Genomic DNA, 72089 nt, shown 5'->3' with positions numbered 1-72089 from the left:
TTGCAACACCTTGTTGTAACTTTTTAGATTTTTTTTTTAAAATGGTATCTGGCTGATTTGACAAAGAGGAGATTTTTCAGTTGCAGCTGTTATAAGATGACTTCTCCCACTGTACAATACATATTTTTGAGTAAATGTTGCTGGATGTGTCCTGTTCTGTTTCTCACCACCTCACAGCTGTACAACAATCAACTTTGATTTTTTTTTTTTTTTTTTTTTTTTTTTTTTTTTAATGTGAAGACTGTTTTCTTTTCATGCATGTTGAGATGACCTGGCTGGTTTTTATCCCTGTTTTATCAGTTTGTAATTATTTGTGGTTGAAGAAAAAAAAGAAAAACAAAGAAAAAAAAAAAAAAGCTTTTGTTCAACCTACAGAGTCAAATTTTGGTATATTATTTGATGTGTACAATAACTTGTGACATTATCAACAAAACTATTATAATACTTTACTAACATGTCAATCAAATATGTAATGGTCATGTAACTTTTTTTTGCTTTTTGTTTTTTTTTTGTTTTTTTCTGCAGTTACCTAGCAGGGCTAAAGCTGAGGTTGCTCCCTGGTGTGCAACGTATTGACGAAGCTTTGGACGTATTTTGTTTTGGGGGAATCATTTTTCCACAAAGCAGTCTAACGGCTAATCTCTGAAGTTGTGCAATACTAGTATTTCACCGCTTCTTCACATCGTTTTATTTATTTCTGAAGCAGAAGAGATTGAGCCAAAGACATCTTGAAGTGATTTTATTCACAAATTTATATTACCAATTTGTCTTTGAGGCTTAATTTTGTCCCATTTCTTTCTCCAGAATCAGTTTAACAAGATCTTTGCTTATAAATTATACATTTTCTTGACCCAGTATTTCACCATAAATCATCCCGAGAATCCTCTTCTTGAGAACATTCTGTGTTGCCTTTCTAAAGAAAACGAAGCGAAACCATCTTGTGTGTGCGTGTGGCACATGGAAAGGGAGCAACCTTTTGCCCAGCCAGTAGAGAGCACTGTGTTCAGCCTTCTATAAACGCCACATCTCTTCCTGTTCTCTGTTTGCTCTCCTCTGTTCTTTCCTCGCTGCAGTGAATCAATGGCACACCTGTTCTCCCAGCCTCCCAGTCCCATTGGTTCCTCCCCCGTGGGTACAAAATAATGAATAGATCTGTTTTACTCTTCTTCATTTCAATTGGTGGTGGTTATAATAAAGGATTTAGACTGTGTTTCAAAGGTTTATTTTCTTTTTTTTTATTTGTTTCTCTATTAAAGTGTTTTTATTGAAACTGCTGGTGTTCTGTGTTTTTTTTTTTTTTTTTTCTTCTCCTTGCCAGAAGTACTCAGGAGAAGCCATTCTGTCAAGCTGAGTCACCATCTACAGAAATTATTAAGGGCAGGGTTTGGCTTTATTTTCAAGTGGCAACTGTGAGATCAAACATCTGAGCAGGGAGAGAGACTATGTTCAAGGAGACATATTATGCTCAATGTTACCCCATTAACTGAGTTCTCTGTCTGAGTCTTTGGCATCTGGCTTAGCTGCGCCGTAGTCTCACATTGATCCAAACAGATTTGTTCACCTCTCATAATTACCCTGAGGACCTTGAGAACATTTCATGCTGTAGCATCTTTCACTTCCACGCGCTCTTTCTCACACACATGCCCCACACTTGGGTAGCCAAGGTGGACGATGTTTGCCATTTGGCGACCTACTCTATTTTAGCGTTTTTTAAAATCATTTCAATTTAAATCTTATTCCGTGTGAGAGAACGCTATCTGTGAACATGGAGAGAGATGTTTGTTATTAGCCCCTTTACGTCCGCCCGGTTCAATACCATGTTTGTTTGGTTGGTTGGTTCACGTGCGCTACTCAATAAAAACAAAACCTCCTCGACAAGTGGCTTAACTGCTGTTGTAAAAACGGAATCTTGGGAAACATTTCAACAGTGCTTGCAGGTCCACAGAGTCGACGCATACAGCTGTAATCAAAAGTTCAAATACACATGTACATACCATGGCAGTCTTCAGTTCCAATGATTTTTACACTACTCATTTTTCTCTGATGGAATGAGTGGAACAAAAAACATTCATGAAGTTTGCTTCAAATCTGATTTTATTATTGGTCTACTGAAAAGGTGACAATAAAAAAATACATACAACTTATTGAATAACCGATTTTGGTGATGTAGAAAGCTTTCTTTGTAGCATGGCCCCTGAACTTCTGAGTGGTTCTTACTGATAACAGCTGGTGACTTTTCTGGGCTGATTTGCTTGATGCACTTACTAGACTCGGCCACAAACACTACAATGGGAAAGTGTAAAGAGCTCAGCATTCATTTGAACAAGTCAGATCAGTCACATCAGTCACATGGAGTCATTTCAAAGCAGTCACAGGTCCCAAGATCAACTGTGCAAACAACTCATTGTAAGTATAAAGTGCATGGCACAGTTGGGTCACTGCCATGATCAGGAAGGAAACACAAACTATGACCTGCTGCTGAGAGAAACCTGGTCAGGATGGTCAAGAGTCAACCAAAAACTACCGGTAAGCAAGTCTGCGATGAATAAGAAGCTGCTGGAAGACTAAATACTCTGGGAATTGAAGGCGACTTTCGCAGTGAAAATTGTGACGCTCTCCAAGAAATTAAAGAAGATATTAAGACAACAACTAGCATGTAGATGGGGTTGAAACAATCTAAGAGGAAAAAGAGTGGTAAAAGAAGCTGTGTTAGAAAAAAAAAATTCTACCAAAAGACCCGTAAAGGAGACATAGCGAGACTCCTTAACTTACTTAAAGGTTACGTATTAGGAAAAACACGTTTTCTCTGGTCTCTACATATATCAACTGGTCCTCCCTGAGCCTGCCAACTCCCAGAATGAGGAAAGCAAACGAGTCCTGCATGGACTCTACAGCCCACCCACTGGTAAAACGGCGCTCCTACAGGCTGTTCAGCTCCTGTCATTACGTAACGACGGGAGAGATGTTCATAGGCTGGCCTCCTCTGCGCAATGATAGGAGATATCCGAGAGGGAGGCGCCCATCCCAGGTGAAATTCGGTGTGTCCAGCGGTAAGATAGCAGTGTTTGGCAATGTCGTCTCTCAGAGCTAGACATGCAAATGGCTCTGTTGTTGGTTGTATAAATTAACATAAGTGCCTATATTCCGTCCCAGCTACAGAACAACAGAAAACACAGTGGTTGCATTTCATTTTTAATGACAACGTGCCGGTTACACTTCCTGTTAGCTTGTATGTGTGTGCTTACCACTTCACATTGGACTGATTCAGAAACGAGCCTAAACGACTCTCGTAAAAGGATCAGTCCCACCTATACCGGACCCAGCAACTGCACCTGAGCCACAGGTAAGTGTCGCCACGTTTTGATAGTATTTACAGTTGCCAAAGAACTATAAGTTACCTTTACCATTAGCAGGAGCTAGCATTGGCTACATAATAGCAACTGTAAGAACACATACGAACAAACTAAGTAACATATTCAGACACACTAACTGTTCTAAAACAGATGTACACCTCGTTACCTGGCATACGAGAAGGGAGTTACAGTTTAATAAAACTTTCAGATCTCTGAAAACCCCTCAGCTCCTGTGACTGAAAAGTCATAATTTTTGCAAGTATTATAATAATTACAGAAAAGTGGATATGGATGAAATAACTTCATGTATTTACAGGACATACAGGTACAATTGTTTACACAAAGCTATATCTTAATGTTTATGGGGCATAGAAACAAAAAGAAAAAAAACATAGAACGCAGGACTGTTGCTATGTAAAAGAAATAAGTTTAAAAAAATACACAAGTCCAGGGTAAGACTTCTGGGAAGCTTACATGATGTGTTGCAAGTGATCATTTGAAAGTAGTGGTGGATGCATTGTGTGCAGCAATTATGGTCAGTTTTTCCCTCATTCTACTGTGGTCAAATGAAAACCATCTAAGGAAATCAGCTTGCAAATACAATGCAAACTATACTCACAGACATTTGCAATCTTCCTATAACCTCCGAACAGTGGACCTGGGGTCCGTTTCACAAAGCAGGTTTAGTGAAAACTCTGAGTCTGTTAACCCTGAAATGAGGGAAACTGAGTTTTCCGTTTCACAAAGGGAGGTAACTCAAACCAGAGAAAGAGGGGTAACTCTAGCCTGTTTCACAGAGAGAGGTAACTTAAGCTCTTGGTCAGTTACCATGGTAACATACTCTATGAACCTAACCTGGTCGGGACCAGGTTTTTTTCAACAAACCTTGAGTTTCTCTCTGTCTCCGCCCTCTTTCAGCCACACACGGTATTTGATTTCCTCATTCATTCAGTCAGCAGGCGAGTTTTGGCGTAGTATAGTTCTGCCGTCTGTTTATTGAGAAAATCATTGCAAAAAAAAGTCAGTAGGCCTACATTAGAAATTATTTTAGGTGGCGACTATTTTCACTACCATGGCATGTGCTTTTGATAATGATCCCGTGGATGAAGGTGCAGCATTATTGCGCAGAGAATTAAATATTCGTCGGGAGATGATTATCAGACCGCGCATAGATTTTCTTGCATTTCCAGACAATTATCTTTGTGAGCGGTACCGTTTCACATCACAGTCCATCATTTACATACACAATCTAATCCGTCCTTAGATTTCCACCATTACCAACCGAAGTCATGCTCTCACATCCCAGCAGATATTGTGTGTTGCGCTGCGTTTTTTTGCAAATGGGAGTTTTTTATACAACGTCGGAGATGCAGAGCACTTGAGCAAGGCAAGTGTATGCAGAGCGGTCAGAAAAGTATGCCTCGCCCTGAAACGGCTACCAACCATCTTTATCATTTTCAGCTCCTCTGCCTCTGTTAGAGGTGGCGGTGCTGGGCCACCACCCGTTTACGGGCATCTGCTTTCTTTCTGTTGGCTGAGTAGAAGTCTGTGTTAGTTTAAATATGCTTAATTATTTAACAGAACATGATATAGATGAGAAGACATTTATGTGTGTGAAAACAGTTATGTTGGGGATAAAACAACTGTACAGTCAAACAGCCACTTAATATTTACTTTACAATGTAAAACATGATCAAAATGAGGTACCCCCATGAGATTATGCCGAGGTCTAATGTTTTTATGTTTCATCTTAAGCTGCTGCAAAGTGCGCTTCTCCCCCGTGGGATTGCACCTAAATTAGATAAATTAATAGGCTACCACTCAAGTTTCCCCCTGTAATATTATTGTGATTGCAAAGGACTACATTTAAACTTATGCCTTGACCCGAGCACCAATGTTCTCCCACGCCGTCTCCCTCTCTTTTGCTGCTGCAGCGGCGTTACACTTCCTTCTAAAAACGTGCTCAAACTCACCATATGAGCGCATAAATATTTCTAATTCCAGTGGGTTGAAAAACATAGCCCTCCTCTTCCCCGTTGCCATGGTGACTCGTCGAATCGGGGCTCCATTGATGCTGTCTTTTTATACTTGTGGTGCACGTGCTTAACTCCAGGTGAAACTACTCTGAGTTGATCAAACTAACTCAAATCAGCTGTTCTGGAACCGAAAACTCAGAGTTTCCTATCTCAGAGTAGATCAACTCAGAGTTCAGGGTTAGACTCAGAGTTTGTTGAACCTGCTTTGTGAAACGGACCCTTGGCCTTTTACATGTGTAACACACAAGAATTAGTCCGCCCCTCCCATACAGCTCGTCTGGCTAATGACCAAACAGCCCAGGGTATCAGTGCATGTGGAAACACTGCTTCAGGGATTAGATCCACAGTATGTAGATGTTGTTCTGCGTGTAACTGTGACATTACATGTAAATATGTTTCATACGGAGGTAGTCTATCATAGCTAGCTACAAGCATGCAATGCTAATGGTGTTAGTGTTGTGCTAATACATACAACAGCAACATAAAGAGCTAACTTAAGCTATGTTGACTAAACAATTCAGAGTAATAATACATTTCCTCTACCAAAACAAGCCAGCACATTACCAGTCCATCGTTGTACAGCCACTCCGATGTTGACTGTCGTTTCACCTCTTAAGCCACCAACGTTTTTTTGTGTGTAGCCTTCTAGAGTTCAGCCTTTTAAGATGCAGTATGTACAGCTGGTAATGAACAGTGTGGATGTACTTTCTTTGCCATCCTTGTCTGTGAACAATGAGCTCACGCCACTCTTTTCCTTTACTTTTTCACAACATTTGATATTTTGATTGCTGTCTGGATGTCATAGTAAAAATGCTTCTGAACAGAATTACCAACCCCAGCTTTAAAACCACTGTTACTAAGAACATTTGACTGGGTACCTGAGAATGGAGAAATTTGTGGCCAGTGGCAGTTATTGCTGTGAATCCAAGGAAGGGGGAGATAGACTAAACTGCTGCAATTGCAGGCCACTTAGCTTGCTAAATCAGGATTTCAAACTTTGCGCCCCAATTTTAGCAAAGAGACCAGAAAATGTTCTCCCAGACATTATCAATTTACACCAGACAGGTTTTATCAGACAGAGGCAAACCCAAGACAATATCAGTTGTACCTTACATGTAATCATCACATAAAATATGGACAATATGGAAGCTCTCATTCTTGGATTAGATGCTGAAAAGGTGTTTGACTCTGTCGGCTGTTGTTCAGGTTCAACTTTCATGAAAACTTTGTTAAGACAGTAGAAGTGTTATATAACCAACCAACAGCAAAGATGAGGATTATTTGAACATTATCAAGCTCCTTTGAATGAGAGCAGGGATGCCGGCAAGGATGTCCCATGTCCCTGCTACTATTTGTGTTTTTTATAGAGCCAGTTAGCCAGTGGGCAACACAAAATAAGAAGATACACGGAATTATGATGGCTCAAGGGGAACAAAAAATTGACTTATTTACGGATGACATTATACTATACCTTGGGCACCTCCTTCCCAGATTTAATCACAACCTCGACAGAATCAAATCAAATCTATTCAATTTTATTTATATAGCCCAAAATCACAATGACCTTGCCTCAGTGGGCTTTACAATCTGTACAGTGAACAACATCCTCTGTCCTTAGACCCTCGATTCGAGTGAGGAAAAACTTCACATGTTGATGGGAAAAAAAACCTTTTAACAGGGTAAAAAAAAACAATGGAAGAAACCTCAGGAAGAGCCACAGAGGAGGGATCCCTCTTTCAGGAAGGACAGACATGCAATAGATGTTGCGTGTACAGAAAAGAGCAAAAATTCACAGTTTACAAGTTACATCAACAGAAAATCTGATACAAGTTATGTAAAGTTAGTGGAACCAGGAGACGACTGTGGATCATTATCTGGTAACAGACTAAATACCCACAAATCTCAAATACTGTCGTTAAATTACATCCCCAGTCAATCTGTCAGTGATATGTTTTTTAATAAAATGGGATTCTGAAGTGATGAGGTATCTAGGAGTGAATATACCCCAGAAATTTGTCAAAATTATATTGGTGAATTATGTCTTCTCAATTTCCAGTTGAATCAGATCCATTTCGGAGGAGAATATTACTATTTCTTAGTATAGCAAAGAGGTTTGAAGAAATACAAATTAAAATACTACTAAGTCTTTTATATACAGTATGTTCACAGTCTGAACTCCCAAATGGAAAATGATGGATAAAATGATCTGAAGATTTTGCAGGGAAAGAAACCTTGGATGGCATAGAAGTCTGACAGTCTTAGGAACATCTCAGAGTTGTATAATGGGCTAAACGAGTTGAGCAGAGAGGACACAATTTATATTAAGGAAAAATGGGAAAAGACTGGAAAAGCACACCTGCCCTGTCTTGGAGAGAATTTGGGCGGAGGTATTTGATAAGATTCTTGAAAGTGCCTGCACAATGGATTTTCTGTTGGAGGTCCTGTGGGGGAAAAAAGAAGTAAGTAAGAAACCTATAATGAGAAAATGGTTGACGAAAGAAGCACCCAAGCTTGAAGACTGATTGATGTCATTTGTGATATTTATGCAATGGATTTGTAAGATTTAATTAACAGTGAATGTATTTTCTTTTCTTTTTCTTTTTTACCTTTTTATTTATTTTTCATTTTTTCTTTTACATAAACAAAATCAACTGCACAACAATGCAAGATTCCAAAATGGCAACTTGGGGAGGTGAAAAATAAAGTCATATTATAAAAATGACAAATGGAAGTGGGGCACACCACTCTCATTGCAGCTTTTATCATTGTCCATTGACCCACCTTTTTTTCATATACACAGTCCATTTATGCGATGTTGGTCCAGGGTCCCTGCTTTCATTCTGAGATAGTAAGTCAGTCTTTCCATTGAGTAAATCTCCTCAACAATATCCAGCCACTGTCCTGGACTTGGGGGGTCACTTTTCAGCCAGTTTCTTGTTATGGCCTTTTACATGTCAAGATCAGTATTTTGAAAAGATAAAGGTCTTTCTTTTTTTTGGTACCTTCTGGAGTCAAACCCAGGTACAGTGTCCTGGGGTCCCTGGGTATCCTGTGGGAAAAAAATCTCTTCCAGAATCTGACCTACTCTGTCCCAGAACCCCTGCAATTTTACATATGACCAGAAAACGTGTGTGATTGGCACTCGTCTGCCCACATTGTCTCCAGCATTGCAGCTGTTCACCTGTTTATTTTCAATGTGTGGTGTGATGAAGAAGCAAATTCAATTCTTCCATCCAAACTCCCTCCATCTTTTAGAGCTGGTGGAGGTTTGTTGAGTTCTACACATAGAATGCCAATCACTCTCTGACAGTTTAATGTTTAGTTCTGTCTCCCATTTCCATTTTACAATGAGTTCCTCCCATTTTGTTTTTGTAGACCTCTAAACAACTTAAGAGACAATCTTTACAGGTGTACGTTTATATGCATTAGTAAATACTTCAATCACTTTGTTTCTTTATGCTGAAACTCTTTTGATTTCTTTCTCATAGAAATGTCTTAGCTGTGAGTATCTAAACAGATCACCATAGTCTAAATCAAATTCTCTTTTGAGTTTACAAAAGTTTTGAAAGTTTTCCCCTCTAAGAGTGTACACATCGCTGTGATCCCCTTTACTCTCCACCTTGCAAATGTGATGTCAGTTTCTCCAGGACTACACTGAGATGGAAGAAAGAAGGCCAAATTAGAAGTTTACTGTCTCCTTCTAGTTTATATATTTTTTTAACTATCTCTTACCAAATTTTAAATGTATACTCCAAGATGAGATTTTCTCCCCTATGGTCCGTGTGTTCTAACCCTCCCACCTAACCTGTTTTGAGGTTGAGAATTAACCATATTTAATTCAATGTGCTTTCACCTAGCTTGGTACTCTGGAGAACACTAGTAGATAAAGTATCTCATCTGGGCAACATAATAGTATTCCCTTAGATTTGATACTGCAAGGCCTCCATGGTCTTTGTCAATTTGAAGTGTTTTAAATCTTACCCTTGGTCTTGCTCCAGCCCAGATAAACCTTGATAACTGTTTGTCCCACAGTGAAAACTGTGAGTCTGGGATTCTGACAGTTAAAGATAAAAAAAGGTACAGCAGCCTTGGCAGCACGTTCATTTTCACTGCCTTGATCTGACCCTAGTGTGGACCATTTTTTAATATCTTCCTGTATCTTATCATTTATTATTTTGTAGTTTATTTTGTATATTTTATCAAGTTTCTGACAAATTAACACTCCCAAGTATTTTATTGATTTTGCTTCCCACTTCACTTTATATTACAGCCTAATATATTTACTTGGTGTGTAATTAAAAGGGAGTATTTGTGTCTTAGTTATGTTGAATTTATAACCTGACTTTTGGGCATACTTGTCTAAAGTCGACATGAGTTTAGGGAGTGTTGAATTAGTATTTTGGAGATAGATAATGATGTCGTCCGCAAAGAGTCCTATTAGATGGTCCTCATTTGCTATGCTGATTCCTCTCAACTCTTTATCTTGTCTTATACTCTGTGCTAGGGGCTAAGACAGCATCCCTGGCGTGTGCCTCTGAATAGCTTAAAACTGCCTGTCAGATGGCCATTGATTTTTATTCTAGCAGTTGGGTCTCTGTAAAGAGCCTGTGTGCACCTGACAAATGAATGACCACTGAAGCCTAGCCTCTCTAGCACTCAGTACAGAAAGGGCCAACAGACCCTGTCAAAGGCCTTTTCCGCATCTAAACTGGCCAGAACCGCACTTAGATGTTTTTTATTAATCTGTTCTGTAATACGCAAAGTTCGTCATATGTTGTCTTGAGTTTGGCGTCCCTTATAAAGCCTGTCTGATCCTCCTCAATTAAGTCGGGCAGGAGATGCTCAATTCTTTTAGTGATGATAGATGTAAACAACTTGTAATCTACATTCAATATAGAGGTTGGACAATGTCATGTCACATCATTGTCCGTAACCGTTTTATCCCTTTTATGGGGTCGCAGGTGTGTTGCTGGAGCCAATCCCAGCTGTCTCCGGGTGAGGGAAGGGTACTCCCTGGATGAGTCGCCAGCTCATCGCAGGGCCCTCACTGATGACAGAGGGCCCCATGCAAGGTGCCAACTGCACATCAGGAGCAATTTGGAGTTCAGTATGTTTCTCAAGGACACTTCGACAATAGCTCAGCCAAGCCCGGATCCGGGATTTGAACCAGCGACCTTCCGATCACTAGCCGACCGGCTCTACCCACTGAGCCCCTAGATAGGATTCACAATTTTCTTTATTCAAGGTGCCAACTGCACATCAGGAGCAATTGATGGTTCAGTATCTTTCTCAAGGACACTTCAACATGTAGCTCAGCCCAGCCCGGAGCCGGCATTTGAACCAGTGACCTTCAGATCACTAGCCGACCTGCTCTACCCACTGAGCCCCTAGATGGGATTCACAATTTTCTTTATTCTTTCCTTTTTTTTGGAATGACTGATATCACTGCCTCTTTCCATGATGGTGGTGCCACAGCTTTTATTAGAGTCCAATTAAATGACTTCTTTAAAAAGCTTATACCATTCATTCAGGAAGCCATCACTTACAGGACATTTATTTGCTCTCAGTTTACTGATAGCCGTGTCCAGTTCTTTTTTTGTGATGGGCGTAATTCATTTATCATTTTGAAATTTTCTTATGGAAGGGAGGTCTAATGATGACAAATATTGTATAGTATTTTCATCATCTACAGTCTTGGGCTGCGAGTATAGAGTTTCATAGTAATTTTGGAAGATTTTATAGATTTCTTCTGGCTCATAAGTTATTCTGTTGGTTATAGGGTCTATAATTTTATGTACTGTATTTTTCATTTGTTGAGCCCTAAGGCGTTTTGCCAGAATTTTTGTTGCTTTTGGGCCTGACTTGTAAAAGCTCTGTTTAGTGAATCTCAGTTTCTTTTCCAATTCATTGTTCAGAATATTATTTATTTGATCTTTTAATTCTTTAATCTGGTTTTTCAACCCTTTCCTCATCTTTTGGTTACTGCTCCTCTAATTTTCTCAGCGTTTTCTTTAGTTCATCATATTTTGATCTCTTTAACTTTTTAAGTTAAGCTGCTCTTGAAATGAGTTTCCCTCTCATTATTGCTTTAACTGTGTCCCATGTAATGGTTGGGTTCACTTGACCAGCCATATTGTCCTTTATACATTCGTCAACTTCTTTCTTAATCTCCTTAACAACAGTTTCCTTGTTTAAAACACTGATATTTAGTTTCCACAGTGTACTCTTGTCCGTCATTTAGATGGATAGTTAAATGAATTACATTGTGGTCTGATATATCTGCTGTTCCTATGGAACATTCTCCCACCCTGTGTCTATTTGTAACGTTCATCAAAAAGAAGTCTATTCTGGAATGAAACCGGTGAGTAGCTGAGTAGTGGGTATAGTCATTTTCGGATGCATGAAGGTTTCTCCAGATATCAAACAAAGCTGTCTCTTGAATAAGTAAGTTGGGATCTCTTGACTTAAGCCAATTGTGTCTTTTTATACTTGTGTCTACAGCATACACTGAATGTATTTTCAGTGTAATAAGTGGGTTTACAAAACACATATTAACTGAACACACACACACACACACACACGTGCACACATACACACACACTTACACTTACACAAGCACACACACACACACACACACATAGAACACGGAATGTTACATTTAACATTCTATATAATGTAACATTTTTGCTATGATCAGTCTTTGATGTGTGTGTCTTTGATCTTTTACCTCGATCAAAGACACACTGAACATTCCATGTTAACATTCTATCAGATATTTTATAGGTGGTTCACAAACAGACACTATATTATACGACAATACATTGTGTTACAGTACACCTATTACGTCTAAGAAGCACCATTTGCTAGCGCTGTTTACTTCACTGAACTTTTTACTTACACTTTCAGAGAGATAGGTAGATAGTAGATTGTTGATAGATAATTTTTACAACCAAAATCTCACGACTCACCTTTCAAAAATGAATTCAGATACAGAAAAGAACTTGCGCTGGAGGCTTAGTCGAGCAGAAGAACAACATAAGAACGACCGAGAGGAGTGGTTAGAATCATGTGTTCGTAGCAACCTGCAAATACAGAGTCTGAAAGAGCAGGTCTCCACACTGCAGCTTCAGTTGAAATCTCCAACAAAGAGAGAGATAGAACTAGAGGAAGAATTAAGGTCCAATAAGAATGACGACAAAATGTTGAAAGACACCTATAAAAGGCATAACTCAGTACTCTTAGAGGAGCTGGAGAAATGTCAAGAAAGTCACAAGGAAATGTTGATGGAAATGAAAAAGCAGTATGAAAACCTTAAAGAAGAAAAAATCTGCACAGAGGCAGACCTTCGTGGCAGGCTGGAGCAGCAATGCAAAGCATTCGAAGAGCAGGCACACCAACATCAGTGCCAGGTCAAATTAAAGGATAGACAGTATCATGAGTTGGAGCAGGAGAAAAAGAAGGCCTTAAAGGAAGTCGTTGCAGAAAGAGATGAAGCAAGACAAATGATAAAAACGCTGCAGTCACAAGAAATAGAAACAAAAGAGGCCACTGCCTTTGACAAACGCATTGCCCACCAGAATTTTATACATAGGACAGAGAAATTGCGTAAGGAGATTGCAGAGCTTAAGAATAATGCCAAAAAAGCTCAGAAAAAGATTTCTTCTTTAGAGGAAACCATCAAAGACAAAAACAAGGCAATAGCAAACAAACATAAGGAGTACGCAATTATAGGGAAGGAAAAGACTGATATAAGGAAGCTTTTGTCTAGAGAAGAGGAACGCAATGCCCTACTGAAGATTCAATTAGGTGATGCGACCAACAGCAACAAGCTTCTAAATGGTAAGTTCCTAAAGGCAAATTCTGAACGCATTGAAGCACTGGAAGCACTGCGAGAGGCTGATTTGAAAGAACAGAGACAACAGAAAATAATAACTATCCTTAAAAATAAAATTGAGGGTATTGGCCCAGGATTCAAGGAATTGAAGGACAGAGTCCATCAATTGGAAACCTTTCAGAAAAGATTTCTTGAGGACCTTCAGACATGCATGCCTCTGGTCTTCGACCACAAGAAATTAAAAAGCAGAGTCATTGCCCTCAAAGAACTTTACGTAGACAAGAAGCAACAGGACCTGATGGATTACCACACTGAGGTGGGGTATACTGACAAAATTGCCAACCTCGAGAGAAGGCTCAGTCATTGTGCAAAGATACATGGCACAGTGAAGAATATGCAATTGGAACATGAGAGAGCTAATGCCGAATTTTGTCAGGACAAAAGCTTCTACATCGACACTTTGAATGCTAAGAGAAAAGAGATGACACAGATAAAAGAAGAGCTGAGAGAAACCAAGGAACAGCTCACAGAGGCAACAAAACCACTACGGCAGAGGGCCAGCTCTTGGTTAAGGAAAAAAATCCTCCGAAGTCCCAGAGCTTCCCCAGATGTCGCAGAGGAAGCATCAGATGACAGTCAGGCACCCAGCCTTCCAGAAGACGCAATCCTATCATCACCATCACCATCATCCAGCGAGCCACATCGTTGTACAGATGATGACACAGTCATACTTGTGAGACCTTATGTTGATGATGGTATCCCACAGATTGACGTCTAAAGCTTCACTTCCTTTATAAACCACCTTCACCTTGACAGCTGTCACTCCTCCACCTCAGGACAACCTCTTCATGCCATGTCTCAGTGTGGTAATGTTTGAGCCAAGTCGGAGCAGTACTATGCCAAGACCTCTGTAGACTGACCGTCCTACTTCACCTCTGATTGGTTGGCTTCATTGATTGCGGAGAAGGTCAAGGGAAGGTCAGTGTGTGTGCCTGTGTGGGTTTTCTCCGAGTGCTTCGGTTCCCCCCCCCAACGATTAGTTAGAAGAAAAAATGTTTTAATTTGACTCAAGCATAGAAAATGCAATCATCGAAGCCAACCAATCAGAGGTGAAGTAGGACGGGTCTCTCTCTCTCTCCTGTGCCTGTGTGGGTTTTCTCCGAGAGCTTCGGTTCCCCCACAAAATAGTACATTTAAAAAAAATAATAATAATAATTAATAATAATAACGATATAGTTATACTAATTAATAATATGTAATATCTGAAAATAAAAATCAATGGATAAAAATAAAACAAAAAATACTGAGCTTCAACTTTCATTTCTTAAGTCTGTATATTTTCTGTATCTGCTGTACCTTGTTTGCTTACAATGATTGAGACTAGGAGTGTAACGATTCATCTACTGCATCGATTAATTGATTTATATTCCTATGATCCAACTACATCGATCTCTACTCGGCAAGTTGGCTTTCCAGGCAACACACACTTACACTCTTGAAATGGTAAAGAATCGATTCTATCGTACTAGGAAATTGCACATTGGATTTAAGCATGGCAAACTTTAAGGATGTGTGTTTTTTAGCACTTTTAATGATAAAGACATGTTAAATGTTACTCGATTCAGCATGCCTGTCTGTGATATCATTGGCACGTGCTGGCAGCAGCGCGAATCTTAGCACTGCAACAAAACGTAGCATGGCGGATGGCGGAGGAGACGGCGAGTGTGTGGGGAAACACTTTGGCTTTTGCAAAGACAGCGATGTTCTAATTATGTTGCTCGCTGTTTGTAGAATATGTAAAAGCCAAGTAAAAAAACACGGCAACACGATTAATCTCTCCAACCACCTACTAAGGCGCCATGGGATTTCACACACTGCCGACCGTCCAGGCACCTCTTGCAGTGTTACTGCTGCAGCAGCAGTGCAAGGTAACGTCAGCTCTGCAGAATGTTGATTGCACTCCGTTTTTGGGATTGCTATTGTACTCATTTTGTGTTGTAAACAACAGCAGAAGTAGCAGGTACACCTACTGTTAATTCAACCTGAAGAAATGTTGGTTGCACTTACTGTACTCTTTTTATATTGAAAATGAGAGCAGAAAAGGTTAACCTCCTGGTTGCACTTGATTCAAATAAAAGGTTAATACATTTGCCATTAATTGTTGTTTACTTGTTTATATCCATAATCAATTCAAACCTGATTCCCTTACAAGAAACAACAGGGATCAAGGAAACTTCACCTGTATTGTCCAGTATCCAGGTATTTATTTTACAGTTAGACTGGTTGAATTTTTGGCATTAAAGTTACTGAATCGATTTCAAGTCACTGAATTGTATCGGATCGTATCGTTTTAAATGAACCAAGAACGTCCTTGAATCGTATCGGCAACCAGGAATCGTGATACAAATCGAATCGTTGTTAAAATGAATCGTTACAACCCTAATTGAGACTGACTTCACTGGTGCAGCAATGGGGCGCTGATTGTAAAGTTGTGCATGCTTAGATAAACGCAACTATCCACATTTAAAAAAACATCATCGATACTTTTGACTAGATTTACAGCAATATGTTATATTGTGAACTTTGTGACATTTACGTCTCCTGTAAAAATATGATGTCAATGTTAAATCTAAATGTTAAATGTTAAATCTAAATCTAAGTGTTGAATCTAAATCTAAATGTTAAAGAGTTACATCTAAAAATTAAGATTAAAAAAATGCTATTTATGTTTAACATTTATATTTAGATTTAACATTTAGATTTAGATTTTACATTTTACATTCAGATGTAATATTGAACATTTAGATTTAGATTTTTTATTTATATTTAACATTGACATTATATTTTCACAACAAAGTAAACATCTCAAAGTTCACAAGTATTGCTGTAAATCTGGTCAAAAGTTAGATCAAAGAATTCACATGTTTTTTAATCGTGGTTTGTTACTGAATGTGGCTAAAAGTTGCTGTTTATTTTAGCATCCGCAACTTTATGATTGGCACACTAAACACACACCTGCTAAATACCCAGCACCAAACTTTATGTTGACAGAGGTAGAGAGAAGACTCATTTTAAAGGGCCATGGGTGTAATGAGGCTTAATGAATAACACTCCCGATATTGAAAAAATATAAAATATTGCTCATTCTCAGCTTCATAGTTTAATTTTGGGTTATTACTAGAATAGGTTTTACATGCTTTAGTGCTAAAAAAATACACCACTGTTCAGTGCCTCAGCACTCTTCTTTCTCTTCTATCCGAAATGCTCTGTTTTATCTCCTATCTCTTCATGGCCTCTGTCTCGAATGCCCAGTCTCCTCTGATTGGTCAGCTCACACATGCCTGACTCAGCAATGCAGAGCAGCTCTGCTAAATTTATTCTTACATTTCAAACTGGCCGCTAGGCGTCAATAAGGCAAATGTGTGACATGGTGACTTAGTGTGATGTCAAGAAGCCCCAGAACTAAAGCCAGATCTACTGATGAGGCTTTCAGGGGCAATGTTTTCTGTGGGAGAGGAGACCTTCTGTTGGTGCAGATTATGACCTTTTGAACTTTCGAAAACGTTCTCACGTGAAAGCAAAGAAAACAGGCAAAAAACACAAAGTGATCACAGACAAGTTTGTTCCAAAGATTACCAGGGTTTAATTTTCATTACAAAGTTATAGAACATAACACACACACACAGACACAGACACACACACACGCACACACACACACACACACACACACACACACACACACACACAGAGACAGAATTTAACGCATTCAAAACATTGTTTAATTGCATTCCATATTCAATGAAAAAAGACAAAAACATAAGACTAAGAATATATAAATTCATGTCAGCAGTTAACAATACTAGTAGTTTCCCTTTTTGATTGTATTTTATTTAACTTGGTTCTTAGTCAAACATATCAAAAACAAGTCAAGTCAGAAGAAAAATGAACTCAATGGACTTTTGCCTCTTACATAAGAAGGGTTGCAGATCCAACATGGGGGTTGTATGATCTCCGTTCCACTCAGAGAAAATGCCAAACACGAGCTGCTGTTTCAGATGGATCGTGGCGATGAATGAAAATGAACAGAGAATTTTTTGTATCGGTTTGCTTTGGGAGCTGTCAACAAAAAGTAAAAGGCCTTGTATGTGCACCTGCTAGAACTGAACCTTTTCCAACATGATCAGTGCTGCAGACTGTGTGGGTGTTTAGCATTCAGCCTGCCACACACGTGCGCACACGCAGACACACAAACCTGCTCTGTACTGCTGCTTGAAGTCGGTCATTTATTCAGAAAAGTTCTTACTTTAATGGGACATACTTCACATGTCAAGGTTCTTTATAAATCTTGGAAATGTACAACTTAATGTGAGAATACATATGTTTACACTTCTCCTACTTGACTAATATTTCTTGTATGTAGGTGATTCCTTGAGTGATGCCATAGAAAAATCAACAAACGCACATTAGATATGTACAATATATCATACATAATGCATTACGTAAAATCTCTTATAGTAGATGTCAGACCATTACTGTATACAGTATATTCTCAAAATGTAAATTCATCTAAATAAGTTGTATCTGTTTAGCTGAGGTTAAGCTAAAGTTAAGCTAAAGATGTAATTTGGGAAATACATAATGTTAATATATTTTTTGTGTATGTGCTGATCACACTAGTGTACAAGTGCTAACTGATAGTGGCTAATTGTGTTTTGCCGGGGTTGGCTCTTACTGAGAAGTGTGGTGGTTTTTAGGCCTCAGGTCAGATTTGAGCTGATGTTTCCAACATGAAGCATGTCTGAGGAGGTGTTGGACAGGACTGCTATATTCTTCCCAACATGATATGGAAACATTCCAAACTCTGACAAAAAGGCCCATTTTCAAGTTGTAGTTAGGTTAATTTCCCATCATGGATATGGTCCAACCACACCCAAATGTGCTTCTTTCGTCATGACCTTAACCTTTTCTGGCCAGCTCTTGTTCTTGAAATGAATCTAACATCTGTACTCAAAACAAAAGACGCAGTCAACTCTCATCCTGTATTCATCTATCTGTCTAGCTTCTCACTCCACTTGATCCGGTTCGGCGTCCATGCAAGTCTCCCAAGGATTCCTTGGCATCTGGGGCATGGATAGGACCAAGAGGGCAATACCGGTGAGGAAGAGGAGGACAAAGGCGGTGCAGGCGCAAGCGAAGGACCAAGCATAATAGTATTCAATCCAGATTGTTTCCTCGCTCTCGATCATGCGTTTCACTGACTGTCGCATCACTTCCAGTGAGATGAAGGCACAGAGACCTGGGAGGGAGAGGCGGGTAAACAGGATGTGACAGTAAAGTAAAAGCTGCTTGAATGTTGTAAGAGCGGATTCAGTTTTCTCAGACTGTCCCTTACTATAGCACCCATAGATACTGTACCCCCTGTTTTTTGTGCGGCTGAATAGTTGTGACATCACAACCTTACAGAAGTCCTGACAGCTCATTTGAAGGTAGTCTCTGAACATGGCTGAGTGTGTTTCACTGTGGATTTTGAAGCTTACACTATATATATAGCAATAAGTTTTGCTTTGTAATGAATATATATTTTTTAATAAAGACAGAAAATCTCCCTCTCAATATGCAAACATTCTTTAGTTAACTGAACCCACCTGCAAATGCGAAAAACATGCCAGCAGGTTTGAGAAGGTAGTCTCTTCCTTTGCCTTTACCGGTACATGACCCCACCAAACACAGAGAGCCCAGGATCATGAAGGCCAGACTGAAGATGGAGATGGCAGCAGCAGAAATGTTGTACTCTGGAAAGAAAGAGACATAAATGTGCTTCGGAAATGTCCTTTACAAAAGAAAATGGCAACACATATGTAAGGTCCACAGCTAATTTCAAATCATCACATTACATTCGTATCATATTATTTCAGTGAAGCCACAGACCCTCTCTGTGTTTTTTTTTGTGTTTTTTGGCCTTTTATGGCTTTATTGATAGAGCAGCTGAAGATATGACAGGAAACAGGGAGAGAGAGAGGGGGAGTGACACGCAGCAAAGGGACCCAGGCTGGGAGTCGAACCCGGGTCCGCTGCAGAGCCTCAGCACATGGGATGCGCGCTCTACCCACTGAGCTAAACGGCGCCCCTGACCTCATCTGTGTTTTGATAAGACAGAACACACGATCTGAATCCACCATTTTATGTACATTCTTTTTGATTTAAGAATACAAATATGTCAACTAGGGGTCAGGAGAGCACACAATGAACCTGACATTTTCTTTCAATTAGTAGGAAAACACTACTTTCACAATTTTGGGCATTAGGCTGTTCAAATAAGGGCTTTAGTTGTTGTTTAATTTAGACAATGTGTTGGCAGCTTTTTTCTTTTTTTAGATGAGAACACTTTGAAACACTGAAGACATTGTTTTATCACACCCTAATTTGTTTTGCATTTTTAGGCAGTATGTTATCCTGAAAGAATTAGGATTAAGATTGTTTTGGATGGAATCATTTCCTTTGACTGTATATCTTTGGAGATCTTCTTTACCAGTCATTAGTGTCTGTGTCGTTTAGGCTTAAAGAATAATGCTCGCTTTATTCTATATTTTCATTTGTCAACAATTCCAAGAAGGGATTATTTCATCTCTACCCTGCCTGTTGTACCCACAAATGTTATTTTTTAGTCTTTAGTTATTAGAAAGCTCTACTCAATCAGGAGTATAGTGCATTTGTTCAGGACCGTTTTCAGCAGTGGAAAACACATTTGGTCCTTTTGGTGAGTTTTTACAGCAGCAGGCCGAGCATTTGGGATCAACAAGGGCTAAATTGGAGTCCCTGTGTTCATGGTAATGAAGGAACATGTAACTCAGTGTAACAGTTTGTATGACAGAAGTTCCTCAAAAAGGACTTTAAAAACCCAAAGAAGTTAGCATTTCTGCGCTTCCAGTTCACTTGTCTTGAAGTCAGTAGGGTTTCTGAATTAGTCTCTGGTTGTTGATGGAACCAGGGCAATGCTAACTTCTGGGTTACCCTACAGAAATATGTCACCCATTCCATTGCTACCTTGATTCTGTTCCTTTCATCATTTTGTCGACTATAAGAAAAATACAGAATATCGCCAGAATTACCCTTTCACCCTTTGTGCTCTAAAGGCTATGATCTTTACATTCAACATGCAAATATACTATATGTCAATAGTATAGTATAGTAAATAATTTTTTCCTAGTGTTCACAGATACACTGTGTCTTTGTAACAGGACCAGCAGCTGGCTTGTTTTTTAGAGCAGAGAGGTGGATGGGATGAGGGGCCTTTGATCTGCCGCCTGTTCGCCTGTGAACTGTGCCCAGAGGAGAGGCACTCCTTTGGGGAAAGGGAGCCTTCATCTCCTGCTGGCAGGGGAGGATGGACCGCATCCTGAAAACTCTGTGTTCTCTGAGATACTGCATGTGTGTGGAGCTCACTAGCTGAAGTTTCTCAATAGCAAGAGTTAAAGGTAGACATCAAAGATACTAATGTTACAGGGCTTACTTAACTGGACTGATGAAGGATCGGTTCAGTCCGGAGAAACATGAGATTGACATATAAAAAGTGAGTATGCAGTGCAGAATATTTGTTGTTTTTTGTCTGATACATCAATGTATCTGTTATGAAGTATATTATTACATAATGTATTGTAGCTTTGCTCTTTATTTGTATGTATGTAGCATTCATGTGTAAGTCTGCAGTGTATTTTCTGTGTATAAAGTCTGTTTACTTCCCTCTTAGCTGGCTCGGAGCCGTGTGAGTGTTTGTTGTCATTGTCTGTTTGTGGTGTGGTTTGCTCATATTGTAAAGATTTAAGTATTTACACAGGGGGCCCATAAAAAGAAGTGTGCCTCCTCTCACTGAGCCACCCTAGGTTGAACGAATGGTGAATGACTGATTGTGCTGTAAAATTAAAAAGTTGAATTTACTTTGAAAAGCTCCAGAAACCGATTACAACAGGATTACCATGTGAAGGAGACTGGCACCCTATCAGATTTTACAGTGTGGACAGTTCTCCAAAGTCAGAGGACTCCTTCCAGCCCAGTTGCCAACAGCATGTCAGCAGTTAACGTTTCTGCAAACCGCAGGTCAAATTTGTACGTGTCATAGGCTATGTACGTATTGAAATTTGGTGTTGGTGAAGTAACAGGCGAGAGGGTTGCCAAGCCAATGACGTTCTCCAACACTTATAAGTGTGAAGCAGTGGATATATTAAAAGAGACCTTTGTGACATCTCCAGTAATGTGTGTACTGACTAAAGCAGCCATTTTAAGCCATAGTATGACCCTTTCCTAACCTTTACTGAGGGGTTTTCGTGCCTAAACCGAACCAGATCATAAGCACAGTGATCGAAGTGATAGAATTGAACATTAGACCTGAAGGAAGGTAAAGTTGCAGCATTCAGAAATGTTTCATCATTTCTTTTTGCATAAGCGTACAATGCCAACATGTATTCTGTGGAATGTGTGACTCCATAAGACATTTTGCATAGTTTACTTATGTTTGTAAAAGCATTGAAGACAGTCCAAAGGTCCATGCTTCTTTAACTTTTACCATCAAACTCCCAATGGCATATAAGAGTCTTCCTGTATGTATGGTGGTGCCTGTCGTCACGTACATTCACTCTGTTCATTTCAACTGTATGCACCATTATGGTATTACCAAATGGCTCAGTCTAGAGTGAATAATGCTATATGGAACTATATGGTCAGCATTGTGATCATTCCAGCAAACTTGCCCTCAAGGCCTAGCCATCAGCAGTGGGATGCTATGTGTGTGTGTGTGTGTGTGTGTGTGTGGTAGAGGGTGGGGGAGGGGTACCCATGAATGCTTGCATCAGTCTCGTTTAGGGTGTGGGGGTGTACGACTTCATGCATGAGACTCACATTTACACCCCAATAATTGATTCTGACAGTGCTCCACATGTGCTCGGGCCCCCTAATGCACATTACATGGGAGGGCTGTCATACAACATGTGCTGGCTGGGCTCAGCTGTAACAGGGTCACTGAAGAAAAGGATGTAAGGAATGGAAGATAGAGGGAAAGGGGGCTGGGACAAACGCACATGAAATGTGTGTACAGTGCATGTGTTGCACTGTTCCTACTGTAATTCCCCGTATATTATACACTATCAGCCCTGTATCAGTACGCACTGTGAGTTCTGTGACTTGCTGAGTGAACTATGACCCCCAGCTGGCAACCATCATAGAGGAAGCAAACTCAAATGAACTGTTGCATTTTAAAAGAGCATTTAGTATGTACATTAAAATGTATTTGAACATTGCTGTAATTACCTGTGGACCTGGATGTCATCTGTGGTCTTAATTCTGCCTTGACCGTAATTTTTAAAGAAGAAATTGTGCTGCAAATTACTGAACGTACTTAGCCTAACACATCCCATATCACAGTGATTTGGGGTCAGGGTTTCATTATCGCTCATGAAATGCTGGACAGCTGTCACCAGCTCAGATCAGCTATATTGATGTATAAAAGTGATAACAGGGAAGGTTAGCAGGATCAAAGGGTCGTGATATTAAAGTACAACGACATCTAAGCATCTGTTACTTGATCAAAATGAGCTGAAAATGGGTATTTATGCTTTCAACACATGCAGAAAGTTTTTCAAAGACATGATGTGAGACATGGCAATTATAACCTATATAGGCATATATAATTTAGCCAGTTGGACAAAGTGTGAGGAAAATATAAGGGAAAATCAATTTGCCTTTCACCCATAACTTCTCATGCAGGTGAAACTGTCATTAACAGTTTTGCCTGATATGACACTGATGGTTGCAGTAGGAAAAATGAATGAAAGTCTAAACCCGCAGAGCAGCAGGAGAGGTCAACTGTTCAATTACCAATAATAGAAACCTACCTTTTTGTGTTTTATATTCAAAGATTTCAGCATCCTGTCCTGGAGTGAAGTGTCTGAAGTAAGTGCAGTTTTCCTCTGTGAAAAGAAAGATGATGGGAATTAGTTCAGAAATAAATTTGCATTTGTTTTTCGCCACTCGACATATTATACTTCAACTAAAAAGGGTGTTATATGTGTGCAAACAGCTGCCTATTTACTTTCACAATTCTATTAAAGCCCCACATACTTTACACCACTGGCCGCACCCCACCTGCTTTGATATATCGTGTGAATATGATACTTCTATTGAGCACTTAACTCTGTCTCAGATCTATCTGACAAAAGCATCTCACAGACTGACACCATCAGAATAATATTACCACTGAAATGCTTGCATGATACTGTGCAGGCCCGGTTCTGCTTTATGTGCTTTGACTGTCAAAGTAAAAATGGAACAGCAGACATCCCATTCAGTTTTTCTCAGACGAGCAGACGAGGTGTTAAACCTTAGGGATTTGCACAAATAAAGCCAGGACGCTTTATGTGATCACAGGGTGGTTTTTCAGAGTAAATATTCTCTGATGCAATGCCAGGTGTAAAAAAAACCACAACAAAAATGAAACAAGAAGAGTTGAATTGAGTTTAGGAACGGGCTCTATTTTTCCCATTGAATCTTGATCAAAGTTGACTTGTCACGTACCACAGACTTTCAGTTGGGGCTTAAAAATGTATAAATGGTTAAAAGAAGTTGATCAAATGCAGACGAGGATGTTCACACTGAACATCTCAGGCTTCACTTCATTTTACATGTGTTTCTGAAAGCAGAGGAATGTTTGCTGAAAGAGTGAGAATGTTAATGTATGTAACACCAAATAAGCTATGTCACTTCGTCTCACGCAAAATCAAGTGGAGCACATCAAACCATCTTGGTTATGCTGCGAGACCTCCACACACGCATGTTCCTAATCCCCTTTTCCATACAGTCTCACCATGGGACATCGGTGGAGTGCTTTCATGTGAAAACATGTAGTGCTGCATGGTGTCATATCACGGGTAGAGCTTGAGGACCCATGCTGGGATGGTAGATCATTTTCCTGTGTACCCTGGAAACCATGCAAAAAGCTTGAGGGGGTGTGATGTGGCCCTCAGTGGAGATAACATGTGCAATTTGATATAATACGCACAATCAACATTGCTGAATCATATTTTTTCCTGTCCTCTCTAATTGAAAGCTTTTACTGCTGTGTGTCATATTGTGTTTCCCCGCACACACAAAAAACATGTTTTTATGAATGAGGACAACAACTGGCCATAGAAAAATAAAGTAAAACAAAGGTTGTTACTAAGCAACAAACTCCACTGTTTTCACCGCAGAAGGCACATATGAGCAGTGCGATAGTGGCTCGTCAGTTAGTTGTACATCAGAGCCAAACCTTGCATTTAAAAGGGAGGCTGAAAAACGGATCCTTCAACTTCACTCATTTCCCAAAACTGTGAATATTTATGCGTTTAAGGAAATACAAATTACCCCCTCAGTCTACTTAACCCGCTCTCTGTAACTCTTTCAATAGCAGAAAACATGGTCTCATCTCAGGGTGAGGTAAGATTTATTTTTAAGCTTAAGAACTGCACTAACTCTTCATTCACTAAAACGCATATCTGGCTTGTTGTGCATGTGTAAGTGGAGCCTCTCAGCATGTATAAGGCCTTAAAGTGGATGTTTTGAGCTCATTATTTGTATCACGCAGCTTTATTTCCACATGGGACTGTGTGTGTTGCCTAATTAGATTTTTTGTATCATCTTTAGCGTGCAATCTTCAACAACGACGAGAGGACAAACTCATGGTCGTAAATTGATAGGTATTCAACTGTGGAAAGACAAACACACACACACATACACACATCACTGCACCACTTACTTGTCCTCATCCTGCTAGGCTCTGCTGACAAGCTCTGTAAAGCCTCTCTTCTTCCTAATAGGGCAGTCCGTCAACTTTCCAAGGATCAGGTGAGGACATCAGATTAGCTACGGCAGGGGCTGAGATTGGCCCAAACCTCTGGACCTCTTACTGTATTTTGTCAGTTCTATTTGTCTGTGGCAACCTTCCACATTCTCAGCTATCACAAGTGACGATAACCTCATTTATTAACACAAATGTACGTGCCATGAAAATTACACACTCACTGTCTACAGGTGTTGATGTGTTTGGCAAAATCTATTAATCCGAATAGATTACATTTGCATTCACTCTACATTTTTAACTGTGATACCGGTAAAGTTCTTATAATTTGACCTGCTCAGCTGTCTACAATTTTCTCATAAGTTTTCCAGCCATGTAGCCAGCCCAGTTTACGCTCACTGTCTTGTTGATTTCTGGCTCTTTTCTTTTGTGCTCTGGTGTCTTTTACCTTTATATTTACTTGGACCTATACATGCCTGCCCGCTTTTTACTGGGCTGCCGGCCTGCCTTTTTTCTGGCATGATTTTTCGAGTTAAGCAGGATGTTTTTTAGGTGAAAACCTTGGTTTTCTTGAGTCTTTTAAAATCTTGCTGAAAAGAAACTATGAGTTTGCCCAGTTGGTTGTAATCTAAAGGGACCATTCCTTGCTACCTCTGAGGCACATTCTGTCATTTCAGTTTTCCAAATTAGCTGGCATCTGGCCTGGTAGCCTCCAGCTATCAACCCTGCTAGCTACCAGCCTGCAGTCCAGTCAACTGGCCTTGGGTTCGTTAGCCTGAGGCCTGCCTGTCCTGAGCTGGCTAGCCAACACCTGCCTGTCCTCATCCTCTATCCCTTAAACGCTATGGTTGTTCTACGGACATGTTGAGGAGCCACCAATGTGGTCACCTTTTGAAGAGACTCACTTTGCTTTTCATAGAGTACCCTGAGTCCCATTACGAAGGTGTGATACCCAAGGCCATCGGCTTGCACAGCTGCCCAGGACCCAAACCTGACCTACAGCTGGATCATCAGGTACCCACCAACCTCCAGAGCAGTCCCACCTATATTGTTTCTGAGCAGCTTCATCTACCTTCCCTGATCCCAGTTTGTCAGCTTAATGTCACCTCCATCCCCGCCATCCAAGCCCCAGGCTGTCTGCCTGAGTTTAATTGCTCCATCTCTACCCTGCCCTCAGGCCATCAGCCTAAAGAGTCCTGCTTCGCCCTGGCCTGCTTGACCTTCCTCCGGGTCGTCTACCTGAGGTCTCCCGCTCCGTCCTTGTGCATCTCGGTAAGCTGTGTCCGCATTGTGCATTTGGGTCCCTCCTCTGTTGCCACTCTGCCTCGCTGTTGACAATTTAGGTGTAAAAGTCATCACTAGCAATTTACCATCCACACATGTTGTGCCTATCCTTGAGTTGGTATGTCATTTGAGTGCCTATAAAGTAGTTCCACACACCTTTAAGCCTATGCAGCCCATCCCTAGGGATGTAATAGTAATCTGAGTTGCTGTGTGGGCTGCAAGGAAACGTGAATCTGCAGGAAAGTCTTGTGGGAACAGGTTGGTGGGAGAGCCACAGAGCTATGCCAGACTCTTCCAGGCGGCCCCGTCACTCAGAGGAGTGCTGGACTTGATGTGAACACTTGACCCTAATGGCTTCCACCCAAGACAGCTGAGTATTTACGTGGCTTATATTTATAACCAGAACAACTGCTTGCTGAGCAGTTTACACAATATTATTTTAAAAATCACACCTTTTCTCTACCTTGAGACCACAGTGAGTACAAAATTCCAAGTGTTTGCAGTTCCTTTATTAACTTAACAGGCAGAGCAGCGAGAAGCAGCTTTGAATCTGATTTACAGCTCACAGCCACTGAGAACGACGGTATAAAAAGAGATCCCATATGAAAGCAGGAAAACTCAGGGTAGATTATAACACATAAAACTAAATCAGACTACTGATCAATTTTTTTAATTGCATGACACTTTCTTCATTTGAGGTTAAGCAACAGATAACATACATAAAGTTCTTGTGAGATCACCTCACAATCCGCAGTGATCTAAACAACAGCTCAGCTCATATTTTCCAGATGAGTGTCTCACCTCACACACTGTTTAAGTCCTGCTTTGGATCAGAGGTTGATACCTCTCTGAAGACATTTGGATATGTAAACAATAATGTTCCTGTCCAAATACAGCTACTGGGCTGGGAGAAACCCCTGGAGACTGACGGAACATCTACACGATTTGCTTACTTATTAAATAAAGTCTACCAAGGTGGTCATCACAAATATTATACGGTTATATACTATAAAAACTCACTTTTATAAACAAATGTTTACAGGTCACTGTTGTTGCTGTTTGTGTTAACTCAAACTTGCAAATTAAGGCTCCAGAAGCATTTGCCACCTGTCGTGGCAATCTGATGAATTCCCTGCATGTCTGGGTGGGCTGAGCTGATTTAATATATTCAGCACATGCCTGCCATTACAGCACCAATGAACCAGCCTTAGGCATTTCATCTGCTCCTGGAATGGCCCTATAGTGCGGGCAGTTTTTAGGAATCCCAAGTGTCTAACAGCCGTTAGGACATATTTTCGGGGGAGTCTTTCGCTGTTGTGCGCTGGATAATGGTGTTGGGAAGTTCCAGGCTAATTGACAGACACCAGTCAAATGACCGGTTTCTCAGATAGCAGTCAATGGACCAGCAGAGTTGCTGTCATTTAAGAGATGAGTGACTCTCACCAAGGAATCGAGACGTTAGCCACTGCAACGTCTTAACAACACGGTTTATATCTATTTTATTGTATTACAGTCTGCTTTGATTCAAGCAGCTTTAAGAGCAAGTATTAATACCACAGTGTAAACACATTATGAGTACAACTCTTATTCTTGATTTGGACTATTATTAGTAGTCCCTTTTAGAGTGTTTAGAGCATGCTACAATAAATGATTGGACTTCTGACTACTGACTTGCGTGAAATATAAAATTGTTATCTGCAAAGTAACAAGTAAATATTATTAGTATCTATTTGTGCCAGGATGACTGAACTGCCCCATTTACAGAGATGTTATTAATGTGCAAAGTCCTTGTAACTTAAAACCATCTAAAATCAAAAAGATAAAAGTACCTTGAATATGTGGTTAGGTTAATGCAGGAATATAGTCCTTAAAAGTTTCTCTTAAAGTGGAGTTGAGGGATAGAGCATCGGGAAATAAAATTGTAATGCTTTATTTCATGGATCCTGAGACCCATTTCATTGAAAGTGTCCTGGAAGCATGTATAAGGCCTTGTGACTAATTATGAAGGAAATTGAGACAATATTTCAAGACAGAACCCTTTCACTAACCAGCATTTTATGAGTAAAAGCTGGATAGAGTTTACAAACAGTTGTTGAGTGACTGGTGAAACTGTGACTCATTTAGACCAAAGTTAAACATTAAATCATGTGGGGGAAATGTTATTCTTCATATCTATTGAATTATACAATGCCTTTCATTTGCAGCCAGAAAGAAATACACATTGTACATATGAATTCAGCCGAACTGTTACGGTGAACTGTTACTTTAAGATGGTAACTTTTTGGGATACTTCTGGAAATGACTAACTACATTGCAGATAATGGATATTCTGTATAAATTACACAGCTGTTTTGCTAGAAAGCACATCTTTAAACAGAAATAAGGCACCGAGCACTGAAATCAGCTGTGATTTCTGCTGTGAAAGCTCATGCCTGGGCATGTCTGGACAAATTCAGTTATCTTCTGCGTTCTGGTCAACCATCCTCTCAGGGCGTTGTCATTTGGTCTGGTCTGCCTGGATGCTGTCTCCACTCTAAGCCTCTGGTTTATTCAAAGTAGGGTTGGTGGGGATTATCACCCAGCTGGCTCTGGCTCTATTGTGGACACCACAAGATAGCCTAAACATCACCCAGGTTCAGAGACTAATGCATATGTGAGTAATTTCAACATCACTTATGACTGACATTGGAAAAAATTAACGTATTATTGTATTAAAATCAGATGTTTAAGACAAAAAATCAACTATGTCGTCACAATCAAATAAAGTTCATTACGTTACTTAAGGCTGTGTGCGTGCAACTCAGAATAGGACCTTTCTTCTATTTCACAAGGAAGTTTGTAATGTCATATGACATGTCTACTGATCCTGCATCAGGGCCTCTATTCTTAGAAGCTTCATACCTCCGAGCTCTGGGCCGGATTGCACAGAAGCACCACACAGTCACAGATAAACACTATTCATACGATATGGAACTACGCCTTTGGACAAAATGTTAAAGCATGAGACATAAAGTGAGATTTGCCTTTCAGCTTTCTACAGAACATCCTTGCTCGGATTTCCTCTTACCTCCAGGAAGGCTGATGGGTCCGCAGGTGTTCCCCTCCTTGTAGTGTTCCTCGCTGATGTAGATATGCTTCTTGCACAGCCTCCACAGGCCAAAATGGGCCGCCTCGCAGGTCTCATTGATTTTGTTCACCTGCGGGCTGAGCACTGCCCAGTGGTCCGTTACCACCGCTGTGAACATACAAGCCATACCCACCATCAGCACGAAGATGGCAATCTTTATCTTTGTGCGCCTGTGCATGTTTCCAGGTGATGAGATTTCTGTTCAGTGAATATTCTTCCCCTGATATAATATGAAAAAAAAAAATCTAGAAAAACTGGTTGTTCTGCAGGCTGGACTCGCCCGTGTCCCGGGGGCTTCTTTCCTCAGTGACTGCAGCAAGCTTCCCACAAAGTGTCTTCTCTTTTTCTCTCTCTGCCTAAGACTAGTGTCTTCTCTCTGCGCCTGTGGTTTCGAAAGGGAAAGGGGCCAGACTGCTCTGTCCTAGTTTCAAGTCCCCTTTTCCCCGTTCAGTATGACTTGCTGTACAACTGAGGGGCTGCAAGTTTAGACTTACAGCTGTTGAGGTAGATCAGGAAAGTTGATGACCAAACCAACTGCCTGCCATGGTGGGCAATGGGCGTGGGGGTTGCCGCATGTGTTGGTAGGTGCTGGGCTATGAGGGGAGGGGGTCGGATGCTATAAATGTGGCCGGTGAGTCAAGCTGTCAGGCTGTTGGCTTATCTGGTTACAGCACCAGTGGATGGAGATGTGTGAGGTGCCATGATAAGTAGATATACACAGGCTCTCTCATCCAATTTTACATGAACACTTTGAAAGTGGACATTTCAGCCTTGTGGGAATAGTTTTCTGGTGTTTCTAGTTCCCATCCATCTACGGTGACTGTGTTTTCAGCATCTGCCTCACCATGGGACCGCCTTGGTGTGGATTTGTCTCTGTAAACTATTTATAAGGACAAGTGGATGTGTTTATAAAGAGCAGCAGCCAGGCTCCAGCTGTCACACAACAGTGTAGTTTCCCTGATGGAACAATACTGACTTTAGTAATTCCTGCCAGAACGGCCATCTGACACTGTGTTTTATAGTCCAGATAGAGTTTAAAATGATCTGAACTGTTTCTTTATTGAAATGCTGACTGTAAGATCTCTACAGTGTGAAGATAAAAACCGCTCCCATCACTTGTGTGATCTTCTGAAAAGCTGGTTTCAAGTCAGGGCATTCACCTGAGTACTGTCCTGTTTAGAATATTTTCATGCAACAGCTTATTTTGTATTACAGGGTAATATGAGTGGAAAAGTTTCCAATACTAATGCCCAAGAAACAAGAATACCTATATCTCACTAACAATAGAAAAACCCACAAGCTTTCATAATGCTATGCAAAGATCACGAAGAAACTGCATGGAGGAAGTGTGTTATATAGGTCAAAGTCAACACCAACAAAAGCTCCTCTCTCCCACAGAAAACACTGCTCCTGAAACGCCTCATCAGTAGTCTCGCATTAAATTCTCTGACATGTGATATCATGCAAAGTCAGACATCTATCAGACTAGCGGCACGTAAGAATTGATTTAGCTCAGCTGCTCTGTTGTTGTTAGCGGTGCTGGCTCAGGCTTGTGCCAGCTGACCAATCAGACGAAATTGGGTATTCGGGAGGGGGGCACTGAAAGAGACAGGAACTAAAACATAGCATTTCAGACAGAAGAAGGAATGCAGCGCTGCTGTACTGGAAAGTGAAACGGATGTGTTTTCTGAGCATTTAAGCGTTTCCAGTGGTAACCCAAAATAAAATGAGGATCCTAAAAATAACTGAATACGTCTCCTTTAAGATTCAATGCCTGCCTACCTCGTCGGTTTCTGCTTCAGCAGTTGCTAAGAGAAAGTGCTTGAGCCTGCTATATTTTATACAACAGATAACAACCTGGATGGCAACGGCCAGAGCAGAGCACTATGTTCACAGTGAGGAAAATGTCATTGATTTTGTGGAACTTACACCACAGAGATGTGTTGGACAGGTGATAATGTTACTAATATCCAGCTACAAAATAGTGGAGTACCTGACACCTCTCAGTGTAACATCATCTACTCTAAAATTTGGCCAGTTAAAAGCAAAGTGGTACCAAAGTTGTACACACACCGATTTAAAGGACTTGGATTTTGCCTGTAATACGTGAAAATGTAATCTGTACACTGTCATTGTGCAGTAAAAGTTAGATAAAATGAATCCCTTTAGTAAATATATATCTCACTAAACAGAGCTGTACAATAAGTGGACGGGAAAAGAGACAGAAAACATCCCTCAGACTCTCAGAAGCCATAAAGGTGTGCTAATCCCTCCCCTACTGTAAATTGTGGCAGTGAGTCTCTGTTTATCTTTTTTAAGCCTTGGCCCACTTTCTCTGTCTCTTTAGAAGAATTGTGACCCACTTCCCCCCGAGCGAGAGCACGGGCACCAGTCAAAGTCAAAAAGTTCTCACGACAACGAAGCAGAATTTAAGAAAGCTCTGCAAACCTGCACACATAACAAGCTGACATATGTCTGAGTGTAGTCTCCAGCAGAGGGATCAGTCAGACATTATCACCGACTATACCCGCCCACTTATGTCCCAGACAGCTGTAGTCTTAGCTGTAGCTGTAGTAACCCTTAGAGAGACTATTTAAGACAACAACATGTCCCTTATCTATGTAGCTTGGGTAATTATACAATTTACACGCTGAGATATGACAACAGGAGAACTCCACTTGCAGCAGGTTTACAATACATTTCACAGCACATTGCAAACAGGACCAACCAACATTAAAACAAGTCCAGTTTGTCTGAATTATGGAACACCCAGACAGTATTTGGATGTGAAATTGAAAGTGTCCATTATGATCATCTACCTATCCAAACAGGCACCTTGCACAAAAGCTCCTGATCTAATGGATATCTGGGTAATAATCTCAGCAATGTTTCACTTCCAAACAGGTAGTTCAGGTAATAACAGATAATTGGATGGATTGTTCAGTTCGTTTGATGCCTTGAGCTGACTGTATTATAACAAAGCAATGTAGCTAATACATAGAGAATCCTTAATAAGATATTAGAGTAAGGTCGAAAAATATGGAAACAAGGCTCTGATTTCCCTTTAATGCCGTCGGGTAGACATCTACATCAGAGGTTTTTCACTGAATGCTCCAGATGTTTTGCTATGTGAATGTCAGTGTGTAATAATAGAACAATTAGTACCATATAATATTTCTTAATGTATTGTGGCACAGTGTTCCAGTGGTTAGCATCGCCACCTCACAGAAAGAGATCCTTGGATTCAAACAACAACAATGTCTTAGCCTCTCGATCTGTGATGTATTTGATTTATGAAGGCTAATAATCATATAACAGTGTATCTGTACCGACCATATAGGTTTGGTGAACCAATGAGTATAAACAGTCCATCGGAATATTAACTCCACGTATAGTCCAGGGTTTATCCTCGCTCTGTCTCACCCTGTGTACACTGGGATGGACTCAGATTACTCTTCACTTCATCTGAACTATTATTAGGATATAAGAAGTATGCATACTATTAAATACCTTCGCCATGGCTTTGTACCTGTGCTGTCAAAATATATTTAAGACACCCATGTTAATCTATTTTGGATTTAGGACCCATGCCTCCTTCATGCTTCGTATTCCAGAGAGTCGGGTGAGTTCAAGCTCATGTAAGGTGAGGGTCAAGGGGGTCAAGCTCAAAGGTATTCAACTGAATATCTGTTGTGTCTGGGGTCACAAGTTCGCCAAAATAGTTTTTTTTTTTTACTATTCTCTCACCTGTTTAGTCCAAATTATTTATAGATTATAGATCAGTCACCAGGAACAACGCAGAATTGGATTTAACGAGCCTTCAGTGTGCCAGAACAAGTGTGTACATGTGTGTGTGTGAGTGTGTGTTTTTGTGTGTTTATACTTCTAACAAATACGGGGTAAATGTTGGCTGTGACAGATATAATTTTCAGCTCATCTGCCACTGCCGTATTCAATCCAATTGACACTATAAATGTTGTAACTCCAAAACCATCCACTCAACCTATTGATCTCAAAGTCAGGTCATAAACACTCTAATGCAAATGTGATATGAGACCATTTATAGCCAATTGTCAGTGCGGTCTGAGACTATGACACGTACAAACTTAGAAGCAGTGGTGATCCGTGGTTTGCAGAAATGTTGACTGCCACCATTTTATTCTGGTTGCCATATTTTTACTACTGTCAGGTATCACTGACTCAGTGTTTACAGTTCTTAATTGTTCTCCATAGATTTCAGAAGTGGCTGTGAAAAAATTGATCATCTGGTAGACATATTCGGTGAGCTGCCACAGTGGCAGGTGAGGGACTTCATTTCAGGTGCTCACTGTGTGTTGGTCAGGATCATTTACCAGACAAACAATCCACATTGAACTCTTAATCAATCCGGTTCTACACACACACTCACCATCTTTTTGAATGATGGCACTGACATTAAGAGGCAACAGCCCCTGACCTCACACACATTGACTGGTTCGACCTCTGAACCTAGTTCCATCGATGCAGCCACACTGGAGCCGTACCAGTACCAGAGAGGACCCAAGGTTATGTTGGTTACGGCTCATCCTGACCACTTCTCAATTACTGGGATACTTACCTAATGTTAATGTCACTTTCTGGGAAAAGTGATCGCAGAAGAGTGGTTATCTTTGGTCTTAGTTGACATAAACCGACTTTGTTTTGTTTTTAAACGGTTTGAAAGTGTGGAGATAAATGGTCACAAACGTGTATAAAACATAAGATTGTTAGATGTGTACAGTGATTTGTGTGGGAATGAAAAAGCTAATTAATAAACCTTTGCATAATCAATATATGAAGTTTAACACTACAAGACAATTAGGATTATTGGGCTTATTGGTGAACTGACTTTTATTGAATTGCAATTAGATTCAATTGTGGTTCCTAATGTGATTAACATTCTTTGATGCAAGATTTTGTGATATACATGATGTGTGAAGAAAGGTCCTCCAACATTGTGTGGTCATCCACCACTATTTCTTCAAATGAATCCAGTTGAAACTGTTTTCCTCTTCCTCTTGACAAACACTAAAGTGTTTCCTTTTCTTCTTCACAACCTGTTGCTCGGTTTAGACTCATTGCTGTTGTGGCTCCTTAAAGTCCATTAAGTTGTTGTAGGTGGTATTGAGCAATGCAAATACACTTGACTTGCTTGACTAGCTGTCAAGACAAACACATCAATCATCAAAGTAGGACTAGCACTATTAACCCATTAATGACTAATGCCTGGACCAAAGCATATATTATTGAAATTGAACTTGTTCTGACTTCAGTGGCACCAAGCTTTTGGGGCTTTATAGATACAGCTACTTCTGTGCCACACTATATTTAGTTCTTAATCACATGGGTTTACTCATTTTCATCATTTTACAATCAAACAAAAACAAAAGCACACTTGGGAAACAGAGGTTCCTGTAATATTACGACCAATTTTGAAAAAGTTCAATGCATTTGTGTTTAGCTCAGCTAGTAAGCTCAGTAAATAAAGGTACACATTTCCACCGTGCACATTTGTGTATGTGCCTAAAATGTTGTCAGTGGATCATGTTAAAACCTTCATCTATCACGTTGAGCAAATTGTGTGCAAATCAAACATATCTTCAGTCTCTATTCACTCCTTTTTTTTCTATTTCAGAGTAATTCATCAGTGAAATGATACATCACAAACCTTTCATTAATAAGTTATTGACACTTTGTATTTACAGGCCTATCAGGTAGAACCACATATTTTACATTATTGATAAACTATGTTATTGTTTCACCCAAAATACAAGACCTCAGCTGAAACAATGTGAAATATGACCATAGAGGGTTGAGGGTTGTGAAAAAGAAGTTTATGGAACACAATCGTGAACAAAATAACTTACGAATAACACAAAATAAATGTGTCTGCAACAATCTCACATTTAGGTTTAATCATTATGACTTACTTTTGTCAGATTCTCACTTAACACAAAAACATCTTCCCCGATTCTGTTTACATTTCTATATCTTAAACTACACCATGATCTGTTGTTTTTATTTCATTTTATCATAGCACATGAAAAAGCTCTAGCTCCAACTGCTGCTGACTAAATCCAGTCTAAGCGCAATGACAGATGTCGTGCAAATGGATGCCTGTGGTTCCTGGATTAACAGGCACTGATATCAACAGGGAGCGAGGAATCAAGGCCCCGTACTGGGAGAAACCCTAGCCATTTTAAATTCTCAGACAGAACTCTGGAGGAGAGAGAAAGCCTGTGGAGATGGGATCCTTCATTCATCCTGTAACTTCTAAGTACACGTTGTGCTAATGAACAGTGTAAGCTTCGCATGATATTAAACTAACATTTACTGCCGATGAAACAGTGATTCCCACACATTAATGATGGTGAATGGTGTTACTCTCACTGGTGACTTGAAACTATTCATGTCATTGTACTAGGCAGAACGGCGTTGAAGGTTTTAGGTGAGAAATAATTTGTCTGATGGAGGTCTAGTACAGAAACATCGCAAATAAATGCATTTTTGCCAGTGTGTAATGTGTTCACTTGCAGCTTTTGGTTTTAGAAAAGGAAAACGCTCAAATGTGATGTTTTTTACTATGATGACACAAATGGTCCGAAAATGGTTCCTTAAACAGGTTATGCCAAAATTTGATGGAAGAAAATGGAATCTAGTGTCAAGTGATTTCCCCATTTAAACATAATATATATCCTCAATTTGTTTACAAATTGTTAAATTGTTTTTATAATACTACCAATTATATAGGTAGTTGTTTAGAGTTTACCAACACTGAGCTGTCTTCATCCTTCCAAGTGTTACAAGAGGCAGCTGCTATCATAAAAAAAAAAAACGACTATAGTATATTACAACACTAGGTGGAGACCTCTAGTGGCTGTAGTAATTGTTATGGTGGCAAAGAAAGAAGTCGGGTGACGCAGGATAAAGAGTGTTAAAGTCCAAAAAGTAGTTAATAAGTTCTATTTAACATTCTGAAGTAAAAACTGTAAACCTTACTTCTCTGTGCTATTCTGTCTGCTACCGGGCTGGACCTTTTCAAGAAACTAAAGAATAAAATTACGACACCAAGGATCACCCTCTGCCATTGTGCAACCAAAGCAGGAACAGGCATCGTTTTCCCTGGTTGCTATTATAAGGAAATGGTGGAATAACTGTGGAAACTCTAGACTGTGAAAGAACCCCGCTGATGGAGGAGGCAAAGAAGGTGAATAGTGAGCGTGATAGACACCGAGGTAAAACAAGAATGAACGGATGGACATTCACTCAGTGGAGAGCTCAAGTGTTGTGTTAAAGTCTGTTTGTCCACTGACATGTGTTTCCCCTTACTACCTGGACATGACACGGTTAAGTAACAGGATGAAAAGCTATCTATTTCTGCTTTAAGTCACATAAGTAATATACTTATTTTAACCAACCCTAATCATGATCTTTTCCTGAACCTAACCAAACTTTGGCTGCACAACGAAGGTCCAGTGTTCCTGTAGCTGATCTGCTGTGACGGTCACGGTGTTGAAGCATGAGGATTAGTTGTGTGTTTTCAAATCATCAAATCATTTGCTGGCTGTTAATGATTTTGTAATGGCATTGGATGCATCAGGATTGATATAAAAAGACAGCTGAAGTATGAACTGCTGCTGAACCATTTGTCGTGCCTGCAAATCAGGTTACAAAAACAGGACCAGAGTTGAGGCACCGTAGCGTCACTTTATCCGTCGTGCACAGCGAGGTACCGATGCTAACAAGCACGTCGGCAGGCTCTGCGACTGCATGGAGAGGTGACCCTGCCATTTTCCTCTCAATTACTGGAGGAGATATTTTGCTGGCACACAACAGGAGGGAGGGAGGGGGTGAGGTGAGGTGAGGTGAGGTGAGGTGTGGTGCGGTGCGGCTTTATTGTGGGTGAAAATACCAGTGAGGGTCCATGGCATTCAAATTCACAGGGCTTAGCAGCCTGGGTGGTGGACAGAGGGGAGGTGTGAGGAAGACTCTCTAACATTCAGGGCTGGAACGGGAAACAAGGTCATCAGACCAGTTTGGCATAACAAGGATTCATCACACACATACAGAATGAAAATAAGTCCATTCCAATTCAAGTCTTCCCCCTCTCCCTCCCGGTGACTTGAATGACAACATCAGCAGGGATAGCAGAGACCTTGCAGAGACTATGTGCCCTCTCACGACACTCTATGTTTAATAATGGCAACCGCTGTGACTTGGATTCACGAACCAACAACCAAATTAAACCAATTCCAGCTGCTGCTAAAAATATTCGACAGGGGAACAAACCATGAAGCTGACATGGAACCCAGTCACCAAGAGTGAGTAATTTGAACTTCTGCTAGCCCTCCCTCCTCACACACACAACACACACCCACTTTGCTCCACTTCTTGCTCGGAGACACGGAGACAAGATTTTTAGAAGTCTGGATGAGCATTTGGGAGCCTGTTAGTTCAGTCAAGCATCAAGTTGGCTGATGCCAATTTCCTTTAACACCCTGTGGTTGCCCGACTGTTTGCCACACAGTTTCACAGCAGAGCATGACAGACTTAACAACCCCGTGTCATCAGTTAAATACTTCCTATGTGAAGAAAAAGGCAAACGCCATGGATCAATTCTCATTCTCATATTCTTCATATCTTACATTAAACCACAAGAAAGTCTCAAAGTGGGGTTACCTTTGACGTTGAGTTGGACTAATTGAACTAATTACTTATTTTTGCTAAATAGCTCTATATTCTAATAGTAATTGTAACTAAAAGTGTTGAAGAAAAGAGGAGGCAAAGAGAGCTGCCATGAAAAACAAAAGAAAGCCGTCGTGGAGGCGTTGTGACATAGAGAGGAGGGAGGGGAGCTTAAGTTAGCTTAAACAGCAGCAGATTCAATATATAACTTTAACAGAAAGGATTTACACAACTTTACTTTGATGTAGAAATGAACGTGTCTGTAAGCAAAGCCTAGACATGACTTGAGTTAACCTTCCTTATTATCTCATTATGTGACAGACTTGCCAGTCCATCGCTACAACACACTGTGCCTGTAGTTTGTTCCCCAAAGTTTCTCCCCTTTCTGTTTAACTGTGATTTTTCTGGGGGAGAATCTTTATTGTCGATCAATCTGTTGATTATTTACAGGACTAATTGATTCATAGTTTAGTCTACAAAATTCTACAAATGACTTATTTTGTCCAATTATCAGTCCAATGCCAAAGCCTCTCCATCTAGTCTCATAAATGAGTGAGAAAAGCAGCAAATCCTAACATTTAGAACGCTGGAGCCTGTAAATGTTTGACGTTTCTGTTTAAAAAAGTAATTCATCAATTATCAGAGTAGCTGGAAATTTTTTTTCCTCACATTGACAAATGTAATTGTAATAGTTGTTCAATAATTGTCGCAGTTCTTGTAACATGGCCTAGTACATTTTTAGTAAGATGTTGCTCTGTGTCCTGTATTGTATCTTGTCTGAATACTGACCAAAAAGGCCTGTTTGAGGGGTTTTGTATTAACCACTCAGGATGATAACAGTAACACTCAAGTTGGGTTTGTATTATGATCAAGAAATCTGCACCCGACACAAACCCTCTGAACGCAAAGGTGAAGAGTGCAGGAACAGGAGTCATGTTAATTAACAGCAACACATACAAAACAGTCTCACCTCTGTTTTCACACGCAGCAGCTGCAACAGTCTGGCTTCAGTAAGAAGAATGGAAACAACTGTAACAACAATTTTTCTCCCTCATGCTCTAAAAAAGTAGATCGACTTATCGTCCCTGAGCAAATGGAGAGTAAACTAGACAGTCGGTAGAAATAATGTTTACACTGATACATCGCATAGCGTACTGTACTGGAATGATCTGACATTACTATGTGCCCCGTCACTGTTTTTGATATACATTTATCTACAGAAATCCATATTCATCGCATGAATGTGTCGTATAGTGTGGCAGTGTTTCGGAGCCATAACACACGTTTCACACACACATATTTACCACATGACTCACATACAAGCTCGAGGGAGGTTACTGAGATACAGAAGAAGTATTTAAATGGCAGTTGAGAAGGTTTAAGACTATCAAAGTTGTGCAGATTAAGTTAGCACCAGTTGTGTTATGTTACATACAAATACAACACAATAATACTCAGTCACATACATCACTTCATTTTAGCAACGACCTTTGGAGACAAACACCTTTTTGCCTCAGAATAAAAGAAATGCTTCCGTTTTCAAAACACAATACAGCTTAAAACATCATGGTGAGCGTGGGGCTGGTCGCCACAAGTTTTACTTATAGAATCCCTAAAAATATATATATAATCAATAGATTTTCTTACAATGGGCGACAGAAGCCTAAACAGTCAGAAAAGTCTGAAGTGACTTCACCTTCCTCAAGCTTATTCTGTTCAAAAGACACTGATTTTCAAATATGTCTGGTGCATCACACACAGCCAACCCCAAAGTGAATGTTTGCAGGAGTGGGATTATGTAGCGGGCAACTAAGCTAACAATGACATTTTATAGTCCAGTTAAAATATTAATCTCCAGCTCTCGCTTCATACTTTAATGATGATACCAGTTTAATTTCAAACCCATATTGTGTAACAGCACAGAAGACCAGGTAAAGTAGACTAATAATTTTGAGTTGTTAAAACTATTTAGCTCGTACAAGTTAAATGTAATAACTTGGTAAGTCTGAGGTTATCACCTTTGTGACTTTTTCAAAGTAGAGTAAAAAATGTAAGTTTCAAATTTACAGTGAAAGACAAAATGCGGTTCAGAGGTCCCATCAACACGACTGTTTGGCAGTATGTCTCAAGTAAAATATTTTAATTGATAATTTGCGACCTAATATCACACTATGTACACGTTTAAGAAGTTGTCTAACTAACCGAGACTGAGTTATTAGAGTGTAAAGTAGCTCTTAGCTAACTGCTCCCTCTACCACCATCTAAAAAGTGTATCCTAAATTATTATTATCTCTTTATTATTAATTATAAACACTCCTCCTGCACCAGTCTTTTGTGGAATAATGTCCCCAAAATCAGGCTACCTGATCGGCCTGTTTACCTTACTGACTGTCAGTGTTTCTATTGTTCATCAAATTTCTCTTAAAGTGATCCCTATGATATCGTTCCCCACTGCTGATGTAAATTTAGTTTTGCTGTGGAGTAGTTCTCAGTGTGGTAGGCCCTTTACTCTTGAAGTGATTTAGCAGATGACCTCTGACCCATATTGTCAAAATTTCAGAAGCAAAATAGTTAAAACAGCAAATTACATCCAACCCCATTCTCCCCTACCTGAAAGGTCATTATTCAGAAATCATCTTCATGCTGAGCGTCAAGAGTAAATCTTGAATCTTAATCTTTTATATCAGGCAAAGTCTTCAGTGACTTAGGGACAGCATTTTTAGGTGCAGGTGTAGAAGTCACCGACAAACACTGGGGGTCACATTTTAGAATTACAATTCTTCAAATATTGAAACAAAATGTCTGTAACCATTTTCAAAAGAAAATACTGAGTCATATCACAAAAAGGTGTATTGATAGCATACTTCTTCTTCCTCCAACTGAAACACACACTGGCACTTTTTCTGTCACAGAGGGACACAAGGAAAACAATTCTGAGCTCTGACCTTTCAACACCGCTGCTGTCTGAACAGCCTTGGGGAGGATTTGTCCTTTCTCATCAGCTCTAATACATCTAATGTGCTTCATCAGGTTTATCGTTTCGCACAGCAATAAACTCCTGACCTCATACTGGTGTCGTCCTCCTGTTAACTCCATCTTTCATTTCTTTCTGAAAACAGTTGTGGACTTGTAAAAATCCAGTGTCCCTGTCTGGGCTGTAGGGCCCTATAGTCCCACTTCCACCCTTCAGAGGGTCCCTACTGAGGGCGTACAGGGATATATCTCCCATCGGCAAACCCATCCCTAACCCTCCTCCTCCTCCACCGCCTCTACTTCCACCACCGATCTTCATCCCCACTGGGGAGGGCTCGCGGGACGGGTCAGTCGACCTCGAGCTAGAGCGTGAGCGCCTTCGTCGGTAGCGGTAGCTTGGGATGCGAGAGTACGGCGAAGAGGACGAGGTGGTTTTGATGAAGTCGTGACTAGCTCTGAAGCGTGTCTCTTTGTTTTTCTCTATGTATATGTTGACCGCCAGAACCCCCACCGATTCAGCCACGATGAAGGAGAGTGCGCCAAAGTAAAAGGACCAGCCGTAGTTGTAGTGGTTCTTCTTATCCTCGTCCTTCTTGTCACTGGGATCTCCGGCGTTGCTAGAGATGTAGACGATGATGCCGATGATGTTGCTCAGGCCTGAAGAGAGGAGAGATGAAAAGAGAGATGAAAGAAAAGCATCTGAAATTGTGTAAAATGCCTAAAGATGAAGAACATAAGAGGATGATGAAGCCCAAAGATTGCACACAGTGTACACGCATCACCTCGTCATCTTCGAAAGTTAGCTCTAGTTGAATGCTCTTAACAAAACAAAGAGGTATCATCATGAAAACATTCTTGAATATTTACATCTTCTTTCAAATTTTCACCTTCTGATATTTTTCTTTACATATTCGCAAAGATCCTGTTCTCACTGCCAATCGACCACATTTGCATGGCAGCTATTTTACGCTGACCTCCCACTCAGCCTCAGTGCTGAGATGATGTCATGCTAGGGTTGCAAATTGTACAAATGTAAGTAATCTGACCAAATGTTGTCATTTCACCACTTCCCAATTGATCAGCAACCAAGAAGATTATGGACAGCAAAAATCTGGAGGGACATTTGGCCATATTTCAAGGAAAAACTACATATTTGATAACCACTAGCTTCTGTTAGACAACAGCTGATGTTAGCATTCACCCACTTCCTTGCTAACTTTACTGTTTGAAAGTGTTACAATATATGACAGGAAAGGCTTGAATTCATTCTAAAATATCGACGTACATCTTGGACTCAGTTATTTAAGCCTGGAAGTAAGACACACTGGTGGGTGTAAGAGTCAGCGCTAGCTATTGGTTGAATGCTAATGTTAGCTAACAGGTAATCAAACATGTTGTTTTACCTTGAAATATAGACGTCCCTCCAAACTGTCACTATCCATTATCTTTTCAGCTGCTCAGTCAGAAATCATAATGATTTTTTAGATGTTTGTGTTTCTGCGACAACTCATTAGCTAACGTTAGCATTTGACCCCTTCATAGCTATTACTGTTTGATTAAATACAGGAACACAGTATTATGATATTTAGGCTTCCCACCCAGAGCAAACTGTCCGAGGAAAATGGCCGCTGTGTGATTATGGTGTTTTAGAATGTGCCTTAAGTGTACTTCAAGCACTTCATTTGCTGTATTACATAAAAAACAACAAGGGAAAAGGCACACACATTGTATCTTGTGTTGAAATATAGAAAAAAGAGCGAGGCAACTTAAAGCAGACATCAAAGGGAGTCTGTCTTCTGTCGCTGTGTGTGGGGTTTGCACAGAATCTATTTGTTGTCCTGCCAGTTTGTGTGTTGATGTGCAGGGTGCCGTCAGTCTCGTCCTACCTGCGGCCACAAACAGGATGCCGGCGCTGAGCAGGATGTTGTTCTTGTTCCTATAGATGCGTCCAATCCCGACACACAGGCCACCCAACATCAACAGAATGGTGCTGAGAATGGGGAACAGGCTTGATGCTCGCACTATACCTGCTCATGTGAGATAGAGAAAGTGACAATACTGAAGACATAGATAGGTGTTCTTCACAAAGGATCATAAAAATTTAGTTAATATGGCATTTCTGTTTCCCTAAACACGCAGTAACTCTGCTGTGAGTGTAGAAATAAAGGAAGTTAAAGGAGGAGTGAGAAGATTTCCATGAGCTTATTGAAATTCATCAATATAGACAACAGCAGGGATGGGACACAGGGCATCAAACACCTGTGACAGAGACATACAGAGTGACGCTTGAGTGGGTACAGTCGTGTTTTAGACCGGCCCTATTACTCATCGGCACACAACACACTTCATCATCTCTGTAGCTCCAATTACCGTCATGACATCAGGCTTTTATGCGGGAGGGATAGAGATGTCATGACATATTAAGTACTCTTGTGATAGGTCCATCGCCACCCGAAGAAAAAAGGGAAGGATTAAGGGTCGAGGTGTTTGAAGGAGGTTGCAGTGACTTACGTAAGATGTACTCTGAGCTGTCCGTATCGTAGTCGTTATCCTCTGGAAAGTGATTGATCCGAAAACAGCTTCCTTTGTTGATACCTGCAGAGAAGCCAGGAGCAGCGTGAGTGATGGCGGTAACAATCCAAATATGACAGCAGTTACAGGAAAATACCAGGTCTTTATAATAGAGCTGGACATGAGAAGCTCCAATTAAGATAGAAGGGGAAAAAAAATAACTACAAGCCGACCATCCACATAATGAAATGAAACATCTATGATCCTGAGACTGATACACTATTTGAAAGCTGGAGTGAGAAAACAGCTAAACTAGAGCTGAACTGTCTCGTTTTCACCTGTAATCATGTCGGAGACCATTCGAGGACAGGCTGCTGTGGATCTGAGGTTCTTAAGTTCTCAAGCCCTCAGGCACCTTCTATTCAGAGACCCAGCCTCTTCACTGAGAAAATCTTCCCTCCACTTTTAACAGAATAAAACATTGGAGCGTTATGAATATTGAAAGGTTAGACTTTGAATTATAGTCCGACGCCTGATTTTGCTACCGCGTCCCGTCATTTCTGCCTCTGCCACTGGGTTAGTTGTTTTGGGGTTTTGCCAGACACCTGTAAAGGCACATGCATACGTCTAAAAAACAGAACCTGGACTCAGCACAGCTCGGATTCTCTAATTTTAAACGGTAAAAATGTGACACCTGAGCTGTTTGTCATTCTGTACAACTGACAACCATGGAAACCAAATAATCAATCCAGACCATGTTGGTCTTCGTAAATCATAGAAATCCATAGAAAGATTCTATCACTGATTGTGATTGAAGAAAACCCCGCTCAGGATAAGTTTGAATGTGTGTTTTGGTCTGTTATTTCCTGTGTCGGTACATCCTCTTGTGTCTTGTTGTCACTTTCTACTTCCTGCTTACCTGTGTTCCCGCTGTTATGTTTCCCACAAATGTCTCACATCAGCCTTATTAGCACTTATTAGTTAGTTTAGCTTGTATGTAAGCCTGTGTTGTTCCCTCACTCTTTGTTGGTTTGTCTGCTCCCGTCCACTTGTCTCCTGCGCTCCTGTTCCCTGGTACTCGTGTGTTCACTGCGTTCCTGATTTGTTCCCCGTGGTTTTCAGATTGTTATTTTTCCCTTGGACTTTCCTTTGCCTGTCTTTTGTTACTTGTTTTTTGGACTTCACATTGGACATTGGCTAAATAAAACTCGCTTTCTGTTTTCAGCCTGCCTGCCTCTGTGTGTCTGCATTTGGTTCCTATTCTGAACTGTGACATTGTGGTGAATTTCCATTATTTGGAATGTGAATATATTCTTTCTTAACAAAATGTCAGGGAAACTTATGTTTAGTGGTAGGATTTAAGTGATTTAAGCGTGTTTTGATGATTATCAGGCTAATATAGTTAATTGCATTTATTTTGGCCGAGATAATTGTGACATGAAATTTTGATATCGTCCCATGTCTAATTATCTGACAACCGGCAGCAGTAACGTGCCACAGAAACATGGCCACGCGTCAGAGTTATAAACACATTAAACATTTTGCCTCCCAAATGTTCTGTGGGAAGAAAAAAAAGATTGCAACAAGTGTGTCAGGCTTCAGGGATACACACAAAGTATTAATGCTGAGTGTAACTACTCCACAGGGAACCTTTAAAGCCACTGCACTGCAAATAACACTGTGTGGGGCTCACTGTTGACATTCAACCTCACTTAAATGTGATGTTGCAAATACTGGTGAGCGGCTTTCCAGTGACGCTGGGATTTTGGCGGGACGCTGTTTGCTGCAGGTTTGGCTGGAAATCATAATATGTGTGTGAACAAAAGCTGATTAGCTGCGACCGCTGGCTGATTCTCTTCATGCCTGAGTGGCTTTATCCAGCCTGGTTAGCATTGCCTCTGGCTAAATGGCATGTAAAAAAAATGTTTTGGTAGACGGCTCGTTTAGATGAGTTACAAATTCTGTGGCATAAATGTTTTATGAGCAAGGAAATGCATTCACCACGTCTGCCAGGCCATGACGACACACACAATGTGCTTTGGTAATGCAAACAAAGACAGCGGTTGTATGTGCGGGACGCCTTTAACGTGTTTCTTACTTAATATTGCGCCATGATTTCACTCCAGCCGGTCAGCGCCAAATTTCAATGTCACATTTGTCAGCCACATTTTTATGGTTGACGTCTGAGACCGCTGGGAGAGCGAACGAAAGGAAAGAGCCGAGATAAAGTGATGAAACATCCTTTAACAGCACAGACAGACTCTCTTCACTGACTCCACTCTCTCAACCTCACTCTTTCAGTCTCTTTCAACTCGCACACTCTATTTTTACAACACTCCATTACTGCTATCATGTCTCAATTACCTGCTTCTCTCCCTACCGTGCTCTCAAATGTCTTCCTCTTCAGCACTCTTTCAGATTCTTTTTTTTGATTTTTTTATGGATCAAGCACCCTCTTTGGATTGATGCATAAGCACAATCTGGGGTGTTGGAGGGTTTCTTGCATGTATTTCATATTTATAAGTCCAGTGTTTTAAGTGTAATTGGGCGTTTTTACTTATTTAATTATTTTTCTCCTAATTGTGTCATTCGGAAGGTTAAGGAAAAGCAGCGCAGGATAAAAGATGCAAGGGAGAAAGTTTTATTTGGTGAGTTTAAAAAAATGAAGATGTCAAAGTAAAATAACTGATGTAATACATAACCCACAGAAGGCCAGTGGAGTTAATAATCAGAGGAATGACTGTGAGAAAGATGCAGAGAGAAAGAGAGGGAGCTCAATCGGGGAGGTATCTCCCCAGAGCCCATCTGTCTGAGAGACCGGAGCCCATCTTTTATTACTCAGCATAGCTTCACCATGGCAACCTCCCCCCCGCAACCCAGAATCACATTTCTAGCTTCGCTTCTCAGAGGATGCCTTTGACATCTTACTAATGCATTCACCAGGCTAACACACACACACACACACACACATACACACACACACACACACACTTGAACGCTCCACAGTGACACGCGCTGACAAAGCCACAGAAACAAAAAAATAAAAGCAGCCTTTCTGACACCGAGAAAATCAAACTATCGCTTTAAGGGAAAAAACTTGGTGAGCTGGCGGATTTTGTCCATTTGAAGGAGGAACAAATGTGCATTTGTAAACCCGTTCCTGTCTTTCAGTGCCACTCCAGCGTTGTTCAGTAGTGATCAGGGGTGACTGGCTTAAGTGAGAGTTCTTGTTGTGTTTCAGCATGACTGGCTGCAGAACAAGACCTCACTTTGTTTCCTTTAGAAGCTCATTTGCCGCCAGCGCTCGCCCTCAGTGATCCTCTTCCTTGTTTCTACAAGACACAACGCTCGCCCAGGCGTCTGTTTGGCACATCGAGGCAAACATTATTACTTCTACAAGGTTAGCTGACATGTCCCCCGGGCTTTGCCAATTATTTATGCCACTCATTTGGACCCAATATAACTCGTTAGACTCCATCTTTGTTCTTTGTTCCTGGAAGAATTTAGCTCGCGACTGGAAAGTAAAATAGTTGGCTGATTAACACTATCCCTCTTATTTAATGTTTAATGGGAAAATGCAAACAAGGTAAGCGGGGAAACTGAAAGAATAGCTTTAGTTTTTCTCTTGAAGGGTGCATTGAGGCAAACAGGGTGCAACTCAACTTCAGGGTGTGTATCCCCAAAATTGTTTTGAAGTCACTTGCCGTATCTTTAAAGGAGCTTGAAACAGATGTGTCACCAGAGGCCAGGTTCAAATCGAGCATCCCAACGTGTGGCGATGATGCTTATGTGGTGTGTGTGAGAGCGAGAGAAGGTGTGTTACTTTTAGCTCCGGCTCTCTACAGTATCTAACACACATCCAGTAATATGACCGGGGAGAGAGAAGAAGGTGGGAAAAAAACGACAGATGTTCAAGAACGGCGGCAGCTCCATCTCACTGCTGCTGCTGAAACTCTCAAGGGTTTAAAGCGAGAGAGAGAGAGAGAAAGAGGGAGAGAGGGAACGTGTCTTTTGATTAACTTTACAGGAAATCCATAAATAGGCGTGCACTTTCTAATATGTAAACCCGGTGAGGGGAGTAACAGTGCAGAGCAAAGGTGCACGGAGTGTGACTTCTTTACCGGCGTCGTCGTCTGCATATGACGCAAATCTCTTCTCTTGGACCCCAACAGTGTCAGATCTCTCCTCATGTCTGACAGATGCTGCCTTCATTGTCTGATGGAAACACGGGAGATACAAGCTCCCATCTTCCAAAAGCACTCGTCATAAATTCCTCTTCAGATTTCCTTCGATTTGCTAACAACACGCATCTCCTACAAGCTTCCTCTGGTGATCAACGAGGAAATGGTGAATGTCACAAAAAAAACACACGAGATTTTCTTTACAGTTTACTGTAATGTGTAATTAATCCTGCGATGTGAGTAGACCTATTAAAAACAAAAAAAGATCATCATTAATAAGAAATAAAAAATAATGCTGGATCTCTGCTCTCATCTGTTTGGCTGCAGAACACGAGCGATCATGTGCAAACAGGCCACAGTAGCACCTGTGTGCAGGTGTGGAAACCTTCAGTCGTGGTGTGCACAAAGAGAATGCTCTACAAGTCTGCAGCTGGCTGTTCTGATGACTGGCCCCTGCAGCCGAGGTTGTCTTGTGAATGTCAAGTTATTTATCCATTGAGTCTTGTTAGCTTGTTTGGGTTGCTGGTTGAAAGGAAGGAGCTCTGTGGAGACTTCAGCACTCAGGACAGCGCCACAAACACGAGAGGCTGATGGAAGACGCTCACCAATCAACTGATCGATCTCATGAACAACGTGTACTTGTGCGTTATCCTTCCTGTTTATCAATAAAGCAGAAAAACCTAATTGATTTCACTGATTTGGCTCCTGCTCCTTAAATCAGTCGTGCGCAATGGTTGTGCAAACGCGTCCAAAGACAAAGCAGCGCAGGAAGCCCAGCCCAAAACTCTCTCTCTCTCTCTCTCTCTCTCTCTCTCTGTGTGTGTGTGTGTGTGTGTGTGTGCTGAGAGAAAATGATGATGACAGGATTTCATGAAGCAAGTCAGTCTCTTGCAGATACGTTACTTCCGTGGCTGGAACTTATTTCATCAGTCCAAGCAATTTTATGGCAGTAGTTGCCAAGCAACGGTATCTGAGTTAATGAGATAATTAGGACGGATGCTTAAATTATTACTGCGCGAGGGACATTTGTTTCTTGTACCAAAATGTGAGACATAAAAAGCCCCCATTAGGTTTGGCTCTGTGTCATGATCCGAGTCCCTGTTCTCCCCGTGACCAACTGAATCATTTACACGGGAAACTAACGCACACTGTGGCATTTACGCACGCACACCACCGCCTCTGCGCGCAACAAGCAGCCTCTTCCCTCCAAAATTTCTCCCACAATATCTTGCCTGCGTAACTTTTTTATTTTTATTTTTATCAAACGCATTTAACAATAACTGATGATGATGTTACACCCCCTAAGATGATGTCCTTTTTTTCTGTCACGATTGCCTGTGCGCTTATTTCCCCACACACGGACGATGTTTCGGGTATTTTCGCTCCATGTTCCAATCGTTTGAATCCAGCTTTATGTTACAGAACATGTTATGTGATCAGTCACACCGCGCGTAACGTCCCCTCTCACCTCGAGAAGAAGAGGAGCAAAAGGAGCTTGGAAAAGAGCTCACCTGTGCCACCGAGCACAAAAAGTTTGCGAAATAACGGTAAAAAAACAAACTTATCAGACTTTGTTTTACCTTCGATACAGCAGATCCTCCACAGCCCGGAGTGCGTCAGGTCGCCTCTGACTTTCTTGGTTTGGATCTGGGTCTCCTCTGTGGAGACATTAGTGGTGTTGCAGATGTAAGCGCGGGAGTAAAGCCAGTAGTCGGTGCCGATGGCGATGGTCATGAGGCTGAAGGCGGCGAAGGCCCCCACGATGGCCAGCAGAGTCTGAACCCTTCGGTCACACCATGCCATGGCGTCTCATAATGTGTGGCTCCTCCACAGCAGCTTACGCACAGGGCGACGAGCGCACAGTGCCCATGATCATGGTCAGAGGAAGCGCTCGCGTCTCGCGGTTTTTCCCTCTCATCAAGCCTAAGTCTCGATCGGCACAATTAAGTCCTCTTCCTCCTGTAACCTCAGCCGGAGTTCAATCCAAGTTTCCGAGTTTGACACGATCGCAGCCCTCGTTTAATTCCTTTGAGTTGACTGGACATGACTCCGATCCTGCTACAGGTGGACATGAAAAAAAAAAACGAAAAAAAAAAAAACAACAAAAAACACCATGAACGGAAACACTTTTATGATGAAGTAAAAGAAAGTTCATCAGTGACAACCGGTCTGCTGCTTTTTCCCCGTTTACAACTCAAAAATAAAGCGGAGGGTTTAACAAAGGATGCAGCATCGTTCACCCAGACCACACCTTCCACGGCTGCAGCCAAGCCAATGAGAAAAGGCGGTGAGAAAAGCTGCTGGAGGAGGAAAACATCACACCCTCACCGACATGTACAGTAATGCTAGACAGCAGGAGAATTACATGAGAACAACAGCGTTCAGTATTTGCAATTTGTCCTTCACATGCAGTCAAAAGAGAAAGCAGGTCTAGTCACCTGGGTACAAACACACACCAAACACACACACACACACACAAACACACACACACACAAGCGTGTCTGCAGTTGAGAAAGTGCACTTTCAAGATGTTTTTTTTTCCAAAACAGCCAGTAATCAAACGGATGATGAAAACACCACCGCTGACAGCACAGTGGAGATTACAGAGATCTTATTTGCGGCTGAACTACTGCAGCAGCAACTTTAAAGAAGACGAAGAAGTTGAAAGCATCACCACGGATCAAATATATTTTTAAAAACATCCATCAAAATCACTTTGAAGTTCTGCCTGCGAGATCACCCAGCTCATGAAAGTGGGAAAGTGAGACATAAATGATCTCCAGAATCAGAAACACACATTTCATGTTCCTGAAGCAATGCAGTCATACAATCCATGTTAGGGCCTGTCGCTTTAAGCCCCAGGCTGTTTTGTGGCTGGGGGTCTTACTTCACACTGACACAGAGAGAAAGAGAGAGGCGACCACAGAGGTCCTGCTGAGTTTGGCCGGGGCATTGACTTGCACTGTCCCGTCTCTTGAATGGGAGTCTCATTCTAAAATCTCAGCCTCTGAAGTCACTTCCTGGTTCTGCTAAGAGTTTGTTTCAGGGTTTGAATGTGTTTATGTAGGGAGAGGCTTGAAACAGGATAGGAGAGTGAGGATTGGGAGATGAAGTGAGGAGGAAGGGATGGGAGGAATGGTAAAGTGAGAATGTGATAAAGAGGTGGGACAAAAAAAAAAAGCAACGTGCAGGAGGAGCAGGGAGAGGAAGATATGGAAAGGAGCTCACTAGTTTCACATTTTATGTATTGGGACAGGAAAGCAAGTGACAAGAATCTATTGTGCCACATTTTTGGCTGTGATGCAGCAGCTCGGGCTTAGCTCTCGGCTGTGGATGGAGCTGGAATTCGTCCAGTGAACTTCAATCATCTTAACAAAAGGGTTAGGAGTGTGGGAGTCACAGCAGGTGAGCGGACAGAAGCTGAGATCTGTGATGTTTGAGATTGCATCAGCAAACAGAAAATTTGATATTGTAGAATATTTTACACAACAGCTCAAAGTGCTTTTATGCCTTTAATAGGTCTAATAAATGCTATGAAATGCCCACAGATGTTCTCTTTACCCGCACAAGTGCAGGCTTAATTTCTTATTCAGTTTCAAATGCTGCCTTGCCTCGATAGCTTGGTGCTACAAAGCTATAAAACAGTGGTATAGAGAGAGCTGTTTTAGTTCACGACTTCACCGCAGGTTTGGGTCCTAAAATGCTTATTTCAAGTGAATTTTAGTATGACATTTGTAATTCTTTTTTCAAGAGTGTGGAGACAGCTCCGTGTGGATAGTCAATGAAATCGGGATACAACTAACAGTGAGACTCAGTAGATGATTTGTGTTTAAGCATCCCAGTCGCCAGGGTAAAATATTGGCAATCTCTGACATAAGACATGTAAAGTTTCAACATATCTTTGGTTTGCAGGAATGTATATTGCCAACATTCATCCTGGCGACTGGGCTGCAGAGGGTCACCAAATCAACCTAATCATCTTTCCAAACTTCACAAAGTAAGCACGACAGAAGTCACTGTGGACCAAACTGTGGGTCACCTTTCATTTCTTTGTCACCAAATGCGTTCAATAAACTCAATCAAACTTAATTGCCATCAAAACTTGTGGTTTTACACTCATTGTTTAAAGTTTGTGGAGAAGAGTCAATTTATTTATTAGACCAAATGTAGCGTAAGTCAGGTACTGATCAAAGACAGTACCAAGATTCTTAGTCGGGGATCAACTGCTTTGGCAAAGTAGTTAGGACCAGTTTAGGTGAAGGAAATTTAAAGACATCCAGTCTTTGTTGGTGGCCTCTTGAAAGCGGCTGACCCAGAGGAAACGTGTACAATGACAAGCGGAGTGGTCCGAAATCGATCCCTGAGGGCCACCACACAGCAGGGGAGCTGGGGAGGACACATCATTGTTGATACAAAGATTAAAAAATGTATTTGTCAAGTAAGAATGATGTGTTGTTTCACTTGCCTTCTTACAGGATGGTGCCACTTCCTTCCACCTTACTCTCCTCAACCCCATAGATGAATTATTTTCCTTGTGTAGGTGAAAAGTTCCGATGTCTCTGATGGATACATGGATCCTGGCTGTTGACATTTCTGCAGAACACTGCTAGCGATGGTCGATGGGTCAGGAATTCTTAAATATTCTTATATTGCCAGCCACCAACTCCCACTTCTACTTTGAGTCAGTGGTTCTGTGATTCCTCTCCACGTTTCCCATGTGGTTTGGCTTTCATGTGTATTGTCCTTGGACTATTTTTGCATCCTGACAAGATCTGTCTGTGTGCTGCTAAAATCTTAGCTAAAGATGACATGTTGGCTTTTTAGCCAGTTTGTGTGAAGTGTCTGTTGTAATGGAAGTACACAGGGGCCCCTGATCATGACTTTAATCCTCCTCATCACCATGATCCCAACTTCTCTTCTTCCTCCTCTCCATTGTCCCTGCCAAACTTGAGAGTGCTTTGGCACAGCACTCCAATTTACTCTAGCAGGTTTCGATCTGTGCCAGGAGCGACTTCTCTGTGACCTTGCTGAACTCTCTTCCCAAACATGGCCGTTGACAGTGTCTCTCAGCTGCTTTTTGTTCGCTTGTTTTACACCCAGTTTGAGGAGCTGCTGCTGTCTGGCCCATCCAGTGAAAGAGATAAATGCTGCATGGCTGCCTGGTACACAGCATTAGTGAATGTGCCAATGTGCCAGAGCAATTTAGAAAGGAAATTGGAGGCCCTATCAAGGAAGTAATTGGTTATTTTTTTTTTGAAATGATTTTGACAAAATTCAGGCTGATTTTGGCGAAATTGTTGGGTGAAGGAGGAAGCCTTTGGATCTTGTTCCTTTTGAAATGCGAATGAGAGAAAGAGGCGCCAAGTCAGATAGGGAATAAAGATCAACAGAGGCGAGGCGAGAAGAAACATTAAAATGTTGACTATGCAAATGAGATGAGATGTGTAGCAAAAGTTCAGCTCCAGTTCAAAGAAAATTATTTAGTCTTCCAGGGCAAACATAGAGTAGCAATGAGAAAGCTTTCTATATGTGTCGTTCTGTCTCTGGACCTACAAGATTGTAATAGTAGAGGTCACTTCGCCTGTGTATTTCTTTTCCAACATGTTCTGAGGTAGAATACACTTTCTTTATAGAAATTGTCATCAAAATAATGTATTTTGTGAAGCCCTGTGCTGTACGCTACTCTCATCATAGTAGAGAAGAGATCGTATATAAATACAACATTGTGGCTGTCAAGAACAAGGACATTTTTAGACTTTAATGTATGACTGCTCTGTACTCATGTAGTTGACAACAAAAAGGGTTTGAGAGGATTAAAAACAGAAAATGCTTAAATTACAATTACTTTAGAGGAGGACCAGGACAAAGATGCTGTGCAGCTCTCAGGTGTAAATGTCAAATCAATGTCTTCAACAGGAAACATTCATGCTCATTATTGCCCTTTACCAGATGAGCCAGGGTTCAAAGTAATGACCATTTCTATCCCTTTCCAATGTTGCTCAGGGATGAGATGAAGCAAAGACACATGAATGCTGCCTGCTGCAGTTACCAGCGAGATGTTGTGTGTGCAGACGGCGCCTGGAGCAGAAGAGAGAGTTAAAGAGCATATGAGATTGGGCTGAAAGACAGCAAACACAGACTCAGCCCTCAGGCTGCCAGAGGCTTGCTATGCTATGACAAGCTGTAGTTTACACCAGCAATTCTCTCAGTTTCTCTTCAGGTAATATAAAGGATTCACAGATACCCATTACTTTAGGAGAAAGTTCCAGTTTAGTTTAACTTCTGTCTCATCTTATCAGCTTTGGTAGTGTGAACTTAAACAAACAGGAATTCACAAACGCTGCAACCAGGCAGCCATGCATTCATGCATTCACATGCACACAGCCTTATGACCACTGCTATTCTGTTGATATAGTGTGGACACAGCTTTGCGGAGCACATGAACTCATGGACCAACAGAGGGAAGGAAAAGCAATGAAAAAGGCACTCACTGCCTTGCTGAGTTCAATGATGCCTCCCACAAGAGTATACAACAACAGTTCAGTCATGAATGAGAGTAATGTATGTGGGCGCTGCTGAAATGCAGGGGCGGGGGAAATGATCATCAATGGAAAAGGGACTCCCACACTTGTCCAGGACAATCGGTCCATGCAACTGTGCAAGCTGCTTATCATTACTCATATCTATTCATATTGTTAGGCTGCAACCTCAAGTGGATGAGGTCTTTTTTAGGGCGGCATAAGAGGAAGTCAGATGAGGTTGTTCTATGAGACCATATAAGGATGGGGTTGATGGATGAGGTCAAACAAACACAGGACTCTTACCCAGGAGACTGCTGTTCAATGACTTGTGTAAACCAAAGTCAATGGTCTTTCATTTTAACTCAGTTTTAACACTTAAAAATTCTGTTTTAATGTATGTTATGTACATACAAATGTACTTGCGTAAATAACACTCCCAAACCGCTATGTTTTCCTAAACCTAACCAAGTAATTTTGTTGCCTAAACCAAACCAAACTGCGACCATGTGATAATAGTAACAGTCATATTAATTTGGGAATGGTGATACATGTTGTTGAAGTCAATGACAATGAACCCATTAAGTCGTTTAGGTATAAAAAGGTGTTGGGTTCATGGTACGCAGTAAAAAGTAATTGCTGAGTTCTGGGAACATCATACAACAGAGGCAGATAGGGCAAGAATTGAACAGTCAGATACTCAAACAGGTTATAAACAAACCAAAAGAGCGGTCAGATGATCTAAACAAACACTGTGAATATTTGGAAGTAAAACCAAAAAATGAGTACGCACATTTAAACTGTGCATGCACAATTTGACTAAACTGGTGTTTGTCTAAAACCGTGATTGTCTGAAGCTTGTGCCCTCTCTGACTTCACCCAAAGCAAAGTAACTGTCAACCCAGATCGCAGAAATTCTCCTGGTCATTATAATATCGTTATCACTGATAAGACCAGTGACCAAACAATGAAAATTTAAGCCATGTTGTTGGAGATGAGCCAAGAACAGAACTGATTTTCCTAAACGTTTAGTGCAGAGTGGTATCAGCACCAAGACGTCCTGCCTCTGGAGGTTTAACAGAACCTGGGTGTGGACCATCTGTCCCCTGTGACTTCTGAAAATCCTGCACGTCAGTAGAAGTACCACTCTGGGTGGTTCTGAAATTTTGAGAAGGGGTGCATGTTGGAGGGCTGATCATCAAAGGCTAATTTTTAAGTCCCTTGAGTCCAATCAGGCTTTGAATCCACATCAGTGATTTAAAGCAGGGAATGCTGTCTGAATATTTCAGCAAACCAAGCTGTTGTATCTTCAAATCAGGTTGCTTTGTTGGTGATTGATTTGGCGATCATGTTGGTGTTTTTCCATTTAAAAAAAAGACAAAAACAGGCAAATAAATGAAGTTTACTAAACAGTAATGAAATATCATAGGAACATTGAAAACAGTTGCATGGTGACAGAAGTGTGTGCATACAGTATGTTTACTTCTTGATCTTGCCTCTTTGGGTCAGCTCACATCTGTTTATAGTGTAGCAGTGAGAAAAACATGTCTTGACTGTGTTATGAAGGAAAAGTCTTTGTTTGAGCACCATATTGGCCATGAGGCAATTTCTCATCTGTTACGCCATCATTTTATTTTTTCGTCACATATGTCTACTGTTCTCAAATAATTGGGACAAACTGGCCAAAAATACATTTAAAAAGTTAGAAAAGTCTTTTACTCTCCCGTGCCTCACCTCAAAATATTAAACAGTGACAGCAGCTAACCATCAAAAATACTGTACACCCAGACAAAAGCATGGAAAAATGCAAACACACACCTGAATACACCACTGTCATTTTCATCTCCCCATGCTCATGAATTTTGGTGAATTCTGCTGCTTGAACCTGTATTCTCAGCTACAGCGTGATTCATGGCAAAACTTAAAAGAAAAACATCAGAAGGAAGAACTGTCTATTTGTGCCTTTCTTTATTCTTTCTGTGTGTCTGCAGCTTTAATGCGTAAGCATACCACAGTGATATTTTCCACAGTTTAGTAGAGTGTGCTAACCCATCTCAGTCAGGACCAGTGGTGTTACCAGTTGGTCAAAAAAAAAAAAAAGATGGAAGCCGTACACGGACCCAATCATGGTCCAAATGAACAAGATGTGTTCGTGTTTTCCAGTTATGTTCTGGTATACTGTAAAATTTAAAAAGAAACTCAATTATTAAGTAATCATTCAGTTGTTTCTCATCTCTGCACGATAATGTTCTAATTTTTTGCGTATCTTGGTTAAATCTTTGAAGACGTTTAATCTGTTCTGGCCTTTGATGCCAGGAGTGGGGGGTTCACAGTTAGACACACATGCAGTGTATCATCAGATGATGTAAAGTCCTATTCATTAATTAATCACTCTCAACAAAACAAGCACCGAGCGAAGAGGTCAAGGTATAGACCAAATCCAGCGGGAAGCTAAAAAGCCATGACTGTCACCATTAATGAGAGAGCCTGACAGACGCACACAGCCTCGGGCTCTGCGCTGCCAAGTGCTTGTCCTTCAGGCCTCCCGTCACATGAAGATGAACCTGCTGTATTTAACAAAATAAACCTTTCAACAGAAGGCAACAGAACATTTCCCTTTCCCACAAGCAGTCGGGGAAAAGATAGAAAACAGACAGATGGAGGAAAAGAGGATGAAAGATGTGGGAATACTGAGGGAAGTGGCAGGATAGAGATAAACAGAGGAATGGCATAAAAGAAGTGTGTGTGTGTGTGTGTGTGTGTGTGTGTGTGTGTGGGGTGAGATGGATGATTGATTCATTATTCATGATATTCTATCCTCTGTCTGCAGTTACTGTATGTCCACATCATTATGGCATTATATTGGTCCTATGAGAGGATTCACTCTGCTTTTTTTTCTCAAATTGAAGAGTGTGTGGATGCATGTGTTACATTTAAAGAAAATACATAATAGCATTCATTAAGCATATTCCTCCCCAGACCCTCCAATCAGTAGATTCTGCTGAAAAATAAACCTTTAAATGAGACCTTTTAAAAAAAAAAGAAATGTTTATTGTTTGTTTGTGCGTTTGTTTGTTTTCTTTGTCGTACATGTAAAAGATATGGAAAGTTAAAAAGGTCAAAGTCTGCGCCAACAGAAGCTCCTCTCTCCCACAGAAAACACTGCTCCTGAAACGCCCCGTCAATAGTCACACCTTTAATTCCATCACACTAGGTCACATTGTCACACATAAGCACAATTTATGCTAAGCAGGTAGTTTGGCATGTAAGAATTAATTTAGCAAAGCTTCTCTGTTGTCGTAAGTGGTGCTTGCTCAGGCTTGTGTAAGCTGACCAATCAGAGGAGACTGTATTGGGGATGAGGGCATTTCAGACAGCGGGAATACAGTGCTGAGAAAACTGATGTGTTTTTTGAGCTCTAAGGCATGTGCAATACTTTAAGCCTAAAAATGAGTAAGATGTCTCTTTTAGGACATGAATCTGTATCTATATATGCACACAGACAATGCAGCCCCAAACTGCCTACAGCAATGTTGCAATTTAATATTCCATTTACATTTGTTTAAAAACTCACAGACCTTAAAATACAGGTCAAGGCCTTTCACAGCCTGGTGCCGCCTTTCAGTTTTGCAGTAAACTGTAACAATTGATTGTCCTGTTTTTCGCACAGGCTTCTTCCACTGAAATATTCTGCTTTGAGCAGAACCGAGCAGCAAGCCCCATCTTCCTGCACCACTTTCAGTTTGGAAACTGAAATACTTTTTTTTATCAACCAGCTTTAATTTCACTGCCTTTCACACCTCAGTCGTATTTCAGTGTTTCCGTGGCCTACACAAATTCCACTTAAATGTCGCCATTATTATACATCTTCTTAACAAACTTTTTTTGAAGAAAAGGGTATGGCTGAAAACCCCCAAATCACAAGTTATGTCTTATTAAGATCTGAGAGAATTTTATGGATAGTTATATTTCAGAGCACATCTCCAGTGATGATGGCCATACTTAGGGATAATGAGATAGAGGTTTTTGTCTTGTGGTAGCTTAAGTCGGCATTCATTGACTAAAAGTGGTTAATAAAACATAAAACACAATGGATATTTACTAGATGGAGACACGGTCTCATTTGGGTGCAGTTCTAAATCTTTCTCAGAGAGTTATTGCAGGCAAGATCATCTGACTGATGTTACTGATTTAAAGTCCAAGACCAGTGCTGGATGACTCTGGGTTTGGGGCAAATCTGCTGTAGCTTCATCTTGAAACTGAGAGGAAAAACTCTCAGCCTGAATATTACATAGTTAGATAACAATCAACCAATTTGATGTGGCTTTGATTTTTGGAAAACACACAAACTTTTAGTGTGCTTCTGTGACTGTTTGTCCTCCTTCGTATCCTCTCTGCTCCCGGTGATGCAGACACCATACATCGAGTGGCCTCTAGCGGAGTGAAGGGAGCAGGGCCAAAGAGGAGCGGGGCAAACATGCCCTGAAGCAGTCGTACTAATTGAGCATAATGAATAACGATGATGTGAGCTGGAAGAATCGCGGATGGGATCTATACGTTTACTCACTTATTGCTTTTTCCTTCATTGAACATTGTGTGTAGAGGAGCTTCCCAAAGATCCCAATGGCCTCTGGGTGAGATGTGGCAGTGACCCGTTCACCTGCTCTTTCAACCATTAAGGGTCAATCTCACAGAAGTCCTGCGAGGTTTGAGGGTATTGAAACAACACTTGGATTTCCCCCCGAGGCAACGTCAGCCAGGGTTTGTTAAACCACTGCTGGAATACCCTGAAGGCCTTTTCTGACCCGGTGACATGTCTCCATTTCACATATTTTTGAATAAAGATGTTGTCAGTCTTTTAATAGAGCCTCTGCTTAACTGCTCGTCTAATGCTGTTTGGATAAAGCACAACAGCGAAGTAGATGAAAAACGTTTGAATGACAGACTGTAGGTAAATTGTATACACAGAGGACAAAAGCATTTCAGCTCAAAACAACAACTCTTTTCACACGAGCAGTTCGATCAGCTGTTATGAGTCTTCACCTCATGCAAACAAAAGATGCTGTGCGGGATAAAAAGATGTAATTATCCCATCCCAGCTGTTTATTATTCAATTTATCCTTCTCTCAAACTTGTAACAGTCTCCTTTTGTAAAACCTGCTATATTTTTGTTGTGTTTGGGGCAGAATTTCAAAAGCCCTCTGGACTGATCGCAATGGATTCAGATCACCTGGGTGCAGGGTGGGGGGACTGACACCTAATCAATGAGTGTTAGTAGCTGGGGGCATTCTCCTCCCAGCCAATCACGGTGTGATGACGCCCTTTTGTGAAGGCTCAAGAGAGGTTGGGTAAGGACCCCAGGTTGGCCTCACACTCATTCTTAATATGTCCCTGACACAATGCAGACCTCATCCTGATAGGTTGCCAGCCAGAAATTCTCGTCTGTTTAGACCCCTATTGAGATTCTTTTTTGCTGCAACGTTCTCACTATGTTTATTCTTCAGCCCAGTTGAGTGATCAAAAAAGTCACCAGTCATTTAGGCTACCTGCATCAGGGCCGTCCTTACATGTGCAAGTGTTGCTTGCCTTGCAAATAGCGTGATGCCAAAAGTTTTCTTTTTATGTTCGTTTATCTTTGGTTTATCTGGACTGAACCCTTGAAGTGATCTGACATTAAGAAACCTAAGGTTAAAAAAGATAGGTAATTTACAATTGTGACATTTCCAGTGAAGTTTAGTGAGGTTAAGTGCACATCATTTTGGACAATAAAGTTAGTTGTTAAACTGTGAAATGTCCTGCCTCTGTTGCGTATCTTTGTCACATTTATAGGCCAATGAGAGTCATCATACTGATTGATTTCTTTTATTTTCATGTCAACCACACAAAGTGCCCAGCCCTAATAGGTGACACCAAATTCACAGTTGCAGTGGTCAAACACTCTATTGCACTTAATTTCATTACACAACTACACATTATTTTTTGCAGCTCAGTCTTAAACAAGGTGTTCTGCTCTGTCTCCCAAACCCGACAAAGAAAATCTGTGATAAAAAAAAAGGTTTTTAATAATCATCATACCAAAAGATTTCAGCATAAAGACGTCCTCATAGGCAGGACAGCAAAACGACAACAAAAAATGATCTCATTAATTGTAGTACCGGTGCATGCAGAAGTTTGGAGACAAAGGTTTCCTCTTCTCAGTAATAAATTGACTCTTCACTGATCTCTATCCTTGTGCCTCCACAGAGATAACACTAGATGGAGCTGTTGTCAAAAGATTCCAGGTCATATCTCATCAGTGACAGCCAGCCTCTGGAGGACACAGATCTTTTGGATTAAGAAACAATACAACCAATTACATCATTACTCAATAGTGCAACAGAACAAGGAGTGTTTAGAGTTTGAATCAAAAAGCTGCTAAATGGGTAATTAATTGGCTCCAACAGCAAATGTGCACCACATGATTACATTATCGGGGGTAATCAATTTGGGAACATGCCAGCTCATCAGGTCAATAAATGAAACTGACGGTTCGGTCTGTGAACAGCACATCAGCACAGGATGCAGCTGTTTCCATCCTGCTGATAGCCCCATTACATCTCTTTCAACCAGATGGATAAGTGCCAGCTCTGGCAGTCAGAGCAGCACTGGGCTCACACTGGCACTCTTATCTGCCTAATACAGAAATCTGACCTTAACTGTTAGGGGGGAGAGTCATGTTAATGTGGTTGAATAACCGATCAGTGAAATTACTGTTTTTAAATGTATTTTTCTTAAATGTAAAGTATGGCTTTAGATAAAAGTGCACGTCAATGGGAAAGATATGTGACAGTACATGTCCGTAATACTATAGTAATGAATGTGAATAATGTAAATAATGCAATACTGTTATCAGTAGGTGATATTCTGTTGTTTCCATAGATCTTAAGTTTCCTGCTCATATGCATTTCCACTCTGTCGCGACAGAGGGTGACACTGTGCTCCCCCTTAAACATAATGTCCCTGCCGAGAGTCTTCTAGGAATATGACTGTTTCCATTGTCATATCAAACACGTGTAACATCCAGAGAGGTGGACTTGAGTCAAATTATTGACTTGAGACTCAACTTGGACCTGAAAGTAAAAGACTCTTGCCTCGACGTGACATGATATGTGATGAACTGAAAGACTTGCTTTTCATTTTGTGTTCTTTTTACGCTTTCATTTTAGTTTGTTAGAGCTTTTTTAGTCTTGCTGTCAGTATTTCACTGTTTTTTCTTTTACTTTTCAGAAATAAAGAAATCAAAGATTATAATACAAACTTAATTCATTGTTTCACTTTTTGAACAGGTTAGATTAAACCACATACCGAAAATGAGAATCTGAGAACTTGCTCATGAAGAGAAATGGCTTGAGACCCGGAGGACCTAATGACTTGAGTCACATGTCTGGTTACATCTCATGACCTTTAATGTTTTCACTGCCGCAAAATTAAGGAGACACTTACACTAAGTACCTGATGTTGCAGGCCTTTCTTATATGTTATTAATTGATAAACAATTTACATTTTTCAATTTTATATAATTCTGACTACTTCCTTTCACTCTGTGTTACTGTGACACAAACAATAAACATTTTGCCATATCATCGTTTAAAATCATCGGTTATATCAACCACCAGTCAAATTGTATTTAACTTGAGTTGTAAATGTTGAGTGAGATACATTATTTAGCACTATGGCCATGCAATTCAATATAAACAGAATTAGGTTTTAATACAGACATTTCAGAGACCTAAACAGTCACATAAGACACAACCTATTGTTTATCAAATCCCATTAAACTTTATTTCATTGAGTATACATATTCCATTGCACATTTAACATCATGAAAATGACTCTTGATTGTAAAAATACACAGATATTGACATTTCATGTCTGACACCATCTGAATACTTCATGTAAGTATACCATTATGCAAAAGCTCACATTCTCAATGTGACGCAGGAGGCGAAGCAGCTGTTTTTTTTTTACTGCAGAATCTACCCAACAACCAAACAACAATATATATATATATATTTTTTTTTTACATGTACTGCAGTCTATACAAAAATGAATATATGTACACACAGATGATTTAATATGTACAGTGTTTGAAATGGACAAAACATCTGGTCTATTTACCAAAACACTGCTTGTGAGAGTGAACATTAATTTTATGTATGTTTGTTTCCATGTGCTGCAGGTGGAATATAAAGATCCAGTGATGAAATGTTGCATGCCATTTATAATATGTGGAATTCACACCATGCAACATTAAATACTGACAATAATTATAATTTCAATAATATATCAAACTAACATAAAATTATTGCACAAGACAAAATGGTTCTCTGTAATATGTTTACTCACATTTGCTGCATGAAATGTATATATTCAGTACTTAACCTTTAAGCCACTTAACCTGGATACAACTTCTTCCTTGGCACACTGAGGATTGCAGTATATTTCTATGTCAAACATCGAGGAATAATATGTTCGCATAAGGGGGTAAATTATAAAAATATGCATCTATAATTTGGGTGTTATATCTTTACAGGAGAGGTATTTTACTATATCAAAAAAAAGAAATCTCATTTAGCAGTATTTCCTTTAGCAAATTGTACATTCACAATGGCTCCATAACAAAATACTCTTTCATATCACCTGATTTATTCACATTGTGCATTAAAACCATGACCACACAGACTCCATATTCTCCCCTTTGGCCTCTTTTTGTTTAAACAAATGTTTTATCATTCTAATCTCCTAAACAGAATCAGTGTACTGCTCGTTTTCTTTCTACATTGTGGTTAAATACACTTTTTGTCTTTAAATGCCTGACTAACTAGGAGGACCACTGTCTACAGGAATCTTAGGTTCTCTGAGAATACAAAAGGTTTATTTACATCTGTATTGTGTTGAGTAAAGCAGTCCTGTGTTATTAATAATGGGTTATGAGAGCAAACATAGCATGTTTATGTTTTGCCTGTTTCCTTTACTTTACAAGAATATACAATAATACACCCAAAGTTTATATAACCATTAATATATAGAAAGTATTTCATATGTCTGGACTAGTATCCAATGATAAAAATCTTTCCTTTGGTGTCAAGACTTAAACATTTTTGAAAGGGACCAATGAAAACAAAGAACTAAGAAAAAGTGGCTACATAGCAATCCATGGCTCTCCTTCAGAGAACCTGAGGGGGGACTATAAGTACTTCATGCTGTTATTTGAAATTCAGTGTGAGCTGCAAATTGTTTAAAAATCACACCTGAAACAGAAATACTCAGAGGGTGGAGTTAGAGTTGACGTTCATGTGGAAGGTCAAACACCACCCGTCACAACCACAACTCTCCCAGCCTGGTCAAACAGTTTGATTATAAAATGGTTTGTTGCTGAAATCTGAATGGCTTGAATTCACATTCATCATGTGTTTTATAAGCTCTACACTTGAACATGAAGGTCTAGCGTGTGGCTCCGCACAACAAGAGACAGAAGAGACAAGGGAAGTGACAAGTGAGGACTGTGCAGGTGTACAATTTGTAGAACAAAAGAGCTTTAACAATTTTATTCCCACCCACCTTAACCTTTTATAAATCTAAAGTCTGCACAAATGATCAAATGTTCTTATGATCATATTGAGGATGTTTCATCCTCTCGGCTTTCCATTGCTCTAAGGGTGATTTCACAAATTAAGTAGTCCCATCTTTCTGGTTGAGAGCACATGCTTTAGTGTGTTCGGTTTGAAAACCTACAAACATCCATTCTACATGCTTTCATTTATAGTCCCTATATTAAATGCTCAGTGTCTGCTGATGTGCAGCGTGTAATCCTGTCAGAAAGCTATCAGGATTTTGCCAGTACTTGAGGCAAATAGCAGTCTTGCCCACTGCAGGTTGAAGCTACTCAAGTTACTCCTTTCAGATGAGTTACTCCTTCCACCCTCGGCGAGTTGAGCAGGTTGCTTGTCACCTATCACTAAAAACTAGATTAAAAGCAAATACAAGTACAACCTGTTCAAACTCTTTCCTCTCTCATCTCCTTACAGATCACCCTGAAACTAGTTTAGAATAAAGTGAACTGGCTAACCTTCAACTGAAGAGTTTCTACCTACATAACCAAAGGTGTAAAGAAATCAAAAATTGGCAGTAGGCAGGATAGAGAGAATAAGGTCACAGTCAGGACACTTGAAGATGGGAGAGGTTCAAGCTGGATAATATCAAATGACTGGACAATTTATGCCAAAATCCAGTCAGATCAAAATGACCGCTATGGTACTGACACAACCACTCATCCTCTGCCTCAGCAAGGTGAGGATGACATTTGTTCGTACTCTGGACACTTGAGAAGAGCAGGGTAGTGGGAGGAGTTCATCTGGAGGGAGGCCTCAGAAGAGATGGAGGAGGGACTGCGACCACGTCCTGCCCAGGCGTCTGGGTGGAGGAACTGGCCGGAGTAATCTGAGCAGTTGCTGAGGCGAGGCCGGTAGAAGCCCTGGTGGGGCCGGTACATTTCCTCTGCTGTGTAGCGCTTCATGAACAGGTACACCGACATGACACCTGCCGTCTGGGGAGGAGCAGGGGCAAAGAGACACAGAGTTTACTTTTTTTTGGTAATATCCTTAAACTTTACTTCTGTTTCCTTTACAGTCGAATGGTTAAAGAAAACAGTGTTTTTAATAGGAAAAAATGGCCAGATGAAAACTAGCCATATAATTTTTATTGAATTTTTGGATCCACTGCTTGTAATATTATAGACAGTTTACGTGTATCTATTGTCTACCTAATATGTACATGTGTTTTTGTGTAATCTCATCTCACATATTTTATTTTTCTAAAGAGGCAGAGTAGAGAGAGTTACAACAAAAGAAGTTCTGTTCAATGTCACGTGATTCATAAAGACTTCAGATCATTCCAGAAAGTTCTAAGCGAGCAATTTAAATGCATGAATACAGAGAGGAAGAAGAAGGATGTTTGGCAGGTTGTAGTTAGCACATTAATTATTGATTGATTTATTTACAGTACTGGGCTGCTAGTATTTGTGGTCCATCGGAGTAAATCAGATGACGCAAGTCTCCCTACTCAAGGGCTGTGCAATTAGGTGTTCTTTGTTTTTAAAGCCTTGACGAAGACTTTGATGGTCGACACATGTTGGCTGTTGGATGAATGAAATCATAAACTGCCAACTATATGTTTGTTATTGTTGTTATTTGTGCTCTAGTTTGTTGTAGTCAACAGGTCTGTATTTCCAAACCCTTGACTTCTGCATGAGGCCAGTATGGTTAATTTTTGAAACAACAGGATTGAATAAAGAACTTAAGTAACCAACTTGTGCAAAACGACATCATGCTGTGGATTGACTTGTGCACCAGCTGCCACTGCTTCAAACTAAACACATAACCACATATATCTGTAGATTTCTGTCAGTGGATATGCCCTTATCTTATGCGATGCATGTGAGTCTGTGCTTTATCTATATGGATTTTAGTTTTTCTTTTGTTTGTTTTTTTCTTTCTGCTTTTTAAATGAGATCATTGCCAATATAAATTTACACAAGTAAGAATTTCACAGCAAAATAATTTCCATAAGTTTAACATCCGATTATTGTATATGACTAACAACATCAAAAGCAACTTGCAGACCTTCAATGCTTGGTTGAAAGGCAGAGTCAATTATCCACAGAAGACCCAGAATAAACATATGAATCATAGATTGTTAGCCCTGAATTATTGTGTGTTAAGACTATATCTCAGAACACAATACAGTGATAGCTGTTCATATCTGAAGGAAGGGATTTGAAGGGAAAGTGAAGATGCTAAACGATTCAATACTCAAATATGATTTATTTCTGTTATCTTTGTAAACAAGGATGGATTATATCCTTCAAAGAAAGGGTGATTTTAAAATGAGAAAGAAAGTAAAGTAGGTAAGGAAAAAAAAGTTTTAGAGGACCAGTTTTGACACATGCTTGTGAAACCTTTTGGGGAAGATACAAGGTTACATCATCAACGTATGTTGAGGTAAAGTTACCTCAGTGAGCAGGAATGAGATGGCAGCAAAGGCAAATGACCAGCCATATTTGTAGCTGAAGTAAGCCTCATTAGTTTTGGTTCTGTTCAACATTTCATCGTTAATGTTGGAGATGTACAACACCAGCCCAACCACCAGAGACAGACCTGAGATAGGCAGAGAGAGAGAATTAAGACACCGATTGACAGAAAAAGAAAAATTCTACTGACTTTGACTGAAATGTACAAAAATATATTCATAGTGTATGAATGCAATCACCTTGATCACACATGTACAATGATAGTATGCTCACTGTCACTCTCCTCTTAAATCATAGTCTCATCGATTTGATCCAAACCAATTCTATTACATGACTATGGATTGTAGAAATTAACAAACTAATTATTCCAGCCCAAGTTCACATTTGTAAATGTTCGGTGATTTAAGTTGGAAATTTTGTCAGTTAAACTCAGTACCTGACAGGATGAAGAAGATTCCAGAGACGAAGGCCAAGATGGTGCGATGGGGTCGGATGTGGCCAATGTTACTGAGTACAAAACCAATGAACATAAAGAAGAGGCTGACCAGAGGGAAGGGTGTGGCAGAACGGATCATCTCTGGAAGAAGACAAGAAAAATCAGTTTGTTTGGGACTGAACTCTATTTTTCTTTGTTTTGTGCATTTTATTCAGTGACTCTCTGAAACTTCTAATGGAAGTTGTTCCCCCTAGAGCAGCAGCATGAGGTTTTCCACTGAGACTGGTCTGCTTGTCAAGTCATTGTTTCATGGATTTAATACATGGTGCCTTATTTATATTGAGATGGAGCTGGACCTCCCTACTGAGAGCAAATGGCACAGTATTTCCCAGAAGTAAAGCCAATCAGTGGTTCTTCTCTCCAGTTCCCCATTGTGTTTTCCATTGAACAAAATGCTACCCTTCCAGCTAAGCGAAACAGATGTCTAAGGCCATAACCTTAATGGAACTGGTAATTCAATTAGTGTGGTAAGGTTTGGGTTAGGTCATAAACTTTCCTATTAAGATCTAGAGCAGGGGTACTCAAATACAAATCTTAAAGGGCGACAAAGATTTTTTTCAATGACTCAAAGGTCCATGTATTGAGGTTGGTCAGGCCACATGCAATAATACTATAATATTCGAAACAAAATGTCCTTTTCATTCTAAACAACAAAATACGAACTAAAATAAAATGTAATTTCCATTTCAACATAAATTAAAATACATAGTTGAATATTTCCTCTTTTTGTTTGCCTTCAAACATTGTGTCCATCACTTCAGTCATGCATTATTTTATTTCATTGTGACATAGATGTGACAAGAATCCTGCTTGCAGCTTGATATGACGATTTCAGTGCATTTATTTGTGTTGTGCTTAGCTCTGAATTTTGAAGAAATGTCTCTTCAAAATTCCTATGCTTCGTCTCATAATGCCATTTCAAATTGGAAATCTTCATCACAGCTTCTCCTGGCATATTGTAACGCCCCTTGTGGACTGTGGCACAATGACTCTTGGGTATTCTGTTGGTGTTGGTGTAATTATGGTTCGTGAATGTGTTTGTGAATAAGATGATATGTAATATGGTTGTGGGTTAATTGACGTAATTTGTTCTGTGATTAAATGGTGCTGAGTTTTAACAAGGATGTTAAACTTTTGGCACCGTGAGTGAAAGGGTATTTGCCGGGAGAAACTCCCGTCCGTTACAATCTTTGCATATTTGAAAGTACATGATGAGCCTAGTTAGAGCTTGTTAAACTACGTCTGACCAAGTATTTGTTACCGCTGCATTGTCAGATACGTGGGGCTTCTCCTGGTTAGAAGGACAATGAATACAAATTTTAAGTCCCTATTTCTCTGAGTTGCCGATTTTCACTGTCCACTTTGTTATAGCAGTTTACTTGGAAACACGCCATTTTCAATCTCTTACCACCGGCAAAATGTGAATACGCGAACTGCTCCGAAAACGAAAGTGAAAGTTAAAAGTTGCGCTCGCAGCGGTGAGTGACCCAGCTGTCTGTGTATCGTTGGCATGGAGACAAGTCCTGGTGTACACGTGCTGACCCAACCAAAACACATGGTGAAGGAATATAAGTTCGGGGGCCACAAACAGGAGGCCGGGGGCCGCCTATTGAGGACCGCTGATCTAGAGTATATACCAGACAGTTACATTTCTCAGTAGATTTTTTGTTAGTCTTTTTTGTTTAAAGTCTGAAAAAAATTCAGGAAACTCTTCAGTTCAGAATGAAAAAGATCCAATGACAGCTGCTGCCAAGTTGTTATATACATGCTGTTTTAGAATGTCAATTCTGATCACAAAGCTTCATGATAAGACAGACAAACTTTACCATCATGTTTCAATAGATCACAGTCATGCAAACCTAAAGTGATCGGATAGCTCCTGTATTAACTTTGCATGCTGTGTGCATTTGAGTTACTATTTCTGCATCCCTCCATATGCACTTCAGAGTTATAAGTAATGCATACAGTATGTGCCTGGAAGTATACTTTCATTTATATCACAGCCATTGGGTAACTTACTATTTTCAGCAGTATTATTATTGTAGGGAGTGATTTCTTTCTCACATGTACACGTCTTTCACATTCATGTTTCTGTCACTTCTTCACCTCCACATCTTAACATCAATTCTCCTCTCTCTCACTTCTGTCTCTTGAAAGAACACCCACCTTATTTGAACCTTTTTTGCACTCACAGAAAAAGTTGATGAGAAAATAGATGCACGAGTAAAGGGATAATTTCTCTCGACCTTGTCTCCTTCATCTAATACGTTATGACGACCTTCAGAGAGGCTTGAAGCATTTATAGATGATCAACTAGTTTTCCTCTGTCGTACCATCTTTGGGCTACAGACATGAGAGACATGAAAACTGCAGTGGCTGTCCTGACAGTCTCACTCTCTTTCGTCCTGACTGCTTGTCTGCACACTACCAGTACCAGTATGTGTATCCATGCATGTTCACCCTGCAGGGGGTCTCTACAAAATGAAAATGGCACCCGTAAATATTTCATGCACACCCAGCTCTTATCTTGACTGGACAGTCCTTGGGGATTGAGTCAGGAATAGCACAAACCACACAGATGACAGCTTAGTGCAGGGGTGTGAACTTGTCACACTTGTCATGTATGTGATGACTTCATACTTGGCATAACAAATCAAAAGAGGCTTATCATGCATTGCAGTCCCTGTTGATGCCAACAGTACAGGAGTCCATGGAAAGACATGTTCTCCCTCAGTGACACATGGTGTTACCAGACAGTTCTTTCACCTGTCAGAGATGAAGTTCACTGGGAGGGTGTAATGCATTAGAGGTCCAGACCACCCCAGTTCCATCCAGTGGACGTGGGAGGAGTGCTAATGCAAGAACAATGACAAGACCTCTCACCTGGCTTCCCAACTGTGAACACAGCCATTTTTTGAAATTTTAATTGGAACTTTGCAGATATTCAACCAACTTTGTAACACTATAATTTTGTTGGTATATGCAAATGTACAATGAAGATCTGCAAAAACATATAGTCTGATGGATGTAGGACTATCAACTGCTTTGTAGGGCAGTTGTCGTTCCGAATTTTGTAAGCCCAAATCCACGGCAACAAAGAGTATAGTCAGATCAAGAGGTCCTGAATAACATTTAGCACCAATTTCAAAAATATTTGTGTCCTTCTACTGCATAGGCAGCTCATTTTTAGGCAAGGGCCATCATTCCAGTGTGGAATAGAATAATATTTAACTATTTGGTATTTCATTACAAGTGTCCAAATTCAAACTAAACACCGAGGGCATTAACACATTCACCAAACTAAAGCATAATTATTAGGTCATGTAATAATGCCCAGTTACTTACTCAGGACACTGACAGTGGACTCAGAGGTCATCTGGACGGTGGTGGGCATCACATACTCTATGGTAAAACATCTGCCTTTCTCCTCCCCTGAAAAAATAAAGGACAGGGAAAGACATATTCAATAACATATCGCATAATTCTTGAAGGAAACAGGGTTCAGCATAGCTGGTTAATCTGTTAATTAGCCCATTGTGACAGAAAAGTCAAACAAAGAGGCATGTACAGTATGCTAGCAGACTATGTCCTCCAGCCTCCATGATGATGATATCTATCCTGGCACAATGTCATGACAGTACATCACAAATATCAAGTTTTCTTTTATCACATGCTTGAATTAATTAACTTTGTGTCGTGGCTGTGGTACGAATTTCATCTGATAAACCATTACATGTCAATTAAAAACAATCTAACAGCAAGTTGCAAGTCAGCATGTTATCAACAGCTTGTTTCATTTACACACACAGTTTCTGCTGTCAGTGTTTGTAAGAGGAAAACCCAGCATTCCATTTTTGCACCTTCCCCTTTTATCACTTTGACACATACAGTACAAAGTCTGGCACCAAAACACACTGACACCCAAATACACACTCTTGCAACTGATGTCCTTATCAACACTTCATTAACCCCACACACAGCTTAAGGTGTTGGTGTAGGTGTTTTGCAGTTCAGTATATGTATTTAACTTTCATCATGAGTATTCTGTGTTGATAACAATGCTGAAGGTTTAGTTAAGGTCAGGCCTAAAATACAAGTATCAAACATTAAATGCTACTATTGAGCATTAGAATGATGCACTTACTACATTCATCATTGTAATGGTACATACTTGAAATGATGGAGTATAATAAAGAGGGAAATATATAATGATTGTTAGTTATATAGAAAGACAGAGATTAGAAGATTTTTGAGTTTGTGAACTTGTTTCTTGCTTCTTATTATATTAAGTAAATATAAGAGTCAGTTTGGTATATTGCAGCCCACCTCTAGTCATGTCTTTGTCTTGTTCATTCAGTTGAATGTTTGAGCTTCACTGTGTAGAATGATGTATGTGCAGACTCTGACACCAGAAAAATGCTTTAACATTCATTCCTCATTTTCTCTGCACAATCAAAAATGGGATTTTAAGAAGCAGGAACCATCAGAGATTCTGTAGTGGAGATGCAAAGGGTATGGAGGCAATCACAAGAATGTCAATTCCATATCATTCTTGCTTTTGATTTTGCTTTTGGCATAAAGTCAGCATTTAGCCACTTAATAACAGATATTTTCACAGGGAAGGAAAGGTCTCTGGGGTTCCCCTCTCCTGGACTATCCAAACATTGCTTAAATGTGTGGATAGCTTACTTAATACAGGACTGTAAAGCTAGTTTTTCTTCTTCTTCTTCTTCTTTTTTTTTTTTTACATCTACAGAATGGCAACTGTAACTCTCAGTCCATTCGAATGTTCTGCAAAAAAGTGAAATAACACAGCAGACTTGATGCCTCATTTTCAGTCAGTCTTCAAGGACATCTATCTGGGAAAAGGTCAAAATAACTAAAATATTATGCAAATGTGACTTAAACGATGCTTGCTAACAGCTACCGTTAATATATACTTTAAGTGCAATTGTATGAACAGTAAATCAAGCTTTTAAAAATTACAAACAAAACAATACTGTAATTTTCAAGAATGAAAGACCGTATGGTTACGTTGTAACCTTGGTTCTCTGAGTGAAGAGACTATCTCTCCACTCCGTTACATATTCCATATGTACGGGGATATGACCCCCGCTGCTTGTCAGGGCACTTGGATATTTCTTTAAGACACACCGGCTTGCCCGGCCACGCCCCATTGCGT

The 72089-nt window shown here is 40.4% G+C and overlaps 4 protein-coding genes and 1 long non-coding RNA gene across 7 annotated transcripts in view; 2 read left to right on the top strand and 3 right to left on the bottom strand.

Annotated features, from left to right (window-relative positions):
- The window catches only part of helz (helicase with zinc finger), a 63758-nt gene extending 62488 nt beyond the window's left edge, over positions 1-1270 (top strand). Inside the window, exon 33 of the mRNA XM_030417273.1 lies at positions 1-1270. This exon is cut by the window's left edge and continues 2852 nt beyond it. The gene's annotated coding sequence lies outside the window, so the exon portion shown is untranslated.
- Positions 1271-14724: 13454 nt separating this feature from the next.
- LOC115588759 (uncharacterized) lies at positions 14725-20967 on the top strand. 2 transcript variants are annotated; one of them, XR_003985412.1, is made up of 4 exons: positions 14725-15151; positions 18283-19081; positions 19209-19407; positions 20462-20967. It is a non-coding gene; the product is annotated as an uncharacterized LOC115588759 (long non-coding RNA). The 2 variants fall into 2 exon arrangements; XR_003985410.1 differs by having other exon boundaries at positions 19209-20967.
- Positions 16843-30004, bottom strand: LOC115588721 (voltage-dependent calcium channel gamma-1 subunit). Its single transcript, XM_030429496.1, has 4 exons — positions 29399-30004; positions 23108-23182; positions 18869-19015; positions 16843-18519 (listed from the first exon to the last, which is right to left on the bottom strand). Exons 1-4 carry the CDS (start codon positions 29634-29636, stop codon positions 18287-18289), a joined length of 693 nt encoding a protein of 230 aa, XP_030285356.1. The 5' UTR covers positions 29637-30004; the 3' UTR covers positions 16843-18286.
- A 5146-nt stretch (positions 30005-35150) lies between these two features.
- Positions 35151-50715, bottom strand: LOC115592910 (voltage-dependent calcium channel gamma-4 subunit). Of its 2 annotated transcripts, XM_030436182.1 has the most exons (5): positions 50624-50715; positions 49407-49884; positions 43646-43729; positions 43021-43161; positions 35151-41791 (listed from the first exon to the last, which is right to left on the bottom strand). In XM_030436182.1, exons 2-5 carry the CDS (start codon positions 49627-49629, stop codon positions 41226-41228), a joined length of 1014 nt encoding a protein of 337 aa, XP_030292042.1. In that variant the 5' UTR covers positions 49630-49884; positions 50624-50715; the 3' UTR covers positions 35151-41225. The 2 variants fall into 2 exon arrangements, with proteins under 2 accessions (XP_030292042.1, XP_030292034.1); XM_030436174.1 differs by lacking the exon at positions 50624-50715 and having other exon boundaries at positions 49407-50086.
- An 11424-nt stretch (positions 50716-62139) lies between these two features.
- Positions 62140-72089, bottom strand: part of LOC115591177 (voltage-dependent calcium channel gamma-5 subunit) — a 29656-nt gene continuing 19706 nt past the window's right edge. Inside the window, exons 3-6 of the mRNA XM_030432937.1 lie at positions 70253-70339; positions 66848-66988; positions 66393-66538; positions 62140-64929 (exon numbers count right to left, since the gene is read on the bottom strand). Coding sequence (XP_030288797.1) covers positions 64666-64929; positions 66393-66538; positions 66848-66988; positions 70253-70339 — 638 coding nt within the window. The 3' untranslated portion in view covers positions 62140-64665. The remainder of the gene's footprint in view (positions 64930-66392; positions 66539-66847; positions 66989-70252; positions 70340-72089) is intronic.

This window comes from Sparus aurata, chromosome 1 (genome assembly GCF_900880675.1).
Source record: "Sparus aurata chromosome 1, fSpaAur1.1, whole genome shotgun sequence".
Taxonomy (NCBI): Eukaryota; Metazoa; Chordata; class Actinopteri; order Spariformes; family Sparidae; genus Sparus; species Sparus aurata.
The sequence above is the reverse complement of the archived record's forward strand: the minus strand, read 5'-3'. Positions and strand labels throughout refer to the sequence as shown.

Coding starts and splice junctions, on each gene's coding strand:
- LOC115588721 (XM_030429496.1), bottom strand. CDS start 29,636: ATGCACAGGCGCACAAAGATAAAGATTGCCATCTTCGTGCTGATGGTG. Junction 23,183..29,398: donor ACCCATCAGCCTTCCTGGAG/GTAAGAGGAAAT, acceptor TTCTTTTCACAG/AGGAAAACTGCACTTACTTC. Junction 18,520..18,868: donor CATGTTTTTCGCATTTGCAG/GTGGGTTCAGTT, acceptor TCTCCCTCCCAG/GTCTCTGTGCCTTCATCTCA.
- LOC115592910 (XM_030436182.1), bottom strand. CDS start 49,629: ATGGCATGGTGTGACCGAAGGGTTCAGACTCTGCTGGCCATCGTGGGG. Junction 43,730..49,406: donor GAGGATCTGCTGTATCGAAG/GTAAAACAAAGT, acceptor GCTTCTCTGCAG/GTATCAACAAAGGAAGCTGT. Junction 43,162..43,645: donor CAGCTCAGAGTACATCTTAC/GTAAGTCACTGC, acceptor TCACATGAGCAG/GTATAGTGCGAGCATCAAGC.